The following is a 72,089-nucleotide window of genomic DNA, read 5'->3' as shown; positions in this document are numbered from 1 at the left end:
TCCAATCAGGACCTCTCATTACTGTCATTGTTTCCTTAGGCTTCTGTCATTTTTGACAGTTTCTAATTTTTTATTTTGTCTTTCATGACCTGGACATTTTAGAAGAGAACTGGCCTGTCAGTCTGTAGAATATCTCTCACTTTGTCATTTTGTGATGGTTTCCCATAATTAGATTGAGGTTATGTATTTTTGACAAGAATACCATCTAAGTGATAGTCTGTCAGTCTCAGTGCCTTGCATCAAGGGATTTATGATGTCAGTATGACACTGATGCTATGATATCAACTTGCTTAAGGTTGTGTCTGCCAGATTCCTCCTTTGTAAAGTTAATATTTACTTCTTTGTGATTACAAAGTATCATTTGGGGAGATTTTTTGAGACTATGCAAATATATTCTCATCATACTTTCATATCATTTTTAGTGCTAATTTTAGCATCCACTGATTGTTACTGTAGTGTATGCCTATGTCATTTCGTATTTTCACAATTCTGTAAGCATTTATTAATTTGAGTTCTACTTTAAGCAGGAGCTGTCTCTTCTCCATTTATTTGTTTAATCATTCAATTATGTAGTTGTATCAGTATGGGCTCATAGATATTTATTTTATTCTATGGGTTTTAATCCTTTACTATTATTATTTATTTTGTTACTTTTAATTTGCCCCATTTTTTTTTTTTTGAGAGCTTCTTCAGGATAGGCTTCCATGTCCTTTTGTCATGCTCCCAGCAGGGGTCTCAAACTCCGGCCCGCCCACCAAGTTTGTGCGGCCCGCAGACTGGCCCGCAGACTAATCCACGAAGTTTGATTAGTCTGCAGGCCGCACAAACTTGGTGGGCGGGCCGCAAGTTTGAGACCCCTGATATATGGAGTACCTCCCTACTTTCTGGCAAGTATTTCATCTTGTATTTTCCCTGATTCAGCTCTAAAATAGAGCAATTTTCCCAGAAACCCTGATTCTTTCTTTTGGATAACAGCACTTATTGCCAAGATATCGCATGAGGTGTGTGCATTACTTCTAGGCTTCTCAAAGGCAAAGTGAATATATGATGTATCTGTGTATGTATGTATATATACAAGCACAGGTGTATACACACCTATATTTATTGTTTTGTTTTTAGTGAGAGAGAGAGAGAAAGGGACAGACAAGGACAGACAGGAAGGGAGAAAGATGAGAAGCATCAATTCATAGTTGTGTCAGTTTAGTTATTCATTGATTGCTTTCTCATATGTGCCTTAACCCAGGGGCTCCAGCCAAGCCAGTGACCTTGGGCTCAAGTCAGCAACCATGAGATCATGTCTATGATCCTACACTCAAGCCGAAGACCCCACCCTCAACCTTATGAGTCCGTGGTCAAGCCAGAGACCTCTGGATTTTGAAACTGGGTCCTCAGTGTCCCAGATCAACACTCCTTACTACACCACGACATGGTCAGGCTATTTACTTGTTTTTATTTATCTATTTTTGTATAGATCCTTGACTCCTACTGATATTTCAAATTCCAATCCAGCACAACAGAATTTATTCAACCTTTTTCCCTTTCTTTTTTTTTTCTTTTTTTTATTTTACTCCTTTTTACACTTTGAAAGCCTGGCTCTCATTGATCTATAAGTTTACTTATTTATTCAATCCTAGTATACATAAAAACTAGTCTCAAAATTTTTAATTCATATTTCTGTGATAAATAAATTAACTAGAGTACATTATTATTGAACAGTTCTTTGTGTCTTTAGCCTTACTTATACAGTCAGAACACTGTATACAAAGTTTCTTAGATCAGTTCTTTCCTTCCACATCTTCTTCAGTGTAGTGGAATCATTAATTTGTAATGCAGTCAGGTTCATTTGTTACTGCTTCTGTTTCATTTCGGCCTCCTTAAAGTCTTGATTGATTTTGTTTTGTTTTGTTTAAAATGAAGAGTTTATTTGCTCAGTACACCAAATAGGATGCAAGCACTGTCATGACAAATATAAAAAGATATGCAGATTAACATAAAACAGTAAATTAGCTTAAATGGAGGGAAATCTCTTTAAATGTTATGACAACATACTCCCAAGAAGAATCTTTCCTTCAGTTAAATTAATTACACATTTCAATAAAATAAAGGGTAATGGATTAAGTCGAAGTTAGCTTGTGATTTTTTTCTTAAAAATAAAATTCCAACTTTATTAATCCATGCCAGTTAAACACTATAACTAAAATTTCCAGTAAGTGCAAAAGGAGATGAAGGGGTTAGTTATGTTTGTTTTTTCTTGAACAGTCCAGAGGACAATGGTTACTACAAATACAGCAGGCAAACTGTTAAGATCAACTGATCTAGAAATGTACTAAGTTTCCATCTCAGTGCTCGTCATTGTGCTAAATGCTCCTCATTAGTATGGCACGTTTGGGTCCATGATATAGTTTAATGCCAAGACAGATCCCAGTTCGTTACAGATACACATAGATTACTGTTGTTTGTTTTGTTTCTAAATATATATATTTAAAAAGCCAGATACTTCCACATACAAAGGCAGATTTTCCCAGGAGGAATTTATAGGAAGTCGTCTGGGGTGCGCTGGGTAATGTGAGGCTCTTCACAAGGAGGTGCAGGGTCAAACTGAAGGGAGGAATATTTTAAAGTGTCATCTAACTCCATGATAGCAGCCCGGTTCCCACAACAGTAACAATAATTGGGTGCACTGAAAATGGTAACCACATTCCGATCATGACACCAATTGTATCCCTCCATTACAAGTTGGTAAGCGTGAGAAACCAGTGTGAGACCACTGGCATGATTAAATGTTTCAGAAATGTCTTTTCCAAACGTGTAGCCAGCACCACATGGTGAAATGCCCCATCCACCATGATCATCTGGATCTGACTATAACAGATCACACGTTGGGCCCTCATGTGGGATTTCTTGTAACAGCCCAGGGCTCTTATGTGATCCAGTGTGTCTATGCAAGGGGAGAGGCCACCGTGGAGGCAGAATATCTGTCCATCTACTACAGCTGTAAGTGGAAGATAATCAAATAGATCTGTAAAGTATTTCCAAACATTGGCATTTCCATACTTTCGTAGGCATTCATCTTTTTTTTTAAATACCTAATTTTATTTTATTTTTTCTTTCTCGACATATTTTTAAATTAATTTTAATGGGGTAACATTGATAAATCAGGGTACATATGTTCAGAGAAAACATCTGTAGGTTATTTTGACATTTGATTATGCTGCATTCCCATCACCCAAAGTCCTCCCCCCCACCCCGTAATCCCCACATTCTTGTCCATGTCTCTGAGTCTCATTTTTATGTCTCACCTATGTATAGAATCATATAGTTCTTAGTTTTTTCTGATTTACTTATTTCTCTCAGTATAATGTTATCAAGGTCCATCCATGTTGTTATAAATCCGTGGTCCCCAACCTGTTTTGGGGCCACGGACTGGTTTAATATCAGAAAGTATTTTCACGGACCGGCCTTTAGGATGGGATGGATAAATGTATCACGTGACCAAGACAAGCATCAAGAGTGAGTCTTAGACAGATGTAACAGAGGCATTCACCTTAAAAGCCATATACTTGGGTAATTTGTTGGCTTTTGTGGTTTCCTCTCAATATTGTAATGCATTCTGGGTAACGCACCTTGAATGCCACAAGAAGAGTCACAGTCTCCACCGAATAATAACTTCTGTCTACATAGTCCCCCATGAACAGGTAGTTTGTATCTGATGATTTTCCTCCAATCCTGAAGAGTTCCATAAGGTCATGGAACTGACCATACACATCTCCACAGAGAGTAACAGGACAATGGACCTGCAATGGACTTTGGGTGATGGGAATGCAGCATAATCTTGTTCAGCTGCTCACACTCGTTCAGCTGCTTGACCCTCTTGTCCATCATTTTGGTGAACGCCTTGTTGTCCCCTGGAGCCCGCTGCCTCAACCCGCCGCTGTCCGCCCCTCCCCCTGCACCCACCCACCCCAGCCCCGCAGCCTACTCCCAGCGGGAAGGGAAGGAGCCGGGGAGCTCTGCCGTGGAGTCCGTGTCCGCCCAAGCCGAGCGGAGGACCCCCAGCTGTCCTGGCCCGCCCAGCCAGGAGCCCCTAGTCGGGGCAGGGTGTGGAGCATGGCACGGGTCTTCGGTGCACTTTGCGCGGGAGGATGGCCACTCTTGGCTGCCGCCTCCGCCCGCAGGCCTCTATGCAGATCCCTCCCTCTTCTCTCTTGGTCTTTTTCTCCCCTCCCTCCGGCTTTCAGTCAGTCTTGATTGATTTTTAAGTATGTATTTATCTTTTGAGTATGTGAAACATTACATGTTTCTAGGATTTGGAATTTCTTATAAAAGTATACTTGGAAAAATGTCACTTCATTTTCCACTGTATTCTTATTTTTCTGTTTTTTCTATTCTTACAACTCTATTTTCACCCACCTTTTGTAAGTTTTTAATCTCATTAGTTTCTGGTTTATACTTCTTAGATATCTTTTTCACAAATAAATAAATATATGTATATTACTTCATTCACATTTTCTGACATGAAAGAGCACATGATATAGATATTTGGCGATCCCTCCATGTCACTTCACAGAAAACTTTCTTATTCTTTTTAACAGCTTCTTATGTTATAAAGTATTGCACTTCAGATTCTGAAAGGCACTGTACCTCACTCCATCGGGTTTACGTAGAGACACTCATTCCATATGAATTTTTGAAGAGTTTTATTAAAGGAGGAGATTTATCAAATATGCCGGCCGCATATGGCTGACACGGGGAAGCAGACCAAAATCGTGCAGTCCCCCAAAACATTTCAGGGGCTGTTTATATACCCTTGATCACACATGGGCGGGGAGAGCATGACATCATGGCACAAGCTGACAACATTTGTTTAGGGGATACACAGAAACATTGAGATTTTCAAGGTAACACAATCAAAGATGTTTACAAATCTTTTAGGGTTCATCTTCCCTCACTAGCCTAGAGGTATGTTATTCTCAAGATTCCAGGAAGGAGGAGGAACTATAATCAATGCAAGATGGTATGTAAATTCTGCCTCCTAACTTCGGTTAATTTATTTTAGATTTAAAACTAAATGACCCATTGTTCTTGCAAGCTAGAAACTTCTACATTCTTCTCCCTCCCCTCCCCACAGGAAAGACAGACAGGAAATCCTGACCTTTTCTTCTAGAATATTAATATTAATTTTTCAGCTTTTGGTACCTTCCAACACTTACTCCATTATATATATACCATAGTTTATCCAACCACTCTTTTATGCAAAGGCATTTAAATTACTTATAATTTATTTAAAATTAGAAACAACGCTGTAATGGATAACCCTGCTGACTTTTTGCATATTTAATTTAATATTTTAGCTTTCTTTAGTATAAATTCCTAGAGGTACAGTTGTTGTGTCAAAAGATAAAAACATATGGTTTTGTTATATATTGCTGTTGGTCAAATAAGTTTTTTGTTTTTTTGTTTTTACAGAGACAGAGAGAGAGTCAGAGAGAGGGATAGACAGGGACAGATAGACAGGAATGGAGAGATGAGAAGCATCAATCATTAGTTTTTCGTTGTGCAGTGTGACATCTTAGTTGTTCATTGATTGCTTTCTCATATGTGCCTTGACCGCGGGCCTTCAGCAGACCAAGTAACCCCTTGCTTGAGCCAGCGACCTTGGGTCTAAGCTGGTAAGCTTTTGCTCAAACCAGATGAGCCCGCGCTCAAGCTAGTGACCTCGGGGTCACAAACCTGGGTCTTCCGCATCCCAATCCAATGCTCTATCCACTATGCCACCACCTGCTCAGGCAAATAAGTTTTTAAATATGATATATGTTTGCTTGCTTATAGTTTGCATTGGGTGTGGGGGACAAACTGTAAGCCAGCAGGGTGGTTATAGCCTAAGGCTTAGTTTTAAGACTAAGCTTTTCCCCACACCCTTGACTGATTACATAATGTGGGGTGGTGCACTCTCATGAGGAATCCCATTATGCCTCAGATAAGTGACTTTGTATCAGAGACTTCCTTATTTGTATATTGGATTAAAGGTTTTGATTTCTACACTATAAAATGGGGGCAGACCAGGAGCTTGCTCTCTCGGTTCTTGGGATTGGTATTGGAGAGAAGAGCAGAGTAAGGCCATGTGGAGGAGGCCAGGAGAAGCAGCCAAGATGGTGGAGTGCTAAAGGAGAAGCCAGTTTGTGCAGAGAGAAGGAGATGGGGAACAGAGGTGAATAAGGCTGGTGAGCTAGAAACTTTGATTCTAGGAAACTCAGACAAGTCAGCAGCTTTATGAGCACTGAATGAGTGGGTTTTGGAGCCCAGTGTGTGTTTTTACTTGCCTGCCAAGTGCAAGCTAGGATTAAGGATAATGGCCCACCAGTTCTTGGCTCCATTGTTTCTTTACCAACTGTCCGAATTCAATACGAACCTGCATGGGCCAGGTGGCTGTGATAGTGGCCACGGCTACTGGCCATACAATTGCCAAATTCCTTTCTAGAAAGATATACCAGATAGCATTTCCACCAGCTCATTTTGTATCTAATTTTCCAGAAAATGGAGATATTTCCTGAGTCTCACATCTTCTGACTTCCATTACAAAATTTCCTTTTAAAGTTTTAAAGTTTTTTACCTTCATACATAGATATTTAGACTGAACAAATGTGAGATCTCTGAGCTTAGAGATATAGCAATAGAGAACCTGCATCTGGAGAATGCTGTGTAAAACATATAGATGTACTTTGAAATACGAACACCATACTAACCTAGATTTGGACTTCATTTCTCCTAAGTCTGTCCCTGAGCAGGGTGTGAGTTAGATACAGTACTCAGATTCTCCAGTCACTTCCTGCTATAACTGTGCAGGAAGTCCCTGAGCTGCCACAGTACATCCTACTTACCCATTCACTGGTTCTTAACCTTTACTTTGTATCTGCATTCTTTTTCACCCAAGACTTGATATTTCAAATCTTGTTCTTAATCTGTTGATTGTTTACTCAGTTTTGTTACCAGATTTTGACCTCCTGTGTTTGCAAATTGATTCTTTTCTATGTCCAATTTATCTCCTTGCATATTCCTTTTAATTAGTTTAGGTAATGAAGCTACAATTATGAAACATTATCTTAAAAATCAAAGCTCTTTTCCTCCTAAGCTCTGCTCTATACCAGGTATTTATTCACACAATTTTAGACATGACCAGAGCTTGATGATATGATAATTTTAATCATTTTATAAAGTTACAAGGAAAAAGAATCTTCCTTTAATTATTCCTTCCTTAACTTCATGCTTTTTCTAACCTTTAATACCTCAATCACTGTAACTTGACATGATCATTATATAACATTTGCTAGTTATTAGAGGTACAAACACAGATCATAGGCACCCTTATTTTCACTTTTATCCTATAAGAAAGAATAATTTTCTAACATTTTAAAGTTGATTATTTCTGGCTCAGAAGTAGAGCATTGACCTGGCCTGTGGAAGTCCTAGATTTGATTCCCAGTCAAGGCACACAGGAAAGATGACCATTAGCTTCTCCAACCCTTCCCCTTCTCTCTCTCTCTCACTCTTTGTCTTCCTCCCTGCAGCCATTGCTTGATTCAAGCAACTTGGCCCTGGGCACTGAGGATGGCTCTATGGCCTCACCTCAGGTGCTGAAATGGCTCAGCTGCTGAACAACAGAGCAGCAGACCCAGGTGGGCAAAGCATCGCCCACCCGGTAGGGGATTGCTGGATGGACTCCAGTCAGGGCACTTGCAGAAGTCTGTCTTTCGGCCTCCCCGCCTCCAAGTAAAAATAAATAAATAAATAAATAAATAAATAAATAAATAAATAAATAAATAAATAAAGTTGATTACTTCTGACTTGCTCTTGCTGAGGTCTTACATTTAATAGAATGTTGGTTTTTTCTCCCATCACACTTTCTATTTCTTCAGGGGAAAACGGCAAAAAAAGCCTTCCTTAAAATTTAAGTGTAGGCCCTGGATGGTTGGCTCAGTGAATAGAGTGTGGGCCTGGTGCATGTACATCCCAGCTTGATCCCAGTCAGGACACACATGAGAACTGACCATCTCCTTCTTTCCCTTCCCTCTTCCCCGTCTCTCCCTCTTTCCCTCCCTCAGCCAATTGCTCAGTTGATGACTGTGGGCCTTTGGCACTGAGAATAGCTCAGTTGATTTGAGTATCTGCCTTAGCCACTGATGGCCCTGGATGGGATTACTTGGTGGATCCTGGTCCAGGCATATGCAGGAGTCTGTCTCTCTATCTCCCCTCCTCTCACTTAAAACGGTTTTTAAATGTAGTTAATATACAATATTGTAGTAGTTTTTTTATAATGAAGGCCCATTTTCTCTTACAACAATACCCACAGTGACTGCTGACAAGCAGTTAGGCTGTCCAATTTTATAACATGATATCTAATTCTACAAAATAGAAATCATTCAATGACTGACTTAGAAAAAGTGCCTGCACAAAGATTTTATAAGCTGCTAAATTACAAAAACTCATTGAGTCTTTTTGCAGACCCCAAGTTGCCTACCTTCTACTTAGCCAGCAGTATAAACATTTGCAATAAAGAATGAAATGGTGGAAAGGAAGAATGAATGTTATTGAAATGCCTATATTACCCAAAGCAATCTATAAATTCAACACAATTCCTTTTAAAATATTAATGGCATACTTCAAAGATATAGAACAAATATTCCAAAAATTTATATGAAATAAAAAAAACCACACAAATAGCCTCAACAATCTTGAAAATGAAGAAAGTAGGAGGTATCACACTTCCTGATGTCAAGTTATACTACAAGATCATTGTATTCAAAAAGCTTGGTACTGGCATAAAAACAGGCATTCAGATCAATGGAACAGAACAGAGAACCCAGAAATAAACCCACACCTTTATGGTCAATTGATATTTGACAAAGGAGGTAAGAGCATCCAATAAAGTAAAGACAGTCTCTTAATAAATGGTGTTGAGAAAATTGGACAGGTACATGCAAAAAAAATGAAGCTGGACCACCAACTCACATCATTCACAAAAATAAACTCAAAATGGATAAAAGACTTATATTTAAGTCGTGAAACCATAACCATCTTGGAAGAAAACAAACAGTAAACTGCAATATCTCTTGTAGCAAAATTTTTGCCAATTTATCTTCATGGGCAAGTGAAATGAAGGACAAAATAAACAAAAGGGACTAAATCAAACCAGAAAGCTTTTGCACAGCAAAAGACACCATGAACAAAATAAAAAGACAACCCACACAATGGGTGAATATATTCATCAATACATCTGATAAGGGGTTAATAACCAAAATTTATAAAGAACTTGTAAAACCAAACACCAAGAAGGTTAACAATCCAAACAAAAAATGGGCAAAAGAACTAAATAGACACATCTTTAAACAGGACATACAGATGGCCAATAGGCATATGAAAAAATGCTCAACATTACTAATCATCAGAGAAGTGCAAATTAAAACCACAATGAGATATCACCTCACACCAGACAGAATGGTGCTCATCAACAAATTGACACAATAAGTGCTGGCGAGGATGTGGAGAAAAGGGAACCCTCCTGCACTGCTGGTGGGAATGCAGACTGGTGCAGCCACTGTGGAGAACATTATGTCGTTTCCTCAAAAAGTTAAAAATGAAACTGCCTTTTGACCCAACTATCCCACTTTTAACAATATGTCCTAAGAACACAAAATCACTGATTCAAAAGAAGAAATGCACCCCCAGGTTTATGGCAGCATTGTTTACAATAGCCAGGATCTGGAAACAGCCCAAGTGTCTGTCAGTGGAAGAGGGGATTAAAAAGCAGTTGTACATATACACAATGGAATACTATGTGGACGTGAAAAAGAAGGAAATCTTACCTTTTGTGACAGCATGGATGGACCTAGAGATTATTATGCTAAGTGAAATAAGCCAGGCAGAGAAAGAAAAAAATCATCTGATCTCACTTATATGTGGAATCTAATGAACAAAGTGAACTGAGGAAGGGAATAGAGGCAGAGGTGGGGTCACAGGGAGCAGAGAGACAGCTGTCAGAGGGAAGGGGGATGAGGGGATGTGATCATAGAAGGTGAAAGGATTAGTAAAATTATATATATACAACACATAGATACAGATAGCAGGACAGCAAATCCCAGAGGGAAGGGGTGAGAATTGGAGGGAGGAGGACAAAAGGGGGTAATGGGGGACACAGGGGTGGGGGTGAGGATGTTATATTGAGTGGGACACTTGAATCCATGTTAACACAAATTAAAATTAATAAAAATTTAAAAATATGTGAAAAAATCACTTAGACTATAAAAAAACCAAAACTTTAACATCAACTAACTGTTTCTCTGAAAGTATAACTATATTTACTTGAACTTCAGTGCATTTACTTTCACCTTCTCTGATCACATTCCCTCATCCCCCTTCCCTCTGACAGCTGTCTCTCTGCTCCCTGTGACCCCACCTCTGCCTCTATTCCGTTCCTCAGTTCACTTTGTTCATTAGATTCCACATATAAGTGAGATCAGATGATTTTTTTCTTTCTCTGCCTGGCTTATTTCACTTAGTGCATTTAATTCCAAAATGAAACTTTCCACTCCTGTTATTTTACTGTACCTTTAATATTCTGGTTTCAGTAAAATATGGCTAAAAATAAAAAAAAAAGAATAAAATGTAGTCTAAGCTCTATTAAGTGGAATTTTATCAAAGATAAAGATAATTTTAATGCCAAGAAAGAAGTAACAATCTTAAAATATTCCAGACTCAATGTAGGCTCTCTGGAACATAGTTAAACACAGAGCTGGAGCAGTGGCTAGTTAACGGACACCCTGCTTCTGGTAACATCAGAATTTCATCCAAACTCCTGTGCCCATGATCAGCAGCATATCAATAGACAATATAAAAGGACTCTTATAAATCTCTTCCCACCCTGCCTCAATCTTACCCAAAGCAGAGGTCCTTTAGAGTTGAGGGGACGGCAGCTTCAACGAGAAAGCTATAAGTGCTCTTCCTCTTCTCTTTTATTCTGAGTTTCACGGCACTGGTTTCTCTTCTCTCTGGCACAAGCAATGTGTTCCTTTACTCTTCAATGTCCTGGGACTTGCTGCATTTACTTCAGAGACCCACTAACTGGAAATCAAAACTAACAGGTCTGCAAGGAAATAGACTAAAATGAAACTGAAAGCACTGAACCAAGGCTATTTGTCACTCAGCAAAAATTTGCTGAGAGTTATGCTAGGGAGAGGGTTTGACATGGTTTCTCAGCTAGAATCTACAAATTTTATCAGTAGAAGATATCTTAGACTACTTGCAATAAAAATAAAAGGTTAATTAATTAAAATATAGTTGACCCTTGAATAACATCAGTTTGAGCAGTGGGGGGTCCACTTATGTGTAAATTTAAAAAAAAAATAAATGTAGAGTCAGCCTTCTATATACCCAGTTTTCCATATGCAGATTTAATTAACCACAAATTGAAACAGTATTTTCCATGTGGGGTTGGGCACCCAAGAATGTGGAGCCTTCTGAAGTTATACACAGATTTTCTCCTGCACCTGGGACAGGCATCCCTAGCCCCCACATTGGTCAAGAGTTAACTGTAATGCCATTTACTTCATGTTGTGGGCCAGTTTGAAAAGCATGAGGATGAGAAAAGTTCATATAATATTTTCCAGGCCTAATTGTCTGGAATTCAGATTTATTCACAGTGAACCTAGTTTCTCATATTTATTGAGGACTGTAAAATACATATGCTTTATACACTTTTTAAAATTTTTATTAATTTTAATTAATTGTGTTGACATGGATTCAAGTGTCCCACTCAATATAACACTGTCACCCTCCACCCCATGTCCCTCATTACAACCTCTTTGCCCCCCTCCCCCTAACTCCCTCCATCCTTCCCTTTGGGATTTGCTGTCCTGTTATCTGTAATAAGTGTTATGAATATATAATTTCACTAATCCCTTCACCTTCTCTGATCCTATCCCCTCAACCCCCTTCCCTATGACGGCTGTCCTCTGCTCCCTGTGACCCTGCCTCTGCCTCTATTCCGGTGAAAGAAGGTAAGAAATATATCTATGTAAAGCCATTAAGCTGTATACACAAAGCTTGTAAAATCTGTTTGATTAAAACCACATATTTCTCTACTCTGCACTATCTATGAAAGAAAAGAGAGAGGAAGGGAGACATGGTAACTTATCATATTAATTTTTTGCCTTCCTTTCTAATATATGCATTTATCAGTCTACACTTTCCTGTAAGTGAATCCTACACATTCCAAATGTGGTATTATTTTCAATTAGTTCAAGAAATTTTCTATTTCTATTGTAATGTCTTATTGAATATTTGGAAACATTTTTTAATCTTTATACTTATGGTAGTTTTTCTAATTGTCTTGATATCTAACATTCTAACGTTATTTTATCTGGTCATAGTACATACTCTTTCTCTTCCATCCTTTGTATAAGACTTATTTCACTTATTTTATTATATACTCCCCTGTTAAAAATATCCTTTGTGTACTTTAAAGAATTACATACCCTGTAAATGTTGAGGCAGTATTCCATGAATATTCATTAAGTGTGTTTGTTAATCATGTTGCTCAAAAAATTTTTTTATGTATTTTTCTGAAGTGAGAAGCAGGGAGGCAGAAAGACAGACTTCCTAATGTGCCCAACCGGGATCCACTGGCCAAGCCCACTAGGGGGTGATGCTCTACCCACCTAGCGCATTGCTCTGTTGCAACTAGAGCCACCTGAGGTGGAGGCTATGGAGCCATCCTCGGCGTTCAGGCCAACTTTACTCCAATGGAACCTTGGCTGTGGGAAAGGAAGAGAGAGACAGAAAGAATGGAGAGGGGAAAGGGTGGAGAAGCAGATGGGCACATCTACTGTGTGCCCTGGCTGAGAATCAAACCCCGGACATTTACATGCCTGGCCGATATTCTACCACTGAGCCAACCGGCAAGGGCTGTTCACAATTTTTTAAATAAATTTTTATTAATTTTAATGGGGTGACATTACTAAATCAGGGTGTATATGTTCAACGAAAACATCTCCAGGTTATCTTGTCATTCAATTATGTTTCATACCCATCACCCAAAGTCAAATTGTCCTCTGTCACCTTCTATCTAGTTTTTTTTATGCCCCTCCACACCCCCTTCTCCCTCCCTCCCCCTTCCCCCGTAACCACCACACTCTTGTCCATGTCTCTTAGTCTCGTTTTTATGTCCTACCTATGTATGAAATCATGCAGTTCTTAGTTTTTTCTGATTTACTTATTTCACTCAGTATAATGTTATCAGGATCCATCTATTTTGTTGTAAATGATCGGATGTCATCATTTCTTATGGCTGAGTAATATTCCATAGTATATATGTACCACTTCTTTATCCAGTCATCTATTGAAGGGCTTTTTGGTTGATTCCATGTCTTGGCCACTGTGAAAAATGCTGCAATAAACATGGGGCTCCATGTGTCTTTACATACCAGTGTGTTTGTGTTTTGGGGGTATATACCCAGTAGAGGGATTGCTGCGTCATATGGTAGTTTTATTTTTAGTTTTTTGAAGAACAACCGTACTTTCTTCTATAATGTTTGTATTACTTTATATTCCCTCCAACAGTGAATGAGGGTTCCTTTTTCTCCACAACCTCTTCAACACTTGCTATTACATGCCTTGTTGATAATAGCTAATCTAACAGGTGTGAGGTGGTATCTCATTGTAGTTTTGATTTGTATTTCTCTATTAGCTAATGAAGATGAGCATCTTTTCATATATCTGTTGGCCATTTGTATTTCTTCCTGGGAGAAGTGTCTGTTCATGTCCTCTTCCCATTTTTTTATTGGATTGTTTGTTTGTTGTTGAATTTTATAAGTTCTTTGTATATTTTGGATATTAGGCCCTTATCTGAGCTGTTGTTTGCAAATATCATCTCCCCTTTAGTTGGCTGTTTGTTTGTTTTGTTGTCAGTTTCTCTTGCTGGGGCAAAAACTTCTTCGTCTGATGTGGTCCCATTCGTTTATCTTTGCCTTCACCTCTCTTGCCTTTAGAGTCAAATTCATAAAATGCTCTTTAAAACCAAGGTCCATGAGTTTAGTACCTGTTTTTTTCTATGTACTTTATTATTTCAGGTCTTATATTTAGGTCTTTGATTCATTCTGAATTGATTTTAGTACAAGGGGACAAGCTGTAGTCGAGTTTTATTCGTCTACATGTGGCCTTCCAGTTTTCCCAGCACCATTTGTTGAAGAGGCTTTCTTTTCTCCATTGTGTGTTGTTGGCCCCTTTATTGAAGATTGTTTGACCATATATATGTGGCTTTATTTCTGGACTTTCTATTCTGTTCCATTGGTCTGAATGTCTATTTTTCTGTCAATACCATGCTGTTTTGATTGTCATGGCTCTATAATATAATTTGAAGTCAGGTATTGTAATGCCCCCAGCATAATTCGTTTTCCTTAGGATTGCTTTGGCTATTCGGGGTTTTTTATAGTTCCATATAAATCTGATAATTTTTTTGTCCATTTTTTTTAAAAATGTTACTGGAATTTTGATGGGAATTGCATTAAATTTGTATATTGCTTTGGGTAATATGGCCATCTTTATTATATTTATTCTTCCTATCCAACAACAGGGAATATTTTTCCATTTCATGATATTTTTTTCGATTTCCCTTAACAATGCTTTGTAGTTTTTGTTATATAGGTTCTTTACATTCTTTGTTATGTTTATTCCTAGGTATTTTATTTATTTTGTTGCAAACGTAACGGGGATTATTTTTTTGAGTTCATTTTCTAATGTTTCATTGTTGGCATATAGAAAGGCTATGGACGTTTGTATATTAATTTTGTATCCTGTGAACTTACTGTATTGGTTTATTGTTTCTAGTAATCTATTTGTGGAGTCTTTGGGATTTTTGATGTATAGGATCATATCATCTGCAACAACTGATACCTTTACTTCTTCTTTTCTGATATGGATGCCTTTTATTTCTTTATCTTGTCTGATTCCTCTGACTAGAACTTCTAGTACCACGTTAAATAAGAGTGGAGAGAGTGGAAAACCCTGTTTTGTTCCTGATTTAAGGGGGAAGTGCTAGGTTTATGTCATTTAATATGATGTTAGCTGATGGTTTATCATATATGGCCATTACCATGTTGAGATATTTTTTTATACCCATTTTGTTGAGTGTCTTAAACATAAAGTTGTGTTCTATATTATCAAATGCCTTTTCTGCATCTATTGATAAGATCATGTGGTTTTGTTCTTTGTTTTGTTGATATGGTATACTATGTTAACCGTTTTACGTATGTTGAACCATCCTTGAGATTCTGGGATGAATCCCACTTGATCATGATGTATTATTTTTTTAATATGTTGTTGTATTCAATTTGCTAGTATTTTGTTTAGTATTTTAGCATCTGTATTCATTAGAGATATTGGTCTGTAGTTTTCTTTTTTTGCGCCGTCCTTGCCAGGTTTCAGTAAGAGGGTTATGCTGGCCTCATAAAATGTGTTTGGAAGTATTGCTTCTTCTTCAATTTTTTGGAAGACTTTGAGTAGAATAGAAACCAAGTCTTCCTTGAATGTTTGATAGAATTCACTAGTATAGCCGTCTGGCCCTGGACTTTTATTTTTGAGGAGGTTTTTAATAGTTTTTTCTATTTCCTCCCTGCTTATTGGTCTGTTTAGGCTTTCTGTTTCTTCATGATTCAGTCTAGGAAGGTGGTATTGTTTTAGGAATTTATCTATTTCTTCTAGATTGTTGATTTGGTGGCATATAGTTTTTCATAGTATTCTACAATAATTCTTTATATGTTATGTCTTCTTGATTCAGTGTGCCGTTAATCATTATGAAATGACCATTTTTGTCTCTGATTACTTTTGCTTTCTTGTAGTCAGCATTGTTATATATGATTATTGCTACACCTGCTTTTTTTTGGATGTTATTTACTTAGAGTATTGTGTTCCAGCCTTTCACTTTGAATTTGTTTTTATCCTTGTTGCTTAGATGTGTTTCTTGTAGGCAGCATACAGTTGGATTTTTTTTTCAATCCATTCTGCTACTCTGTGTCTTTTTATTGGTCAGATTAATCTGTTTATATTTAGTGTAATTATTGACACTTGAGGGTTTCCTATTGCCATTTTTTATATTGCTTTCTCTTAGTGTTCTATCTTGTTTGTTATTTCTCTTTTGCTTTTTATCATTTGTTTTTGTTTGGTTGTAATCCATTCTTCTTTCCTCTGTTACCACCTTTTTTAAGTCATGTGCTTCTGTAGTGGTTTTTTCAGGGGTGGTTCCCATTAAGTAATGAAAAGTGTACCTACCATATTCATTGTAGTACCCTATCTTATGAGTGCTTCTGCACTCCAACATCCTTTGCTACTATTAATCTTTGTCCTCTCCACTTTTTTGTTTTTCTTGTCACAGTTTAAATTTGGTTTTATTGTGTTCTTGGTGGAGCCTTTACTTGTGGTTTTGTTTTGTTTTGTTCTTTGGATCTTGTTGGAAAACCCCCTTTAGTATTTCCTGAAGTGGGGGGTTTCTGATGATAAATTTCCTCATCTTTTCTGTATCTGTGAATGTTTTTATTTCTCTTTCATAGTTGAAGGATAGCTTTGATGGGTATAGTATTCTTGGCTAGAATTTTCTCTCTTTCAGAAATTTAAATATTGGGGTCCACTTTCTTCTAGCTTGTAGAGTTTCTGCTGAGAAGTCTGATGATAATCTAATAGGCCTTCCTTTATATGTTATATTCTTCTTTTCCCTGGCTGCCTTGAGAATTCTTTGTTTGTTGTTGTTTTGTGCAAATTTCATTATGATGTGCCTTGGAGTAGGATTGTTGGGGTTAAGAAAACTTGGTGTTCTGTCTGCTTCTTGTATTTGAGGCTTCAGTTCTTTCCACAGGCTTGGGAAGTTCTCATCTATTACTTGTTTGAATATGTTCTTCATTCCATTTTCTCTCTCTTCTCCTTCTGATATACCTGTTCTTCTTATGTTACTCTTTTTGATGGAGTCAGACAATTCCTGTAAGGCTTTTTCATTTTTTAAATTTCTTGATTCTCTCTCTCTTCCTCTCTCTGTTGTGCCTCAAGTTGCCTGTCTTCTGTGTCACTAATCCTCTCTTTTATCTGGCCTGTTCTATTAGCTAAGTTTGTTACCTTGTTTTTCAGTTCATGAATTGAGTTTTTCATTGCTGTTTGATTTGTTTTCATAGTTTAAATTTTCTTGGTAATATATTCTTTGTGTTCGCTGAGTTGTTTTTTGAGCTCCCTAAATTTCCTTCCTGTGTTTTCTTGTATATCTCTAAGTATTTTTAGAATTTCTATTTTAAATTCTCTGTAATTTAACTTCAAGGTTTCCAATTTATTACATTTTTTTCTATAGATTTTTCCTCATCTATCTGTCCAACATCTATGTCTTTTGTATCCATGATACTTGATTTCCTTTCCCTTAATGGCATCTGAGGGTTGTTTTGTTAATACCACTAATAAGAATTAATAAAGAATACAAAGTAAAAAAATAGACAACAATAAAAAAAAATTTTTTTTTCTTTTTTCTTCATTCTTTGAGAAAATACCATAAAAACTGAGAATTATATTGTGCTAAATGGAACAAAAACTACCTATTATGGAGGGCCTGAGTTGGGTAGAAGTGATAAAGGGGCAAAAAGGAGGTAAGGACTCACAAAATTCAAAAAAGAAAAAAATTTGGATCAAGAATAAAATAATTTGCTTGTAAATGATGGTCGACTGAAGGATATAGTGAAAGGGATGAGATAAACAAGAAAAGAAAAAAAAATACTATTATATTAAGTGGATCAAAAACTACATAGAATGGAGAGCCGGGGTTTGGGGAAATGCTAAGGAGTTAAAAAGTGAACTAAAAAGCACACAAAATGCCAGAAAAAAAAAATTGAATCCAAAATAAAATAATTTGTTCATGAGTGAGGATCAAATGAGAAAAAAAGTAAAGGAGAAAAGAAGAAACTAAGAGAGAGGGAGGAAAAAGAAAAAGGGAAAAAAGAAAAAAAACAGGAGAGATTTAAGGGTTTTGGAGTGTAACCCTAACTAGAGAATGAAAAAAGAAAAGAAAAAAAGGGAAATGTAACACTTATGGGTAATGTAGTTCAAGAAGAAGAGAAAAGAATAATATGAGCAGAGAATAAAAAGACCAAGGTGGAAGAAGAAAAAAAAATAAAGATAAGAAGAAGAAAGTAACAAAAAAATGTAGAAAAAGTTATAAAGACTGTGGATTTTTCTTGATTTTGAGAAGTTATCTTCTTCCTTTTTCTTTCTTCTCCCTCTTCCTGGTCAGTGGCTCTGTACTCCAGGCTCTGCCCCTGTGGCATACGTAGTTAGAGATTTGCAGTTGATGTGTCTGTGTGGCAATGTCATATACTAGGTCTCAGTCTCACTGGTAGGTGGGACTTGTTAGCATTTGTAGGCTCCAACAATGGGAGAGTCCATTTTCCCAGAGCCTCTCTCCTAGTCTCTCCTTCCTGAATTAGCAGCCTGATGATCCAGCTATGAGGTTGCCGCTGCCTCTGCCTGGAGAGTAAGAAGCACAAAGAACTGGCAAATCCCCACTCTATCCCCACTCAGCGCAGGGTTCTGGGTAAGGCTTTGTCAGTCAGAGCCGCCAGTATAATCAGGAAGGGCTGGGAGCCAATTGCTCTCAAGGTGCCTTTCTATGAGTCTCCAGACATATCTAGTATGCCTCAGTACTCTGTGGGACCACTCTCCCCAGGCTTTTTGCACTTTGTAACCTGTATTGGCTGGGAAGAAGATGCCCTAGTCACCTGCAGAACAGGAGGTCTTAAAAGCTGCCAAGTCCTTATTTTTAGTGCACAGCCCTGATTATGAAAGCTCTGCCAATCAGAGCCACCAGCTTAAACAGGTGGGGGGGGGCGTGCTGACGTCTGTTCAGTTCCTCAGGTATATCTAGTTAAATTTGCCTTAGCATTCTGTGGGATTGCTTTCTGCAGGCTTCTTTGTTGTTAAAAAGCCTACAGCCTAGCCTGTCTAACTTCTGCAGTGTTCTTTGAGGTTTGTTCTGTAGGAATGTGTTTTTCACCCTGTATTAGCTGACAGGAAGTTGCCCCTGCCCCTACGTGCAGAGAAAGAGGCACTAAAAAATATCACGGCTCTTGTCTTAGACTGCTGGTCTGAGAGAGACCTTGTCAACTAGAGCCATGTAAGCCAGTTGGGCGGTGAGCAGACTGTGGGTTAAGCTAATTTCAGCGATTGTTAGTCTGAATGGCTCTGTGAGGTGCCCCGCCCACCCAGAGAAGTCAGGGAGTAGGGAAGTTTACTTTTGTGCACTCCCAGCACACTGTTGCTGGGGGGAGCAGGGACCACACCCAGACTCTGTTGGCAGCCCATGCAGATGCCTCTGACCCTGCCCCTCTGTCTAGGAACACAGGTGCCCACAACCAGGGCTCTAGGAGGAACCTTTTGCACACCATCCGCTCTTACCAACCAGGATATTGGGGGTAATGGCGGCCACTGCTCGCCCACCTTTGCCAGTGTCCGGCACTGTGTTAGCTCTCATGGGCTGAGTCGCCGTGGGCACACTCTTTCCTTGGCTTGAACGTCTGTGTCCAGCCCAGCTTTCTCCACACCCCCAGCCCCCACTCTCAGTTCCAAGTGAAAGCAGCCCTTGCTCAGTTTAGTGAGGAAGGCGGAGTGTTCCATTCTCTGTCTTATTTCCTTCAGGGTTGATTATATATTTAGCCAACTTTTCACCCAATCATACCTTCTTGTTCAGTGTGTGGGACTTCCAGATGCTCCAAGCATAGATTTTTCTGTCTCTGATCGTAGAACTTGTTGAAATTTTGGGGAGAGGTATCGGGAGCTCTTCTCACGGCACCTTTTCTCTGACATCACTCTGCTCACAATTTTTTAACTTTATATTTTGTTTGTCTTTTTCTAGCAATAACTGAGACAACTGTCAAGTCTCCAGCAATGATTGTGGCTTTCTCATCTGTTTCTCAGCTTTTGCTTTATATAAGTTTGAAGCCATTATTGACTATATATATCCATTTAAATTTAATTTTAACATAAAGTTAAATACTTTATGTATTTTAGACAAATTGAAGTATCTATCATTAGAAAATGACTATTTTTAGCTCTACTAATTCTATTGACCTTAAAGTTTATTTTGTCTGATATTAATATAGCAACTTTAGCTTTCCTTTGGTTAGTATGCATATGATATATCTTTTTAAATTTTTTTTATTTTTTTCACACCATAGAATTTTGTTTTACATTTTTATCCAAACAAACAATGTTAGTGTTTTCTGGAGCATTTTTTTAAAATTGAGAAGAGGGGATATAGAATGACAGACTCTTGCATGTGCGCTGACAGGGATCCACACAGCCACCCCTGTCTGGGGAAAATCCTCAAATCAACCAAGCTCTCCTCAGTGCCTAGGGATCACACTCAAATCAATCAAGCCACTGGCTGCAAGAGGGGAAGAGAGAGAGAAAGGGGAAAGTGAGGGAAAAAGAGGCAGATAGTCGCTTCTCATGTGTGCCCTGACCAAGATCACCCTGGAAGGTGAGCCAACTAGCCAGGGTCTTTTCCAGAGCATTTAGATGAGCACAGTTCAGTAAAAATATAATACACCTATGTAATTTTAAACATTAAAGTAACTACATTAAAAGAATAAAAAAACTCAACAGATATAGATTATATAATATATTTTATTTAACATAGTAGGTTACAGAATATTATTTCTATATATAATCAATATAAAAAAACAATTAATGAGACATTTTATAATCTTTTTTTGGTTTACTAAACCTGAAAAGCCTGATGCATGTTGCACACTTACGTAGACGATATAAAACTATTGTCAGCTTTACAACAAACTTCAAGTGTCCGACTTCATCTTTTTTGTAATATAAACACCCAGAAAGCTAGAGCTCCAGCCTCCCTGCCACCTTGGGAACTTAATCCAGGTACCTATCCTAGCTGTAATTATTTCTTCTGAGGGAGATAAGAAAAGTTTGATTATGTCCTTTGTGTAGTAATTGGAAAGTTTAAAGCCTAACTGAGAAACCCACACTTTTCAGAGAAATAGGCTCATATCCTAAAATAACCAGTTACTGTGTGGATAAGTTTTGGGGTTATTTTAAATTCTAATCTGGAAGAAATTGGGCAAGGATATACAAATTCTTCTGTGTAATATTTTGTCAGTGATAGTGTCTATAGTTCATCCCTATCTTTCTCAGAAATGTAGAATTCTGTTGGCCATTTCAGGACAAATTTTGCAACTTCATTTCCCATTAATATGAGACTGAAAGTGAAAGTAGGGCAGCTACTTTGAAATAGGATTAATAGCAAGAAACCAGCTGATTTCTTCTCACCAATAAAGTCTGTTGTTTATTTCAGGCAACCAAAATAATTCCAGAAAATTAAATCTTCTTGTGATTTGTGTTAATAAAATGTAAATAGAGGGATGACGTCAGAGTAATGGCGCAGTAGGAAGCGATACCGATAAATCTCTCCAAAAACTCAACAAGATCTTCAACCAGCAACAGAAAAACCTATCATTGGAGCCTTCAGATGTTTCGCAACACACCCGAAGGTATGATCAAGCGAAAAATTGGCTAAATATATAATCAAACCCCGGGGGAAATAGGGAGTAAGAAATGCTCCGCCTTCCTCACTAACCTAAGATAGGCTGCTTTCACTAGGAACTTACAGTATAGAAACTAAGGTGGGCAAAAGGGGTGAATAGATCCAGGCCGTGGCACAAACGGCCAAACCAGGCTGTGGCATGGAGATCCAAGCCGAGGAAAAACTGTGACTGTGGCAACCCGGGCAATACAAGCTAACACGCGCACCAAACCCAGACAAAGAAAGACAAGTGGGGCAGCCATTTTCCCCGATCTCCTGGTCGGCGCATGCAGATAGTGGGTGAGAGATTCCTCCGAACACCTCAGGGGTGGGTGCTGCCCATGTTAACCCACAGAGAGGCAGAGTCAGAGGCCTTTGTGTGGGCTGAAAGCGGAATCTCCGAATTGCCCCAGCACTCTGAAAAGGCTGCACACGGGGAGGGAGCTAGAGCCAATTCCAATGCTGGAACTTTTCCGTGTGGGCGGAGGGCTTTCTTGGAGTGAGAGATGGCCGGCCTGATATCCTGGTCAGCGCACACGGAGAGTGGGCAAGAGATTCCTCTGAGCACCTCAGGGGTGGGCGCCCGTGTTATCCCACAGAGGGGCAGAGTCAGAGGCCTCTGTGTGGGCCAAAAGTGGAATCTCCGGGTCACCCCAGCACCCTGAAAAAGTCGCGCATGGGGAGGGAATGAGAGCCAATTCCAATGCTGGAACTTTTCCGTGCAGGCATGGGTTTCACTCAAAGTGTGACGCGGCTGGTCTGATATCCTGGTTGGCACACACGGAGAGTGGGCAAGAGATTCCGCCAAACACCTCAGGAGTGGGCGCCCGTGTTATCCCACAGAGGGGCAGAGTTAGAGGTCTTTGAGTGGGTGGAAGCCCCGCCTGACTATGCTAGCAGCTCTGACTGACCGAACCTTACCCAGAGCCCTGTGCTGAGTGGGAATAGAGTGGGGAGTCGCCAACTCTTTGAGCCTCTTACTATCCAGGCAGAGGCAGCAGCAACCCCATAGCTGGATTATCAGGCTTCTATTTGTGGAAGGAAAGACTAGGAGAGAGGCTCCAGGAACATGGACTCTCTCACTGTCGGAGCCTATAAATGCTAATGAGCCTCGACTGCCAACGAGACTAAAGCCCAATACATGACATCAAAATAAAGAATTATCAACTGCAAACCTCTACCAGAGCATACCACAGGGGCAGAACCCAGGGTACAAAGTCACTGACCAGGAAGAGGGACAGAAAAGAAAAAACAAGACGATAACCTCTCAAAATCAAGAATAATCCGCAGACTTTATAACCTATCCCATTTTATTATATTTGTTCCTCTGTGTCTCTTATCTTCATTCTTGATTTTTTGTTTTTCCTCCTCCAATTTGGTTGTTTAATTCTCTGCCGATCTTACTCTCTCCTCTCTTTGAACTACACTACCCATAAGTGTTAATTCTCCCATTATCTTTTCTTTCTCTTCCTTTCTCTCTATGAGGGTTGCACTCCAAAACCCTTAACTCTCTCTCTCTCCTCCTTTTCCTTTTTTCTTCTTTTAGTGGTTCTGTCTTTTCTCTCTCTCTCTCTCTCTTTTCTCCCTCTATATTAGGCACTTCCTTTCACCTTTACATCTCCTCTCATTCAAACCTCAATAATGAACAAATTATCTTATATGGGACTCAAATTTATATTTGTGGCATTTTGGGGGGTTTTTACTTCACCTTTTTAACTCACTAGCAGTGCTCCCATCCCTGGCTTTCCATTTTATCTAGTTCTTGTTCCACTAAATACAATAGTAATTTTTTTTTTCTGAAGCTGGAAACGGGGAGAGACAGTCAGACAGACTCCCGCATGCGCTCGACCGAGATCCACCCAGCACGCCAACCAGGGGCGACGCTCTGCCCACCAGGGGGCGATGATCTGCCCCTCTGGGGCGTTGCTCTGCCGCGACCAGAGCCACGCTCGCGCCTGGGGCAGAGGCCAAGGAGCCATCCCCCGCGCCCGGGCCATCTTTACTCCAATGGAGCCTTGGCTGTGGGAGGGGAAGAGAGAGACAGAGAGGAAGGAGGAGGGGTGGAGAAGCAAATGGGTGCTTCTCCTATGTGCCCTGGCCGGGAATTGAACCCGGGTCCCCCACACGCCAGGCCGACGCTCTATTGCTAAGCCAACCGGCCAGGGCCTAAATACAATAGTAATTTTTAAATTCCCCCCCCTTTTTTCCTGTTTCCCTCTTATTCCTCTCATCATAACTCTTAGTCAGCCAACACCTAAAAGCAAATCATTTTATTCTTGACCCAAATTTTTTCCTTATTTGCTTTTTGTGGGTTCATACCACCCCCCTTTTTTTCTTTTTCCTTTACCCCTTTATTACTTCTCCCCAATTCAGGCCCTCCATTACAGGTATTGTTTGTTCTATTTAGGACAATATAATTCACAGTTCACCACAAGATTTTCTCAAGAAAGAGGGGAGAGGAGAGGAGAGGAAAAAAAGAGGGGAAGGAATAATTTCCTTTTTTTTCAAATTTTTATTTTATTTTATTTTTCTTTATTTAATGATTAATTTAAAAAAATCTTCGATTTTTTATTTTTATTTTTTTAACTTTTTATTCTTTATTAAATCTCATTAATACTATCAACAAAACCACCCAGATGCCATTAAAGAAGAGAAAATCGAATCTCATGGATACAAAAGAAAGAGAGGTTACAGAGATAGATGAGGAAAACTCTATGGAGAAAAAATTTAAGATATTGGAAACCTTGGTAAATGACAGAGAATTTAAAATAGAAATCCTAAAAATACTCAGAGATATACAAGAAAACACAGAAAGGCAATGTAGGGAGCTCAGAAAACAACTCAATGAACACAAAGATTATATCTCCAAGGAAATTGAAACTATAAAAACAAATCAAACAGAGATAAAAAATTCAATTCACGAGCTGAAAAATGAGGTAACAAGCCTAGCTAATAGACCAGGCCAGATAGAAGGTAGGATTAGTGAAATAGAAGACAAGCAACTTGAAGCACAACAGAGAGAAGAAGAAAGAGACTCAAAATTTAAAAAAAAATGAGATAGCCCTATAGGAATTATCTGACTCCATCAAAAAGAATAACATAAGAATAATAGGTATATCAGAGGGAGAAGAGAGAGAAAATGGAATGGAGAACATACTCAAATAATAGATGAAAACTTCCCAAGCCTGTGGAAAGAACTAAAGCCTCAAATTCTAGAAGCAAACAGAACTCCAAGTTTTCTTAACCCCAACAAACCTATTTCAAGGCACATCATAATGAAATTGGCACAAACCAACTGCAAAGAAAAAATTCTCAAGGCAGCCAGGGAAAAGAAGAATACAACATATAAAGGAAGGCCCATTAGATTATCATCCCATTTCTCAACAGAAACTCTACAAGCTAGAAGAGAGTGGACCCCAATATTTAAAGTCCTGAAAGAGAGGAACTTTCAACCATGAATACTATACCCATCAAAACTATCCTTCAAATATGAAGGAGAAATAAAAACATTCACAGATACAGAAAAGATGAGGGAATTTATCATCAGAAAACCCCACTCTAGGAAATACTAAAGGGGGTTCTCCAATCAGATACAAAAAGAACAAACAAAAAAAAAGCCACAAGTAAAAGCTCCAAGAAGAATACAATAAAACAAAATTTAAACTGTGACAACAAAAAGAAAGGGGGGAGAGGATGGAGATTAACAGTAGCAAAGGATGATGGAGTGCAAAAGTACTCACAAAATAGTGCACTACAATGAACAGGGTAGGAACCCTTATCATTACTTAATGGTAACCACCATTGAAAAAACCACCACAGAAGCACATGATTTTAAAAAGATAGCAACAGAGGAAAGATGTATGGAACACAACCACATAAAAAGAAAAGATAGAAAAACAAAAGAGAAGGATCAAACAAGACACAAAACTAACAGAAAGAACTCTATAAAATGGCAATAGGGAACTCACAAGTGTCAATAATTACACTAAATGTAAACAGATTTAACTCACCAATAAAAAGGCACAGAGTAGCAGAATGGATCAAAAAAGAAAATCCAACTGTATGCTGCCTACAAGAAACTCATCTAAGTAACAAGGATAAAAACAAATTCAAAGTGAAAGGCTGAAAAACAATACTCCAAGCAAATAACATCCAAAAAAAAGCAGGCGTAGCAATACTCATATCTGATAATGCTGACTACAAGACAACAAAAGTACTCAGAGACAAAAATGGCTATTTCATAATGGCCAGGGGGACACTGAATCAAGAAGACATAACAATTCTTAATATATATGCACCAAACCAAGGAGCACCAAAATATATAAGATAGCTACTTATTAACCTTAAAACAAAAACTGACAAAAATACAATCATACCTGGAGACCTCAATACACCGCTGAAGGCTCTAGATCGGTCATCCAAACAGAGAATCAACAAAGATATACTGGGCTTAAACAAAACACTAGAGCACCAGGATATGATAGACATCTACAGGACATTTCATACCAAAGTGACTGAGTATACATTTTTCTCCAATGTACATGGATCATTCTCAAGAATTGACCATATGTTGGGCCACAAAAACAACATCAGCAAATTCAGAAAAATTGAAGTTGTACCAAGCATATTTTCTGATCATAAAGCCTTGAAACTAGAATTCAACTGCAAAAAAGAGGAAAAAAATCCCACAAAAATGTGGAAACTAAACAACATACTTTTAAAAAATGAATTGGTCAAAGAAGAAATAAGTGCAGAGATCAAAAGATATATACAGACTAATGAAAATGACAATACGACATATCAGAATCTATGGGATGCAGCAAAAGCAGTGATAAGAGGGAAGTTCATATCACTTCAGGCATATATGAACAAACAAGAGAGAGCCCAAGTGAACCACTTAACTTCCCACCTTAAGGAATTAAAAAAGAAGAACAAAGACAACCCAAAACCAGCCGAAGAAAGGAGATAATAAAAATCAGAGCAGAAATAAATAAAATAGAGAACAGTAAAACTATAGAAAAAATTAATAGAACGAGGAGCTGGTTCTTTGAAAAGATCAACAAAATTGACAAACCCTTGGCAAGACTTACCAAGGAAAAAAGAGAAAGAACTCATATAAACAAAATCCAAAATGAAAGAGGAGAAATCACCACGGACATCGTAGATATACAAAAAATTATTGTAGAATACTATGAAAAACTTTATGACACTAAATTCAACAACCTCGAAGAAATGGATAAATTCCTAGAACAATACAACCTTTCTAGACTGAGTCAAGAAGAAGCAGAAAGCCTAAACAGACCTATTAGCAGAGAAGAAATAGGAAAAACCATTAAAAACCTCCCCAAAAATAAAAGTCCAGGCCCGGACGGCTATACCAGCGAATTTTATCAAACATTCAAAGAAGACTTGGTTCCTATTCTACTGAAAGTCTTCCAAAAAACTGAAGAAGAAGGAATACTTCCAAACACATTTTATGAGGAAAACATAACCCTCATACCAAAACCAGGCAAGGATGGCACAAAAAAACAACAACTACAGACCAATATCTCTAATGAATACAGATGCTAAAATACTAAACAAAATACTAGCAAATCGATTACAACACATATTAAAAAAAATAATACATTATGATCAAGTGGGATTCATCCCAGAATCCCAAGGATGGTTCAACATACGTAAATCGGTTAACGTAATACACCATATTAACAAAACAAAGAACAAGAACCACATGTCCTTATCAATAGACGCAGAAAAGGCTTTTGATAAAGTACAACACAATTTTATGTTTAAGACTCTCAACAAAATGGGTATAGAAGGAAAATATCTCAACATGATAAAGGCCATATATGATAAACCGTCAGCTAACATCATATTAAATGGCACTAAACTGAAGGCTTTCCCCCTTAAATCAGGAACAAGTCAAGGTTGTCCACTCTCTCCACTCTTATTTAATGTGGTACTAGAGGTTCTAGCCAGAGCTATCAGACAAGACAAAGAAATAAAAGGCATCCATATCAGAAAAGAAGAAATAAAGGTATCACTTTTTGCAGATATGATGCTATACATCGAAAATCCCAAAGAATCCACAAAAAGACTACTAGAAACAATAAGCCAATACAGTAAGGTTGCAGGATACAAAATTAACATACAGAAATCAATAGCCTTTCTGTATGCCAACAATGAAACATTTGAGAATGAACTCAAAAGAATAATCCCCTTCACGATTGCAACAAAAAAAATTAAAATACCTAGGAATAATCATAACAAAGAATGTAAAGGACTTATACAATGAAAACTATACACCATTGTTAAGGGAAATGGAAAAAGATATTATGAGATGGAAGAATATTCCTTGTTCTTGGTTAGGTAGAATAAATATAATCAAGAAGGCCATATTACCCAAAGCAATATACAAATTTATTGCAATTCCCATCAAAATTCCAATGACATTTTTTAAAGAAATGGAGCAAAAAATCATCAGATTTATATGGAGCTATAAAAAACCCCGAATAGCCAAAGCAATCCTAAAGAAAAAGAATGAAGCTGGGGGCATTACAATACCTGACTTCAAACTATATTATAGGGCCACGACAATCAAAACAGCATGGTATTGGCAGAAAAATAGAAACTCAGACCAATGGAACAGAATAGAAAGCCCAGAAATAAAACCACATATATATAATCAAATAATTTTTGATAAAGGGGCCAACAACACACAATGGAGAAAAGAATGCGTCTTCAACAAATGGTGCTGGGAAAGCTGGAAAGCCACTTGCAAAAGAATGAAACTGGACTACAGTTTGTCCCCCTGTACTAAAATTAACTCAAAATGTATCAAAGATCTAAACATAAGACATGAAACAATAAAGTACATAGAAGACATAGGTACTAAACTCATGGACCTGGGCTTTAAAAACATTTTATGAGTTTGACTCCAAAGGCAAGAGAAGTGAAGTCAAAAATTAATGAATGGCACTACATCAGACTAAGAAGTTTTCACTCAGCAAGAGAAACTGATAACAAGATAAACAGTCAGCCAACTAAATGGGAAATGATATTTTTAAACACCTGCTCAGATAAGGGCTTAATATCCAAAATATAAAAAGAACTCCTAAAACTCAACAACAAACAAACAAACAATCCAATAAAAAAATGGGAAGAGGATATGAACAGACACTTCTCCCAGGAAGAAATATAAATGGCCAACAGATATATGAAAAGATACTCATCTTCTTTAGTTATTAGAGAAATGCAAATCAAAACTGCAATGAGATACCACCTCACACCTCTTAGATTAGCTATTATTAACAAGACAGGTAATAGCAAATGTTGGAGAGGTTGTGGAGAAAAAGGAACCCTCATCCACTGTTGGTGGGAATATAAAGTAGTACAACCATTATGGAAGAAAGTATGGCGGTTCCTCAAAAAACTAAAAATAGAACTACCAATTACCCAGCAATCCCTCTACTGGGTATATACCCCAAAAACTCAGAAACATTGATACGTAAAGACACTTGCAGCACCCATGTTCATTGCAGCATTGTTCACAGTGGCCAGACATGGAAACAACCAAAAAGCCCGTCAATAGATGACTGGATAAAGAAGATGTGGCACATATACACTATGGAATACTACTCAGCCATAAGAAATGATGACATCGGATCATTTACAGCAAAATGGTGGGATCTTGATAACATTATACGAAGTGAAATAAGTAAATCATAAAAAACCAGGAACTGCATTATTCCATACGTAGATGGGACATAAAAGTGAGACCAAGAGTCATTGATAAGAGTGTGGTGGTTACAGGGGGAGGGGGGAGAGGGAGAGGGAAGGGTGGAGGGGGTGGGGCACAAAGAGAACTAGATAGAAGGTGACAGGACAATCTGACTTTGGGTGATGGTTATGCAACATAATTGAACGACAAGATAACCTGGACATGTTATCTTTGAATATATGTATCCTGATTTACTGATGTCACCCCATTAAAAAATAAAAATAAAAAAATGTAAATAAACAGGAATTTCTGATGCTTATGAGCTAAAAAAAAATCCTATTTCCATATCTCCTTTTGCAATGCTTCTTTAGAAACAACGAGCCAGTGTCTTTTCTCTAAATTATTGAATATAAATAAAATTCTTCATGGACTAAATAAAACTATTGTCAGCTTTATGACTTCAAGTGTCTGCTTCATCTTTTTTGTAATATAAACACCCAGAAAGCTAGAGTCAGTCTCCCTGACACCTTGGGAACTTAATCCAGGTACTAATTTTATATGTAACCATTTACTCTAAGGGAGAGAAGAAGAGTTTGATTATGCTTTCAGATGAGGATGTTAATTAAACAATGTCTATTTTAACTTTCGAGTGAGCATAGGGTGCCCTCTATGAAGGAAGGTGCAGAAAGTTCAGTATGTAAGAGCAGGCTGTGCTGTCCAGTCCGCCTATGGAAACACAAGGTACCAATGATCTAAGGAAAGATGGGCTACAAACAGAGCAAAAGGATTTCATCTGCTTGGATATATAAATAGTGTGAAACATCATCCTGATTTTCTAATCACTTTCAATTTACCTGTATTCATGGTTCTTCTGCTTACTCAATAATAATACCATTTTCCTTGTTTTCCTACAATGTTGTGAAGAAGATGTTCTTTGTTGGTAAAACTTTTTTTTTCTTTTTTAAATTCATTTTAGAGAGGAGAGAGAATGAGAGAGAGAGAGAGAGAGAGAGAGAAAGGGGGGAGGAGCAGGAAGCATCAACTCCCACATGCGCCCTAACCAGACAAGTGCAGGGCTTCAAACCGGCGACCCCAGTGCTCGAGGTCAATGCTCTATCCACTGCACCACCACAGGCCAGGCATGCTGGTAAAACTTTTAAAAATATATTTATTGATTGATTTTTAGAGAGAGGAGAGAGAGAGAGAGAGTAAGAAGGGGGGAGGAGAAGCGGGAAACATCTACTCATAGTAGTTGCTTCCTGTATGTGCCTTGACTGGGTAAACCCGGGGATTTGAACAGATGATCTCAGTGTTCCATGTCGATGCTTCATTCACTGCACCACCACAGGTCAGGCTGTGGGTAAAACTTTAAATTCACCAACAAAATGAAACAACTGAATTTGCTGCTTTCCCCTCAAACCTTTTTCCACATAAACGAAAGTAATTACCCATAGATAAATTGGGACATGTTAGTTGAGAATAATTCAATTTATAATATGTACAAAGGTAATTCACTTACAAAAGACTTACAAATATAGACTTAGTATATAAAAGCCTAAAGTTAATTCAAACTAATTTATTTCACATTAATTGATGTGATTAGAGATTATTTTTTATTTTTATGTTTTTCTGAGTATTGTGACTTTTTCCCAATAAGTATATATTATTTTGCAATCATAGAAAAATATATATACCACAGAAAACTATTTATCTTTTGTAAAAGAGAATTATTTATTCAAGAAACATTTTTTGCTAGGTATTGTTTCATAATCCATTGGGCATTTATTTGTTATACAAGTGTTTACTAAGCAATGACTATATACAAAATCTGTTATACATTCGAGTAAACTGGGCATAGTTGAGTTATTGTATTAAGATAGGTAATCTAGGACAGGCAGCTTGGAATGAGGACTTGTAATATCCTCTGGATTTAGATAGAAACCAGGGACATTTGCTATAGTTTCAGCATCCAGTGTTTATCTTGGTGAGGAAATAAAGAGCTAAATTGTTATTTTATCATGATGGAGATTTACTCAAAAACATTTTAGAATAAGTAATATACTGTGTATGTTTCCAAACTGTCTCTAATTTAAACCCACAGGATCATTAATGAGCATGTGAATTGTCCTAACCTGGAATCATTTCCTTGATTTGGTAATTTAGCCTAGCAAGTATTATTTTCTGAATCAAAAACAAGGAGTTTATTTATTGACACAAAGGTTGGAAGACACAATGAAATTAGTGGGGTTGAAATTATGCCATTGATTCAGAGACATGAACAAGACCAGATTACCTTGTGTGAACAAGACTGAGATATGACAGGCCAGGAAGCTCCTGTCAGCTGTGCACATTCTGGGGCTCATACCCAGTTCTCACTTCTCCCAATCCAGAGAGAATCCCATCACTGCCACAAAGCTTTACTGTGCTCACCTTCAGATGAATCTTTGCTTCACAGAGAGGGACCTTCCCAGACTGCACAGATTGTTTAAATGTTCTTACCTTCGAGTTACATTCAGCGTATGCCCATGTGGCAGAATTTAATCTGAGACTGAGGAGGCAGCTGGAGTCCATCTGACACAGTCTTGTCAGCTGTTCTGAGCTTCCTTTTTCTAAACAATTTTCTGCCCCTAACCACTAATCTATCACTAGAATCTGTTTCCTTAAAAATACATTCAGTGAGAACTATTTGAGACCTGGATAACAGGTGAGAAAATAACATCAGTGAAGCTGGTATAGACAAAATGTTGGAAAGTAGGGAAAGGATTTTAGAAATGGCCATGCTGTGGACTTCTTAGTGTGCCAAAATACCATGTGCAATGATGGTTGTGAAATGGCCTTCTGAAAAAAAATGTTGGAAAGGTACTTGCTTTTCCTTTTTTTTACAGCTGAGTAGTATTCCATTGTAAAATGTACCGCAGCTCTTTTCTCCACTCATCTACTGATGGACCTGGAGAGTAAGTATTACGCTAAATGAAATAAACCCATCAGTGAAAGACAAGCACCATAGATTTCACTTATATGTGGAATCTAATGCACAAAATAAACTAACAGACAAATAGAAACAAAGTCGTAGATACAGAGAACAGACTGACAGCTTTCAGTGGAGGTTGTGGGACTGGTAAAATAGGTGAAGGGGTAAAGCAAAAAAAAAAAAAAAAAGACAACTCATAGACACAGCCAACAGAGTCAACAGAGTGGTGATTACCAGAGGGAAGGGGCAGTGGGTAGGGGGAGGTAGAAGAGGGTAGGTAGAAGGGGGATAGATAATGGCAGAGACCTGACTTTGGGTGGTGAACACACAATATAGAGATGATACAGAATTGTAGGCTTGAAACATATTTTATTAACCAATGTCTAACTTGGGCACGTGTTGTAGTTAGTTTGTCCATAGACTTGTACATGAAAGATCAAGTTTAGGACGGAATTTACGTGATGAGGGAGCTGCAGCCAGGGGACAAGCTGTCAGCTATTCTTGCTCCCTGTGTCTGGCTCTTCTGGTACCAACTCTTGTCCTTAGAGGCTGAAAACCGTGCCAGATAGTTCAAGCAGCTATGAGTGGGGATGAGAAAATGTGATAAACACAGTTACACCTCCCCCCCTGCCCCCCGCATTACCGGTTGGGGTTTTCAAACATCTTCACTGAGGTTGGAGAACTGAGCCGGTGGCAACTCTGCCCGGTTGCCACACAGCCGGCCTTTTTTTTTTTTTTTAATGTTTTTTATTTATTCATTTTAGAGAGGAGATAGAGAGAGAGAGAGAGAGAGAAAGTGGGGAGAAGCAGGAAACATCAGCTCCCATATGTGCCTTGACCAGGCTAGTGCAGGGTTTTGAACCGGCAACCTCAGCATTCCAGGTCGACGCTTTATCCACTGCGCCACCACAGGACAGGCACAGCCGGCCTTAAAAGCGCTGGCCTGACCCTGTCCCAGCTGGGTGGTTGTCCGGGGCGCACAGTGAGTACGGAGCAGCAGAGAGCAGGCCAGCCCCTGTCCCAGCTGGGTGGGTGTCCGGGGCGCACAGTGAGTACCGAACAGCAGATGTGAGTGCCAGCAAAGTAACAGAAGACAGAGATATAAATATTTCAACAGCCTGCCTTTCAGGGGCACTTTGTCAGGAAAGAGGTTTGGTTTTGTGTTTGTTTGAATTGGTTTGTGGCTTTAAATTATATAATATACCCATTCACCTTATATATGCTTTACCCCTTCACCTATTTTACCTAGTTTACTTACTCATTTCTTATTTCCCTTTACTTATTCCCATCTTTCTATAAACAACACACGGCCTGACTAGACGGTGGCACAGTGGATAGACTATTGGACTGGGATGCAGAAGACACAGGTTTGAAATCCGGTGTTGCTGGCTTGAGCAAGGGGTCACTTGCTCTGCTGTAAACCCCCTCGACAAGGCACATATGAGAAAACAATCAGTGAACAACTAAGGTGCCCCAACGAAGAGTTGATGCTTCTCATCTCTCTCCTTTTCTGTCTGTCCCTCTCTGTCTCTCTCTGCGTCTCTGTCAAAAACACAAACAAAAAACACTCTTGTAGTTACATGAGTACTCTTCCCATAGCATTAAAAATACATATATCTACTGCATATATAAAATCCTTACTATAATAGTCCAGAAAGAATCACTATAATTTTGTTGCATAGTCTTTCTGATTTTTTTCTCTACTTATTTTAAGGTGTGCCTGGATTTGGATACTGTAAAGCTTATATAATTTGTGATTGTGATTTAAATAAAATAATAAAAAGTAAAGATTCAAAGTAAATATTTAAAATGAGCAGATAAATTATAAGCAACATCTTTAAAAGCTGGTAAATGCTACAAATATTTTATGTTTTCATTTTTTTTGTTATGATACTTCCTATCATACTTACATGTTAATATGAGCAGTAATTTTGGCATATAAAGTTGAGGCATGTAGAAGAACTATTTTCATGCATTTTAAAATTTTATTCTAGTAAAGTGAACAACAATAAGAATTATAATTAAGTTAGTATTTTACTACTTCTGCTGTCTTCTGAATGAACACACATAAGAGCTATTTTGTTAGAACAGTGTGGTCTTTGGCTTATTAGCTATCTTTCTATGTTTACAAATATCTAAGTAAATCGAAAAGACACTAAGATTCTTTCCCAATTTCAACAACATCTTTTTATAATGAGGTAAAAACTATGTATCAACATTTAGATGCTAGAGATTCATTTATTGTTCATAGCTTTTCTGGTTTCTAATATGAAAAATGTGAATCATAAAAAGTAGAATTAAGACATCTCATAAATAGTACTTTACATTAAAATTTTAAAATCTTTTTCTTTTGATAAAGGATACGATGCTTAATCACATTTTTATTGGAAAGTTGACCTTTAAAGTAAACTTATACACTGTACTTCTGAATATTAACTGTTAAAACATACTCTTCTTATATAATATCATGATAAAATTAGATTATTAGTTTTTTGTTTGTTTGTTTGTTTTTTTAAATGAATTTTTATTAATGGTAATGGGATGACATTAATAAATCAGGGTACATATATTCAAAGAAAACATGTCTAGGTTATTTTGTCATTAGATTATGTTGCATACCCCTCGCCCAAAGTCAGATTGTCCTTCGCCATCCTCTATCTAGTTCTCTGTGCCCCTCCCCCTCCCCCTAACTCTCCCCCTGTCCTCCCTCCCCCCACCCCTGGTAACCACCACACTCTTGTCCATGTCTCTTAGTCTCATTTTTATGTTCCACCAATGTATGGAATCATGTAGTTCTTGTTTTTTTCTGATTTACTTATTTCACTCCTTATAATGTTATCAAGATCCCACTATTTTGCTATAAATGATCTGATGTCATCATTTCTTATGGCTGAGTAGTATTCCATAGTGTATATGTGCCACATCTTCTTTATCCAGTCTTCTATTGAAGGGCTTTTTGGTTGTTTCCATGTCTTGGCCACTGTGAACAGTGCTGCAATGAACATGGGGCTACATGTGTCTTCACGTATCAATGTTTCTGAGGTTTTGAGGTATATACCCAATAGAGGGATTGCTGGGTCATAAGGTAGTTCTATTTGCAGTTTTTTGAGGAACCACCATACTTTCCTCCATAATGGTTGTACTACTTTACAGTCCCACCAACAGTGAATGAGGGTTCCTTTTTCTCCACAGCCTCTCCAACATTTGCTATTACCCGTCTTGTTGATAATAGCTAATCTAACAGGGGTGAGGTGGTATCTCATTGTAGTTTTGATTTGCATTTCCCTAATAACTAATGAAGCTGAGCATCTTTTCATATATCTGTTGGCCATTTGTATCTCTTCCTGGGAGAAGTGTCTATTCATGTCCTCTTCCCATTTTTTTATTGGATTGTTTGTTTGTTTGTTGTTGAGTTTTATGAGTTCTTTGTAAATTTTGGATATTAGGCCCTTATCTGAGCTGTTGTTTGAAAATATCATTTCCCATTTAGTTGGCTGTCTGTTTATTTTGATATCAGTTTCTCTTGCTGAGCAAAAACTTTTTATTCTGATGTAGTCCCATTCATTTATCTTTGCCTTCACTTCTCTTGCCATTGGAGTCAAGTTCATAAAATGTTCTTTAAAACCCAGGTCCATGAGTTGAGTACCTATGTCTTCGTCTATGTACTTTATTATAGTTTCAGATCTTATATTTAGGTCTTTGATCCATTTTGAATTAATTTTAGTACACGGGGACAGGCTGTAGTCGAGTTTCATTCTTTTGCATGTGGCTTTCCAGTTTTCCCAACACCATTTGTTGAAGAGGCTTTCTTTTCTCCATTGTGTGTTGTTGGCCCCTTTTCAAAGATTATTTGACCATATATATGTGGTTTTATTTCTGGGCTTTCTATTCTGTTCCATTGGTCTGAGTGTCTATTTTTCTGCCAATACCATGCTGTTTTGATTATCGTGGCCCTATAATATAGTTTAAAGTCAGGTATTGTAATGCCCCCAGCTTCATTCTTTTTCCTTAGGATTGTTTTGGCTATTCGGGGTTTTTTATACTTCCATATCAATCTGATGATTTTTTGTTCCATTTCTTTAAAAAATCTCATAGGGATTTTGATGGGAATTGCATTAAATTTGTATATTGCTTTGGGTAATATGGCCATTTTGATTATATTTATTCTTCCTATCCAAGAACAAGGAATATTTTTCCATCCCATTGTATCTTTTTTGATTTCCCTTAACAATGCTTTGTAATTTTCATTATATAGGTCCTTTACATTCTTTGTTATGTTTATTCCTAGGTATTTTTTTTTTTTGTTGCAATCGTGAAGGGGATTATTTTTTTGAGTTCGTTTTCTAATATTTCATTGTAGGCATAGAGAAAGGCTATGGACTTCTGTATGTTAATTTTGTATCCTGCGACCTTAATGTATTGGTTTATTGTTTCTAATAATCTTTTTGTGGAGTCCTTCGGGTTTTCGATGTATAGGATCATATCATCAGCAAAAAGTGATACCTTTACTTCTTCTTTTCTGATATGGATGCCTTTTATTTCTTTGTCTTGTCTGATTGCTCTGGCCAGAACTTCTAGCACCACGTTAAATAAGAGTGGAGAGAGTGGACAACCCTGTCTTGTTCCTGATTTAAGGTAGAAAGTCCTCAGTTTTATGCCATTTAAAATGATGTTGGCTGATGGTTTATCATATATGGCCTTTATCATGTTGAGATATTTTCCTTCTATACCCATTTTGTTGAGAGTCTTAAACATAAAATTGTGTTGTATTTTATCAAAAGCCTTTTCTGCATCTATTGATAAGATCATGTGGTTTTTGTTCTTTGTTTTTTGATATGGTGTATTACGTTAACCGTTTTGCGTATGTTGAACCATCCTTGAGATTCTGGGATGAATCCCACTTGATCATGATGTATTATTTTTTTAATATGTTGTTGTATTCGGTTTGCCAGTATTTTGTTTAGAATTTTAGCATCTGTATTCATTAGAGATATTGGTCTGTAGTTTTCTTTCTTTGTGCCATCCTTGCCAGGTTTTGGTATGAGGGTTATGTTGGCTTCATAAAATGTGTTTGGAAGTATTGCTTCTTCTTCAATTTTTTGGAAGACTTTGAGTAGAATAGGAACCAAGTCTTCTTTGAATGTTTGATAGAATTTACTAGTATAACCGTCTGGGCCTGGACTTTTATTTTTGGGGAGGTTTTTAATAGTTTTTCTATTTCCTCCCTGCTGATTGGTCTGTTTAGGCTTTCTGCTTCTTCATGACTCAGTCTAGGAAGGTTGTATTGTTCTAGGAATTTATCCATTTCTTCTAGATTGTTGTATTTGGTGGCATATAATTTTTCATAGTATTCTACAATAATTCTTTGTATATCTATGATGTCTGTGGTGATCTCTCCTCTTTCATTTTGGATTTTATTTATTTGAGTCCTGTGCCTTTTTTCCTTGGTGAGTCTTGCCAAGGGTTTGTCAATTTTGTTGATCTTTTCAAAGAACCAGCTCCTTGTTTTATTGATTTTTTCTATAGTTTTTCTGTTCTCTATTTCATTTATTTCTGCTCTGGTTTTTATTATCTCCTTTCTTCGGCTGGTTTTGGGTTGTCTTTGTTCTTCTTTTTCTAGTTCCTTAAGGTGTGAAGTTAAGTGGTTTACTTCGGCTCTCTCTTGTTTGTTCATATAGGCCTGAAGTGATATGAACTTTCCTCTTATTACTGCTTTTGCTGCATCCCAGAGATTCTGATATGTCGTATTTTCACTTTCATTTGTCTGTATATATCTTTTGATCTCTGCGCTTATTTCTTCTTTGACCCATTCATTTTTTAGAAGTATGTTGTTTAGTTTCCACATTTTTGTGGGTTTTCCCCCCTCTTTTTTGCAGTTGAATTCTAGTTTCAAGGCTTTATGATCAGAAAATATGCTTGGTACAATTTCAATTTTTCTAAATTTGCTGATATTGTCTTTGTGGCCCAACATATGGTCAATTCTTGAGAATGTTCCATGTACACTAGAGAAAAATGTATACTCTGTCGCTTTGGGATGAAGTGTCCTGTAGATGTCTATCATATCCAGGTGTTCTAGTATTTCGTTTAAGGCCACTATCTCTTTATTGATTCTCTGTTTGGATGACTGATCTAGAGCCATCAGCGGAGTATTGAGGTCTCCAAATATGATTGTATTTTTGTTAGTTTTTGTTTTAAGGTGAATAAGTAGCTGTCTTATATATTTTGGTGCTCCTTGGTTTGGTGCATATATATTAAGGATTGTTATGTCTTCTTGATTCAGCATCCCCTTAATCATTATGAAATGACCATTTTTGTCTCTGAGTACTTTTTCTGTCTTGTAGTCAGCATTATCAGATATGAGTATTGCTACACCTGCTTTTTTTTGGGTGTTGTTTGCTTGGAGTATTGTTTTCCAGCCTTTCACTTTGAATTTGTTTTTATCCTTGATGCTTAGATGTGTTTCTTGTAGGCAGCATATAGTTGGATTTTCTTTTTTAATCCATTCTGCTACTCTGTGTCTTTTTATTGGTAAGTTTAATCCATTTACATTTAGTGTAATTATTGACACTTGTGGGTTCACTACTGCCATTTTATAAATTGCTTTCTCTTAGTTTTGTATCTAGTTTGATTCTTCTCTTTTGTTTTCCTATCATTTGTTTTTGTTTGTTTGTGTTCCATACTTCTTTCCTCTGTTGCTACCTTTTTTAAGTCAAGTGTTTTTGTGGTGGTTTTTTCTAGGGTGGTTACCATTAAGTAATGAAAAGGGTACCTACCATATTCATTGTAGTACCCTATCTTATAAGTATTTCTGCACTTCATTGTCCTTTGCTACTATTAATCTCCATCCTCTCCCCCCTTTTTTTCCTTTGTTGTCACAGTTTAAGTTTGGTTTTATTGTGTTCTTGGTGGAGCTCTTACTTGTGGTGTTGTTTTTTTTTGTTCTTTGAATCTGGTTGGAAAACCCCCTTTAGTATTTCCTGGAGTGGGGGCTTTCTGTTGATAAATTCTCTCATCTTTTCTGAATTTGTGAATGTTTTTATATCTCCTTCATACCTGAAGGATAGCTTTGATGGGTATAGTATTCGTGGCTGAAAGTTCCTCTCTTTCAGGGCTTTAAATATTGGGGTCCACTCTCTTCTAGCTTGTAGAGTTTCTGCTGAGAAATCTGATGATAATCTAATAGGCCTTCCTTTATATGTTGTACTCTTCTTTTCCCTGGCTGCCTTGAGAATTTTTTCTTTGTCATTGGTTTGTGTCATCTTTATTATGATGTGCCTTGGAGTGGGTTTATTGGGGTTAAGAAAACTCGGTGTTCTGTTTGCTTCTTGAATTTGAGGCTTTAGTTCTTTCCACAGGCTTGGGAAGTTCTCGTCTATTATTTGTTTGAGTATATTCTCCATTCCATTTTCTTTCCTTCTCCCTCTGATATACCTATTATTCTTATGTTATTCTTTCTGATGGAGTCAGACAATTCCTGTAGGGCTTTCTCGTTTTTTATTATTTTTGAGTCTCTTTCTTCTTCTCTCTGTTGTGCCTCAAGTTGTTTGTCTTCTATTTCACTAATCCTATCTTCAATCTGGGCTGTTCTGCTAGCTAAGCTTGTTATCTCGTTTTTCAGCTCGTGAATTGAGTTTTTCATTTCTGTTTGATTTGTTTTTATAGTTTCAATTTCCTTGGTAATATATTCTTTGTGTTCATTGAGTTGTTTTCTGATCTCCCTATATTGCCTTTCTGTGTTTTCTTGTATATCTCTGAGTATTTTTAAGATTTCTATTTTAAATTCTCTGTCATTTAGCTCCAAGGCTTCCAATATGTTAAGTCTTTTCTCCATAGATTTTTCCACATCTATTTGTGTTACCTCTCTTTCTTTTGTATCCATAATATTTGATTTCCTCTTTCTTATTGGCATCTGAGGGTGGTCTTGTTGATAGCACTAATTAGAATTAATAAAGAGTAAAAAGTAAAAAAAAAAAAAAAAAAAAAAAAGGTAAAACACCCCACAAAAAAAAAACAGTAATAATTTATTATTTCCCCCTTTTTTTCTTTCTTCTCTTTCCCTCCTCTCCCCTCCTCAGGGAAATATCGTGCCTATAATGGAGGACCTGATTTGGGGTGAAGAGTTCAAGGGGCAAAAAAAGGGGAGTAGGGACCTACTAAATGCAAAAAAAAAAAAAAAGGAAGAAAATCTTAGACAAGCATAAGATGATTTGCTTGTGAGTGATGGTCAACTAAGAGATATAATGAGAGGGATAAGAGGGAACCAGAAAAAAGGACAAAAAAAAGGAATAATAAAGAAGAAAAAAATAAAAATGATAAGTAAAAATCTGTTGTATTAAGTGGAGCGAAGACTAAATACAATGGAGACCTTGGGTTGGGAGGACCCAAAATGCCACAATAATAAACAAACAAGAAAAAAACAAAAACAAAAGTGAAAAAGAAAAATAAAGCCAAAAAAAGCCTTGAGTCCCAAATTAACTAATTTGTTCGTGATTGAGGATTAAATGGGATGAAAGTAAAACGAGAAAAGAAAAAACGAATAGAAAGGAAAAAATAAGAAAAAGAGAGAAACGAAGGAAGAAATAAAAAAGGAAGAGAAAAAAACAAGATAAAGCAAAACAAAATAAAACAAAAGAGGAGAGAGTGAGAGTTAAGTGTTTTGGAGTATAACCTTAAAGGAGGGTGAGGATGAAGAAGAGAAATAAAATGTAACACTTATGGGTAGTGTAGTTCAAGAAAAGGGAAGCATAAGATGGGCAGAGAATAGAAGGACCAAGGTGGAGGAAATAAAGGCAATAAAATAGAAGAAACAAACAACAAGAAAAAAAAAAGTTAGTGGAACAAGTTGTAAAGTCTGTGGATTTTTCTTGATTTTGAGATGTTAACTTCTTCCTTTTTCTTTTCTCTCCCTCTTCCTGGTCGGTGACTCTACCCCAGGCTCTGCCCCTGTGTCACACTTAGGTAGGGATTTGCAGTTGATGGGATTCTATGGCAATGTCATATAATTGGCTTTAGTCTTGCAGGTAGTCAAGGCTTATTGGCGTTTGCAGGGTCCAACGATGAGAGAGTTTGCTTTCCTGGATTCTCTCTCCTAGTCCCCCCTTCCTGATTTAGCAGCCTGGTGATCCAGCTATAAGGCTGCAACTGCTTCTGCCTGGGGAGTAAGAGGCTCAAAGAGCTGGGAAATCCCCACTCTATCCCCACTCAGTGCAAGGCTTTGGGAAAGGCTCTGGCAGTCAGGGCCTCCAGTGTAATCAGGCGGGGGTGGGAGTCAATTGTTGTCAAGGTGACTGTTCAGCGCCTAGCATTCAGTTGGACCTCTCAACCCAGGCTTTCCACACTTTGTAGCCTGTTTCGGCTGGGAAGAAGAGGCACTAGTCTCTGCTTGCGACTAGTGTACTATAGATCTTATTATCTGCCAAGTCCTTCTTGTTAGTGTTTATCCCTGAATATGGAGGCTCTATCAATCAGAAGTTGCCCCCGCCCCTTTAGCGAGAGGCACTAAAAAATATCACGCCTCTTGTCTTGGGTCGCTGAACTGAGAGATCTTATCAATTAGAACCAAGGGTGCGCAGATTTCACGGGTTAAGCTAATTTCAGTGATTGGGTCGCAGCTGTGCTCCCGAAGGTATTTCAGGCTGCCTGCGCGCGCCCCTCCCCCAACGCTTGATTGTTAGCTTGAATGGCTGGGTGAGGTGCCCCGCCCACGGAGAGAATCTCCCAAGTAGGGAATACCGCCCTGGGGCCTCTCCTGCTCCCCCCGCTGCTGGCGGCTGGGGTGCACCGGGCGCAGGATGATGGGGCACCCTGGGTGTGCGGGCCAGCAGGGCGCTCTGGGCGCGTGGAATGCCCAGGGTACACGCGCGAATGGGGTGCTCCGGGCCCCGGTGGCTGGCGACTCTCACTCGCAGTGCGTGGGCCCCTGGGAACGTTAGCGGTGCTCGCTCTGCAACCGGACTGCGCGTGCCAGCAGCTGCTCGCCGCTCCAGAGTGTGGGCGGTGCTCGCTCTGCAACCGAACCGGGCGCACGCCTGCGGCTGCTCGCGGCAGCTGCTCGCGGCTGCTCTCGGCGGCTGCTAGCGACTGCTGCTCGCGGCTGCTCGCGGCTGCTGCTCGCGGCTCCCGAGTGTGGGCTGACTCACCACAGGCACACTTCCTCGCGGCTTGAATGAACGTCCCTGTGGTAGCTTCCTCCACACCCTCGTCTCTCAGATTCAAATGATAACAGTCCTTTCGCTTTCAGTTTGTGTGGAACTCCGGAATACTCCGAGGATAAATTTTCCTGTTTCTAGTTGATAAATTTGTTGTGATTTTGGGGAGATCTGTCGGACGCGCTGCTCACGGCGCCATTTCCGTGACATCACTCCGATTATTAGTTTTTTAAATTGTTTTTACTTGCAATTATTCAAACTGGGAAATGTAAATTTTTTACCTGAGGGCATATATTACTGCTGCGTGTAATCCAATATAGAACCTATTGTTTTGGATATTTAAAGATGATTAAGGTGAAGTTCTCACTTTTGGCAAAATTGTACATTAAATAAAGCAAATATTATAATAAAATTAACCAAGAAGTGAACAATGCTAATATAATGTTAAAAATGAAGTATTCAAGTCTCTTTAAAAGCAATGACTAATTATATTTGGAAAGATTATAGATAGCTTCACAAGGAGGTGCCATTTCTGCCAGATCTTGAAAGATGACTCAGATTTCATCAGAGATTAGAGAAAACATACTTTAAAACAAAGGAAGGGAATGAGCAAATATACAATAGCAGCAAGTACTACTAGGAATCAACCAGGGTTCACTACAGCCATGACCTCATTGAGGATGAGGTTGAAAGAACAATTGCAATCTAGGTCGTAGACTTAATTCTGGAAGCAGGTAGTCTTTAGAGATTGTTAGGCATGCTCAGAGCTGTGCTTGAGTTCCACCATTCTGGTGGCAAGGAAAGAGAGAGAATGAAGAAGTTATTCTGGAGAAAGAGCTCATTCAGGAGGCTGTTACAGCTTAGACCAGAGGTTGGGAACCTATGCCTCATGAGCCAGAAGTGGCTCTTTTGATGGCTACATTTGGCTCGCAGACAAATCTTTAATAAAAAAATAATGTTAAAAATATAAAACATTCCCATGTATTACAATCCATTCATTCCCTACCGCTCGTGTTCAAAGTTGTGGGTGGCTGGATCCAATCACAGCTGTCCAGGAGCTCCAGTGGCACAATCGGTTAGCGCGCGGTACTTATACAATCACAGCTGTCCTCTGGAACAACACCAAATATTTATTGGATAATGTGTAACGTACACGGGTCATTGTGAGGTCAGGAAGTAAACTTCCCTCCTTTTAATCAAATAGACAGCTAGCTAATTGCAGAAACGCTTTTGATGAAGAAGATGGCTAAAAGAAAAAAAGATGAGGAATATCGTACTTTTCAGCAGTAATGAACAGAGGAATGAATTCACCTTTGTGGAGAGAGCAGGTTCTGCAGTATGTCTAATATGCAATGATAAAATTGCATCAATGAAACTGTCACATATAAAGTGGCACTTTGACACATGCCATACTACATTTGCATCGAAATATAGAGTGGAGGGCAGCAGGAAGAAAGCATGTCAAGAGCTACTGTGCAGAGTGCAAGCTAGTCAGCAGCAACTCCGTGTTTGGACCCAACAAGGTGACCAGAATATGACTAGCTTTGCTGGTGCTTTAGCAATTGTAAGAAATGGAAAGCCATTCACAGATGGGGAGTATGCCAAAATATTCATGCTTGATGTTGCCAATGAACTTTTTGACAAATTTTCGGATAAAGACAAGATAATCAAATGAATAAAAGACATGCCTCTGTCGGCAAGAACTGTTCACGATTGTATCATCATGATGGCAAATCAAATTGAGGCAACACAAGTGAAGGGCATAAATGCAGCACCATCTTTTCTCTCACTTTGGATGAGTCAACAGACGTAAGCCATTTATCCCAGTTCAGTGTGATTGAAAGGTATGCTGTTGGTGACACACTACATGAGGAAAGTCTTGCTGTTTTGCCTATGAAAGAGACAACAAGAGGGGAGGATTTATTCAAGTCTTTCACTGAGTTTGCTAAAGAAAAAAATCTACCGATGGATAAATTTATTTCGGTGTGTACTGATGGTGCTCCGTGCATGGTGGGGAAAAACAGAGGATTCGTAGTGCTTCTTCATGAACATTAAAAGAGACCCATCCTAAGTTTTCACTGCATCCTACATCAGGAGGCGCTTTGTACTCAGATGTGTGGTGAGCAGCTTGGTGAGGTGATGTCGCTGGTCATTTGGGTGATCAACTTTATTGTTGCCTGAACTTTAAATGATCGCCAGTTTCAAACGCTGCTGGATGAAGTTGGGAATAATTCTCCTGGTCTGTTTCTGCACAGCAATGTGTATTGGTTGTCAAGAGGAAAAGTGCTCAGCCATTTCACGGCTTGTCTGAGTGAAATCCAGACTTTTCTTGAAATGAAAAACATCGAGCATCTTGAGTTAGCTAACACTGAGTGGCTACTGAAGGTCTACTATCTCTTGGACATGATTAAACATCTGAACTAGCTCAATGTGAAAATGCAAGGCATTGGAAATACAGTCTTATCCCTTCAACAAGCAGTGTTTGCATTTGAAAACAAGCTGGAACTCTTTATTGTGGACATTGAAACAGGTCATTTACTACACTTTGAAAAACTGGGAGAGTTTAAAGATGCATGCATAGCAGGTGACCCTGCTCAACATCTTAATCTCCAGCAGCTAGTGGGTTTCACATCTAATCTCCTGCAGTCATTCAAAGCACGCTTTGGAGAATTTCGTGAGCGCACTCCTCTTTTTAAGTTCATCACCCATCCACACGAGTGTGCAGTGGTCAGCGCCAACCTGAGTTACATCCCCGGTGTCTCTGTCAGAGATTTTGAGCTACAAGCTGCTGACCTGAAGGCCTCAGACATGTGGGTGAATAAGTTCAAGTCACTGAATGAACATTTGGAAAGACTCGCACGACAGCCAGCAGAGTTGGTGAGCAAACAGAAGTGGAGAGAAATGAAAAAACTTCAACCCGTGGACCAACTGATTGTCAAAACTTGGAATGCGCTTCCTGTCACATACCACACACTGCAGTGTGTGAGTATTGCTGTACTGACAATGTTTGGTTCTGTGTATGCATGTGAGCAGTCTTTCTCACATCTAAAGAACATTAAGACCAACCTACGATCATGTTTAACAGATGGAAGTCTCAACACCTGCATGAAGCTTAACTTCACCATGTATTAACTGACTACAAAGCCATCAGCAAAACCATGCAGCACCAGAAGTCGCATTAATGGTAAGAAGTACTTTATTCATCATTGGTTAGCAACAGTGTAACAACGTTATTAAAAAGAATTCAGAGACTTATTGTACTTTAAAAGTGTTGGTCTTACATAAAATTCACACATTTATTTGTATTTAGTGTTCATCATATTGTATGGCTCTCATGGAATTACATTTTAAAATATGTAGTGTTCCTGGCTCTCTCAGCCAAAAATGTTCCCGACCCCTGCTGCTTACTTTCTTAAAAAATCTAACAACATATCTTTTACCTTTTTCCACTTTATACAGAGAACTTCCTTTTTCTATATTCCAACGTTTACTATTCTATGGTTTGTTTACCCAGTTACTTATAGACTCATATTTTGGTTATTTCTAATTTTAATTCCAAACCATTTCCTCCAGTGAATGACTAAGGATATATGTCCCTCTGTGCAGAATTAGTGGTAGAATAGATATGTAGAAGAATCTGCTATTTCAACAGAAATCATCAGGCTTCTCTCTTTAGATACTGAAACAACTTTTACTCCCATTAACAACATAAAACAGTGTTTATAATTTTATAGCCTTGTCAGTGAAATATACTATCAAACTTATGAACTTTTGTCAAAATGATAGACCAGAAATGATTTCTCAGTGTACTTTTCATATTAGGATTAAAGCAAAGTAACTTTTCACATGTTTAAACATTTTATTTTCTGTAACTATTTTTTTTTATCACCTGTCATCTTTCCCTCAAGAGAACTTTATATATTGGGGAGATTAGCTGTTTGTAATATTTGGCACAAATATTTTTCCTAGTTTGCCATTTTTAAAAGAATATTTTTGTTCATAGTATTCTTTTTGCCAAATGTAAGGGTTTTTAAAACTTTTTATGTCATCATATTTAGCATTATTTTTGTTAATTTAAGTCAGCTGAGTTTTGAGTCATATTGAGAAAGGCCTTCTTTTCTATAGGTTTATGAAAAGCATATACTTGTTTTCCTCAAATGAATCTTTATAGTTTTTATGTTTTCATATTTTAGGCAAGTTGGGTTTTTTTAACTGTATTATATGAATTCTGGGCCCAACTTTGTCTGTATTCAAATGACCATTCATTTGTCTTAACCTAGGAAAAAGTCCATCTTTAACGTATATAATTCTCATATAATCTGTTTTGAGCTTTCTGTTCCATCAGTGATCAGTTTACTAAAGAATCAATACTACACTTTCTCTACTTGTTTTTGGAGATCTTTTGTCACTATTTGTGTGAATCCTTTCAGACTATTTTGAAGCTATGTTTTCTATTTTAATTGTTGCAACCTTCATACTTAAAATTTGACATATTATTCAATTTTTCTGTATTTCTCAGTATGACTAGAAAGAGTAGGTAAAGTCTCACCAGATGATTATGAATGTGGGGGTCTAGTTCCAAAAGGCTTTTTGTGACATTGCTTTTAGACAATTTATTTAATATTCTCAACTTCACAATAATAACAATAGCTTTAATAATAATAATGGTAACAAATTCTATTAATATTGTTAATTATAATTCATAGTTTTTATGAACAGTAAATACATTATTAAAGTGCTCATAACTGGCACATAATAAATTCTGAATAAATATTAACCAATATCAATAACTCTTGATAATGTTAATTAATAAAAACATTATATTAGGTTCCTATTGCTGCTGTAATTAATTCCTAAAAACAGTAGCTTAAAACAACATAAAGTTAGTTATCTTACTGTTCAGGAGGTCTGATGTCCACAGGGCTAGAATCGAGGTGTTAGCAGAAACACCCCTACCCGGGGCTTGAGTGGAGAGTCTGTTTCCTTGCCTTTTCACTGCATTGAAAACTTAATCAGTTGACCTCACAAAAAAAGCTGCAAAGTTCATAAAATGTAGCCTAGCTCTTGGTAGCTTCATGAAACTGTCAATGTTCATCTTAGTGTGCCTTTTTCTGGTCATTATGTACCCGATGGGCACCTCATAAGAGAGTCATATTATATTAAAATATTTGGGGATGAGTGGGAACCAGGAATGCTGGTGGGAAAGAATGTGGAACACTGGTGAAAGCAACATGCACCTCTGTAGCTTCTAAAAGTAGGGAGAAAGCCTTTATATTTTTTCTTTCCTGAAGATGTAATAGAAGTATTGAACTCAAAATTTAATGTTTTGTAATATGATCTCAGTTAATAGTACCCAGCTGGGAACCTTAGATAAGTTATTTAATTTCACAAAGTCTCAAGTTTGTTCTTTTTTTAATGTTTTTTGTTGTTGTTGTTTTTCGTTTGTTTGTTTTTACAGAGACAGAAAGAGAGTCAGAGAGAGGGATAGACAGACAGGTACAGAGAGATGAGAAGCATCAATTATCAGTTTTTCATTGCGCATTGCGACACCTTAGTTATTCATTGATTGCTTTCTCATATGTGCCTTGACCGCGGGCCTTCAGCAGACCGATTAACCCCTTGCTCAAGACAGCGACCTTGGGTCCAAGCTGGTGAACTTTGCTCAAACCAGATGAGCCTGCGCTCAAGCTGGTGACCTTGGGGTCTCGAACCTGGGTCCTTGGCTTCCCAATCCAATGCTCTATACATTGTGCCACCGCCTGGTCAGGCAAGTTTGTTCTTTTTTAAAATCTCTATAAGAGAAGTAGCAATGAATTAAATATTTGTTTTGAAGGCAGTGCTGTTTTTTTCAACCATGACATTTCTTTGAATATTAAGATACATTTAATGAACTGTACAGTTAGCAAAGGCAATTACAGAGTATTGTTAAGCAAATGCTCAGACAATTGTGCTGTGGTCTTTGGTATGTTCTGAAGTACCATTCAAATCCAGACATTCAGTTGAGCATCAGCAAGCCCTATTGATATGGGAAGTTCAGCCTAATAAAAGTGTCCACAGAACTGAAGGAAAGACAGAGATTAAGTTTATTTGTTTTTCTTTTTTAAATACCAATCATATTTTGAGCAACCACAATGTTTAAGCTCCTATAATACAATATAACTAAGAAATTCCTTATATAAAAAAGTAAGCAATTTAACAAAAACAAAAATAGAGATTTGTGTAATGTTTATATAATTTGTAAAGCCTATTTTACTTGAGCTCAAACAAAAACAGACAAAAAAAGTAAAAATAATTAATAAAATGTGTTTTGTTTTCAATCTTATTATTTTTTTTTTTTAGCAAGAGAAATACAGAGAGACAGAGAGGAGCAGAGACAGACAAAAAGGAAAAGAAATGAGAAGCGTCAACTTTTAGTTGTGGCACTTTTAGTTTTCATTGATTGCTTTCTCATATGTGCCTTGACTGGGGGTGTCTTGCTGAAGCCAGAGACTTTGGGCTCAAGCCAGCAACCTTTGGGCTTAAGCCAGTGACCATGGGGTCATGTCTATGATTCCACACTCAAGCTGGTGACCTCGGGCTCAAACTGGTGAGCCCACATGCAAGCCAGATGAGCTTGTCACACTCAAGTAGGCAACCTTGGAGTTTTGACCCTGAATCCTCAGCATCTTAGGTCAATGCTCTATCCACTGTGCCACTGCCTGGTCAGGCTCAATCTTAAAGTAATTCTTAATCTCCTTAAAAAACTTCAGGAAGCTCCCCACAAACTTCTAATAATTGAGGAAAATAAAAACAGAATGGTAGAGTTATTTAAAATTTTTATGGTTACTTATAAATAAAAATATGTACAAACTTATATGTATACAATTTGTCATTTCAGAAAAATCAGTAGGCTTTCATATATGATTGCAAAGAATTAAGATCTTTCAACTTTAGCCTTATAAGCAAGCACAAAATAAAATTAGCCTCATTAGATATTTTGGCACAATATCTAGGATTATGAAGACAAAACACACACTTATGAAGATCATTATACATTGCTTCATGATATAAACTGTCTATTTAAGTTATGCCCTTGATGAGGGTAGCATAAAGGAAAGCCTTCCTTAGCTTTTGGCCTATGACACAATTTCTATACTAGTAGTTGCGTCCATCTTCTGGAGCACCTCTATTTCATTACAGTGTTATTTGCTTACAGTTTGGATTCTTTCTAAGCAAGCTTTCTACTGACCTTGACCAGTAGTCACATCACTGCCCATAGGCTGGACAGCCTCCACCTAATTGAGAACCATACATTGTCTCCACTGAGAAGTCAGGTCAATTGTCTTACCATTAGTGACCCCCCCAGTGCCATCCAGCAAATAATGATTTGGCAGGAGTGATAGCCATCTGAGCTCAAGACTCTGGCCAAGTCCAATTTGACTTAGCTTATTGTGATTTATTGTGCGCTAGGTCACTCTCAGTGCACCATGAGAAAATTAGAGGGGTGACATTGGGGTAAGAGGAAGTTTCCCTGAGAGAAACAGCCCAATATCTCCACCAAACGAAGGCAATAATCAAATGTCTCTTATTATACAATTAATCTTTTTAAGGAGTAACCATTTAACTACTAAAATGTACATTTTACCAATTATGAGCATCATAACTTAAAAAAATACAAAAGTTTGATGTAATTACTATAAAATTTATTTAAATGAGAATTGTTCCAAGTTTTATAGTTTCTTGTTTCTTTCTGTCTTCAGAAACTTCTGTCCCCACAAACTTCTAAAAGTTTCATGTGAACATGAAAAGATGTTTTGATGTTTAGCTTTACATTATGAAGCAGCCATTATGTTTTAAGTGGATGTTATGCTGTCGCTGCCAGATTAGATTCTGAAGTCTTATCCTTTCAGCTTGGATTCTCTCCTGCTGCTTTGCAGCTTCTTCCTAAAGAGTGATAAATAAAACTACAGAGTTTAACAAAAAGTAACATCCACAACATTGGGGAGGGGAGGATAAGCCCAAATCATTGACTTTCCTTACTTATTTTAAGCCATCAGTAACAAAAGATAGTCCTTAAATTCTCTTTTCTAATTTACCTCTCATTCTTGGTTTCCTGCCTGAGTAATTCTCCCATATCTCTTTCTTAAGCTGCAGAAACATCACCATTACTCAATTTCTGAAGTATTGGAGTCTGAAGAATTGCATCCTGAGCTCTCTTCCCCCATCCTCCATGGGAAGCCTGAGTCACATCTTGACTTCAGTGTTCATTGGTACACAGAAAATGTCAGATCTAGTTCTTTGAGAAAAGGCTAATACAACAACTGGGGGTCAAGGTGACATCCACAATCATGTGAAAAGTCAGAGCCTTAGATAGGGAATTTGTTTCACAGTATGGAGCAGAAGTAGAGGAAAGAGTGAGGAGATCAAGAACCCCAGGTTGACCATGCTGCCCCTCAGTGTAGAGCTCTAATCACAAAACTGTCTTGGAACATCACCTGGAAAACTAGGACCTACAGGTAGACTGGTCATCCTGCGGGAGGGTTGGGGTGCTCTTCATCTCAAAAGGGTGTTCACATAAAAATTTCATACTAAGTTTACAGAAATAAAAGCACTTCAGTTCTTACTCACTACACAGACAGTTTTTGATCACCCACTAGGCTGTGTGATATTGTCCTTTAGTTATCTCTTTGGAACCTAACATTTTTATTTTTTAAAGTTAATTTTAGAAAGAAATGAAGGGAGAGAGAAAAAGAGAGAGAGAGAAATATCAATTTGTTATTCCACTTATTTATGCATTTATTGGTTGACTGTTGTATGTGCCCTGACCGGGGATCAAAACCCACTACCATGGTGCACTGGGATGATACTCTAAACAACTGAGCTAATTAGCCAGGGCATAGAATCTAATGTTTCTAATCAGAAAAATAGAGACACAGTGGTTCTGCCTCACAATAAACAGATTTGATGAGAGAATGCATATTAAGTACCTTGGACAGTATTTGCTAAATAGAAAATACTGCTTATTGAGTGATGATGATGATAAAAGACTGGATGAAACAAACTCTGCAAGTTATAACCCTTTAGAATGAGTGACAATTAAGGCAAAGACAGCAGCCCAGATACAGTAATATAAAACTAATTTAACAAGGTAGTAAATAGTCTATGACCAAAGGAAAGAATTGTTTATAACAAATAACATATAAAAGAGTAATTAGTGTGTGTTAGCAATGTTCTTGGATTTTATTTAACAAATTATAGAGCTTATTCTGTGCTCAGCACCAATCTAAACACAAATATCGACTCATTTAATTATGAAATACCTTATCAAATAGGTATTATTACTGTCTCTATTTTTCACAGGTGGAAACTAAGGCATAGAGGGGACTGATAATTTGCCCAAACCATATTTTTAGTAAGATGTGAAGCTGGGATTCTCAGCCAGGCTGTCTGACTCCAGAGTCCCTGCCCTGAGCCCTATTATCATGCTGCCTCTCCCTCTTTGTCACTGCTTCATGCTCTTATCAATACAGAGAGGGGATATGCCAATTAAAATTCTGAGATGAAAGAATGGCTGAATACCTACCTGGAGCTGACGTTCCAAAACCCTCTGTTGCTCTGCCTGCTGTATGGCTCTCTGCATCTCTATTTGTTTTACTTGTTCCTGATGTTGTCTCTCCCTCAACTCTATCAGTTCCCGGGTCTTCCTTTGATGCTCTTGCAATCTTTGTGCTGCAGCCTTTGCAGCCTCTAATTTCAAACGTGCTTCTGAGAAAGGAGAAAACAAACAAACCTGTTTAAGATTCAAGTGCCCCTTCTTTCTGTTTCCCACTGTTGAAAATTCCTTAGGGCCATTCTTCCTTTACGGCTGATACAGTTTGAGGAGCTAAAAATCATCACTGCCATTCTTGCTCTAGTCTAATGATCCAGGTAAACCAGGCTAAATTCATTGAAAATGTGTAGAAAGCTCTGTCTTGCATCTCTTCCGTTTTTCTCTCACCTTCCCTCTCCTTTTCCTTCGCGGTGAGAGTCTGGTCTGTCTGTGGAATGGCATCACTCATAGACTGCTTGGACTGTAAATATTTTCGCAGAGCTTCTTCAGCCTAGGAATCCCAAGATTATGCAGTTAGAAGGAGGTAATGCTGATTAAGCACCTTGTAAACCTTTTTATTTCTTTTTCTTCCTAACCCCTTTCCCTCCTGGAAATGCTAAGCCTGCACATGGTGAAACTGTCTGTCAAACCTCTTCTGTTACAGAGGTGGGCCCAACTCTAGACTGGCCAACCAGAGCACCCAAGGCCACTTTGCACAAAGGATTTTGGTACAGGTAAGAAAATGATCAACGATGCTGGGGAACTTGCCACCTCCTCCAGACTGAGAGCAAATGATGCACTTAAGCTTGGAGATGGTGGTGTCATGTTTGCAGTCATTCCTGAGAATGAAGCCAATATTGAGGAAACAGAACAGAAACCTAAGTGGGAGCTGGAAAGAAAAGAAGAAAGGAGAACAATTGATGACTTGGTTTAAATTCCTGAACGTAACTGTAGTTGAAACTAAACTTAAATGTTTTAAGTAAGCCAATGAATTACCATTCTTTCCTAAGTTACTTTTAATTTTTGATTCTGTCCTAGGTAGCCAAAGAAGTCTGTCCCTATGTTATAACTAATGTTGAAGGTTTGCAATAAATTTCTGGTGAATATGGTGACAATTTAGTCCAGGGGTTGGGAACCTATGGCTCGCAAGCTAGATGTGGCTCTTTTGATGGCTGCATCTGGCTTGCAGACAAATCTTTAATTTAAAAAATAATAACGTTAAAAATATAAAACATTCTCATGTATTATAATCCATTCATTTTCAACAGCTCATGCTCATGGTTGCGGGTGGCTGGAGCCAATCACAGCTGTCCTCTGGGACAACACCAAATTTTTATTGGATAATGCATAACGTACATGGGTTGTTGTATGGCTCTCAAGGAATTACATTTTAAAATATGTGGTGTTCATGGCTCTCTCAGCCAAAAAGGTTCCTGACCCCTGGTTTAGTCTAATTTTACAGCTGTTGTTAGAGTATGGATACTTTCTTTTTATGGATTGGATTTTGAAAGAACACCCCTTCTCCAACAATTTCTCACAATTAATATCTGAAACTAGGCATACCTGTATTCCTTTTCTGGGCTCCTGATAGTACTTTGCCTTCAGCGCATCTCTCTTCTGAATGAAAAGACAATGCCCCCCTGGCTTTGAAAAAATCCCCTTCTTCACATCTTCTTCTAGAGGAGCAAAAATATTCTGAAGTAAGGCTGAGCAACGATTCTGTGATGCCTCCAAGTTCTGTTTACAAAACTCAGCCTGTTTTGCTTCCAGCAGCGTCTCCAAAAGAACAAGACCATGGAAAAGATGTTAGCAACCCTTCAGTGTTTCTAAAAATGAATCTCAGAAAGGATCTCTCTATTTTTTTTCTAGAAAGTAGAAAACTACAAGCAGGAGTATGTCCTTCCCACCAGGCATAGGGAAGTCCCAAGGATGATACTGTGTAGAAAAATGACTAGTTTTGTACTTCAGATCTCCTGAAACCCCTTTCTCTTGATATTTCTGCTTTGATAGATGGGATCTTCAGACTACTGATCTCTAGCCTCATGCCTTAATTTTAAATGCAATGGACTTATTTACAAATATTCCTTTTTTCAGTATTTTCTGGCTCTGAGATTCTCAATAAGGAGGTGAAGTGGAATAATTAGCTAGAATAATATTAAACCCAGAAACATGATCATTTAATAGATCCATCTGTCAATTCTATATGCTTAATTAACATAAAAAGAAAGGTAAATAATACTTTCTGAATGCAATCAAGTAATAAAATTAATTTTAAAAACTTAATCTATGGATATATCATGGTAAGGTCAGTTGTGTGTATGAAATTATCAGAACTTATAGGACCCAGAGTAGTTACATGTTTATTTATTTGTGTACCTTTTTTTTTTCCGAATAACATGGATATCTTGGTCACATATATAATGGTCATTATTTACCATTTTAGTAAGAATTACTTTTCTTTAGTAAGTTTCTATTTTGCATTTCATAGCAATAGTTTTCCCTGTTACATGTAAGCCCCATAAACTAGAGCACTAAATAAATAAATAATTACCCCTAATTCTTTCTGGAATGTTTGGCCCACATCCTTGAAGGAATTCTTCATGAAGACTTCAATGGCCTCTTTCTCAATGGCCCTGTGCAGGTCCAGCAGCTCCTGGAGGGTTTCTGTGGGCAGCTGCACCTTCTGGCCCATGTACTGCTCATAGTGGGCAATAGCCTTTTGTATTGCAACTGAGTTCTTGATTTGGGCCAAGGCCAATACTGAGTTCTCCATGCAGGGCAGATCCCCACGGCTAATGGCAGTGACATAGGTTAGCACCAAACTTCCTAGGTCTTTAGAGGGGAAAGAGATGCTTTCATTATTTGCAGAGAAGAAAGGTATACCCTGAAGAGGGTAGTTCTGAAAATGTTAATTTAACAATGTATTGCCAGAACTTTTTCAAGATTCTGTGTAGTGTTCAAATAGCCTAAATAAGATTTTTGAAAAACTGTGTGATCAATAAACTAGATCTTTCTTTCTTTGCAGAAAGAACGTGCTCAAGGTCTATGTGATCATCCTCATGCCATCCTTTTTCTATTACAAAATGAAGAAGTAGTTAAAATTATGCATATTCATTTGATTAGACTGCTTGCTACAGGCCTTTGGCCTCCTTTCTTTCTTTCTTTCCTTCCCCTTCCTCAGATTTCATTCCCTTCCGAATTTCCTTTTCTCTTCTACTTCATTATATAAAGCAGGTATGAGTATTAGCTAAAAGCACAAAGTGAGTAAATTAAATCCAGTCTTCTTTACTCTTTGTTCGAACTTTCCTATTTGTCTTTCTTGTTTTTTGCATACTTTTGTTTACACTCACCATTTCTCTAGAGCAGAAATTTTCAAACTTTTTCATCCCATGCTACACATACACTAATTATTGCAGCACACCAAATCTATATATATATTATTGCTGATATGACAAAAAACAGGTATAATTTTGATTCATTCACACATGATGTCTTTTGTTATGTTCAGTGTTGTCATTTTTAAAATTTGACAATTTAAGGGAAAAATGTCAATGTCCTTAAATAGTCAGGTATTGCATGCTTTAAAAATTCTTGAGGCACACTGGAATGCCACAGCACACTGGTTGAAAATTGCTGCTTTAGAGTATGGCAATAATATATACAGCTCTGAGACATAGAATCTTTAAAAAATTGGACCAAGATGCCTGTTTAGATTTCCGTTAGGGCTCTAGACAACTTGGGTCTCTGTTTAATGTTTGTATCAAGTAAGTTTTATTTTTTACAGAGAAAGTATATGTCCCCATCTTGTGCTTTTCAAAGGCTGTGACACATACTAAGTACCCACTATATTCATGAAACAAATGTTGCCAACTCATGTGGATTAGTCTAGTCCAAGTCTAGGCCACTTATAAGTAGAATTTCTTAATTTAATCTTTTCTTCACATTATATTCTCAATTTATACTATTTTAGAGGCATTCCAAAAAAATTACTAGAAATGTTTTTGGTACCCAGTAGAACTAAATAAATGTGTTTCACAGAGTTTTCTTGGTAGTATCTGACTATGCATTTTCAACATTGACAGGGAATGGAAAACTTTTAAAAGTGCCCCCCTTTATAATGTTAAGTTGAAGGAAAATCTTCCAAACAGTACTCACGAGGTCCATCGATTTTGATGTCTCCTGAAAGAGTTTTAGTCTTGGAATGCTGAAAGATGTAGGAACAGAAATCTGCCACTTGTTGCACAAAATCAGGATCCAGTTCATTGTTATTCAGTTTCTCCAGCTGGGCAAGCTTCTTCCGGTGAGCAGGTGAGTCAAAGATAAAACATTTCTTTGCTGGGAAGAATTTCTGTATACAACAACGGGGCAAATTGAAATTCTGAGTACTTTGATCAGTCTCTGGGGAAGGAAAAATAGGATTTATTTAGTATAGGTTTAACATTTATTTTCATCTATTTCCCATGAATATATCTGCCTTTCACCTGATGTTATTTTTTGACACAAATCCACAAACCCTAACCAAAAATTAAAGGTAACTAATTAAGGAAAGGAAAAAAAGAAAAGTAATTTGCTCCAAAACAGAGAATAATACAATTTTATATTGAATCTATTAGTTCACTTTAAATTAGTAGTGTCAGTTATTTACTTAGTGGCTTAGCCATGAGAATAAATATAAGAAACCATAAATGTAACCACCTATACCCAGAGATATTCTTGTATTACTTTTCTCTCTCTTTCCAAAGCTGAAGTCCCTGTTACCTTCCTTCAGCTTCAGTGAATTTTCCAGGTATTCATCTGCTGTGATTTCTTGACCATCTGTTTCCAGGGATAGGTAGAAATCTCTCAGAGTTCATACTAAATTTGGAAAGAAGCTCACAAAGTCAGCTGTATCTTCAACCCCATCAGTATCAGGTGAGGCTACTCTCCAGAGCAGATTTGATAGTTCTGTTATATAACTGAGATACAGTTAAGCAAAACTGGTGGAAATAAGACTGCAGCTAAGCACATATTGAATTCCATACACCCCTATACAATATGTTTTCTTTGTGTTGTAAGTAATTTCTCATTTCATCAGTAAATATAAGGGCTCTTTTTCTTGTACCTTTAACGTTTATGACATTTTTTGTGTGTGTATCTTTATTATATGCAGCTTAAGTGTCTGTTTGTCACTGATAGCTTATTGGTTGCTTGCGTAACTGTACTAGCCAATGGGGTGAAGTTGCCACGGCATTCAAATAGTCCCACCTTCTGGCATGCCACCTCACAAATTGAGGTTAAAGATTGGAGCAATTATTATGCTGTTAAGAAATCTTAACACCAGAAGGGGTCTTTGCAATGGTACAAGACTAGAGGTTCTCCAATTGAAAAATAATGTCATAATAGCTAAGTCTTTGACTGGCTCCTCTAAAGGTGAAATACATGTCATTCCAAGAATTGATTTGGCTCCATCTCAAACAGGGTTGCCGTTTCAATTGAGACGTAGACAATTTCCTGTAAAACTTGCCTTTGCTATGACCATCAATAAGTCTCAGAGCCAAACGCTTAAGCGTTTTGGCATTTTTTTACCTGTGCCTGCATTTGGACACGGTCAACTTTATGTTGCCTGTTCAAGAGTTCATGAAAGAACGGACGTAAAATTAAAAATAATTGATGGTCCTCTGCAAGGCGAGCTTAAAAATGATGGAAAGATCTACACAAGCAATGTTGTGTACAAAGAGATCTTTGACATGTGAATTAACATTTTATTATTTAAATCACCTTTATTTATTGAGCTAGCGGTGGCTCTTAAGAAATGTACCGCCAGTGGTTTCCTTCATTGCACTCTACTTTAAGCAATTAAGCAAGTAGAAGGGGGAAACCCCGTGGGGCAGTAAGCAAAGGGGCATCCTCGCCGCCTGCCCTGGGTAATTCAGTTTGGATTCGCAGACACCTTTGCACAAATCATTTTAATTAAAATTTATAATATCTAGAACAGCGGTCATTTCGTATGACCGCCGGGCTTTCTAGTTTGATTCAAAGACTCATAAACATAACTGGTGGATAGAAAAGTTCTCTCTGGTTTTGGTGCCATCTTAGATCATTAAAGGATACTGCAATAGGTCAATAGCCCTCTGGTCAATTCTGTTCATGGTATTGTAAACAAAGGTACTACTCAGTAGTATTGCCAGTGCGAAGATCTGAGTATCATTGTTCTTGTCACCCTAGAAGTCAGAACAAATTTAAGTCATGTCTCATGGCATTCTGAAATGTGCAATTATTAAAAATAAGCTCCTGATATATGATGTTAAATAAGACAAACAAAAATAATTGTGAGCAACATATAAATTTGAATAGAATAGTTCTGTCATTAGCATTGATAATTTTATATGGAAACATACTGTTAACTCAGCAGTCCCTCTTATAACTAGTTAGATATCTGCAAATTTTCGGGGTTAACCATAGTACTTAAAATGAATATTTTCAATTAAGTAAAACAAAGTTGGCCTATATACATAACATAGATATATATTTTATTGAGTTATATACACAATACAGCTTACATTATTTTATCTAGTACTCAAAATAGTGCTGTGAGGTAGATTTATAACTATTTCCCTGTTACAGATAAGGAAACTAAAGCACAAATTGAGGATAACCATATTGAATTTATGGTAAATGAAAAGCAAAACAATATCTAAACAAGGGAAGTTCAAGCGAAAGATCCAGTTTTGTGTTATAGCCAGCTTACATCAGCCCACTGGAGCTGATTGTGTACATCAATTCCAACCCCTGAGTTCAGTGGCTATGCTTTGAGGACTTAGAACCAGATATGATGGAAATCATTAGAAAATTGTCAAGTGCTACCAGTGAAGGTTCCCCTGCTTCCTAACCCTTAGTAGGCTGCTTCCCTAGCCCTAGTATTACCAGCATAGAGTTGGAAAAGCTCATGTGTATTCAAATGGTAAGATGGATAAGACCAAAGGAAAAAAAGTTTATGGAGACTTACTCTTGTTTGTCAAAGTCAGATTGTTACAAGTGCCAGAAGTCTGATTTGAACTCAAGTTCCTCTGACCCAGGGCCCAGTACTAATCACTATTCTCTGCAGGGTCAGACTTATGGCAGTGATTTAATGTGCACCATCTTTCAGCATTTTAGTTAACTGCCTAGCTCCACATTAATATAGTCCCCCCCATCATGACCATCATGACTTTGGCTTATATAAATATGTTTCTCACTTTAGGTTTTCAAACTTTGACTATTGAATACAGAAAAGGGGTAAAAAAGATATGCTCTGAACAAGTGGAAGTACAAAGATAATCTCTGTGTAAAGAATGTTCACAGATGAGAAGGCTAAACAAAAAGGAATCCTCACTCCTTACCTTCTCTACATCCCCCAGGCCCTCGGTGTCAAGCAGAATGAGGGTGTGTTTTGGCTTCTCAGGATGAGGCACACACCACATCCAGATTCCCTTGGTGTGAGACTGCACCGTGGATCCAACAGAGAACCCTGCAGGGGGAGTGGAGAGGTTGTAATAGATGATGGGATCTGGAAATTGGAGACTTTTTGAAAAACTGAGGTAGGGTTTAAGGAAAGCAAGATGGAGAGTTGGAAAACAGTATAACCAGTGTTGATCTGTACTACAATGCAGAGATGGGAAAATAAAAATACCAAGTACCACTGGTTGGAAACTTAAGGATTTATTTACAATAATATTTTGCTACTAAAATTTTAATAGTTTATAATTACATATATAAAAGTTATTTTATTGATGTTTTATTCCTTATAATTGGCAAATATGCTGCCCACAAAATTTAGGGGATATTTCAAAATGAATATGAAGCCATAAAAAAAGAAGGATTTGATTTTGTTTTTATTAAACAAGAACATCAGAAAAGCAAATAACAAGTCAAAGGAAGTTGTTTGATTATGCAAATGAGATACAAAATGAACTTTTATTTCATTGGTGAAAATGCAGTATACAAAAGGCTGAAAGTACTGGAGTCTCTGCATGTTCCTTGATCCCCTAAATTTTGTGAGCTGTGTGTTTTGCTCTTTTCCAAGGAGATAGCAAGCTAAACAAAACAAAGCAAAACAACAACAAAAAAAGGTGGTATGTCAGGAACACATATGTCTTTTATCTCCCAGAAGATAATTAACCAGCTGTGGCCCAAACACTACTTTCAATATTCCTCTCATCCCTAACTTTCTCTCTTCACATCACCATACTCAATGCTGGGAGTGTCGGTGGACACAAGGGACTCAGCAGAGCTTTGCTGGTGTCACTCACCCTCCTTCTTCCCAGCCAGCTTGTTCATCAGGTAGGATTTGCCCGTGCGGTAGAGACCCACGATAGCCACCACGACAAGAGGCTCTGTGATGGCAGACAGGATCTTCAGAGCTTCCTGATTAACCACCAGTTGCCCTTCAGTGTTCTCAATGAGGCACACTGGGGCTGCCATGTGGCTCTCTGAGGCCTTGTCCAGGGTGTCACCTTATCTGCAAGTGAGGAGATGGGATAGACTAGGACTTACAGTTTTTAAGCAGAAAAGGTCATTTTGCTTCCTGAACTTGGGGTCATACTACTCCCCAGCATGGCCTATATTTCTGAAGAAAATGTTTAAAAAAAAAAAAAAGACAGCAAAGCAGGTCAGGAGTCTACTCTAGGCTGCTCCACTGGCTCTTATATATTTGATGGGATTATGAGAAAGCATTTTCTGAATCTAATCATTGCTAGTTTGAATGTTTGAATCTGACTTTCTCCGTATCTTTTGACTCGCTTATGTTTCTTAGTTCTTACTTCTCTGAATCCTCACATTGAATCTTTATGACCACTATTTGTTGTATTGCACTTCTTGCTCTTACCCCATCTAAACTTGCTCTTCCCTGATTTAGGGCTATGTCCAGTCAAAGTGCATTATACTAAATCATGGCAGGTCATTATATAGCACTGATGAACAAATTGTAGTAGCTGTTACAAATAATTTCTTATATAGATATTGGTGTGCCTTTTCCAGTCAAAACTTTTAATGCATGATTATTTTATGAATTAGAAAATGAGTGAAAATACTTTTTACTTATGTTCTTTTTTAATTGACTTCATCTAGGTGACATTGATTAATAACATTATATAGGTTTCAGGTGTACCATCCCATAATATCTCATCTGTACACTGCACCCGCTTTCACCACCCCAAGTCAAGCCTCCTTCCATCACCATTTATCCCCCCTTTTTCCTTTTCTACCAGTCCATGCCCTTATCCTTCCCACAATCACCACACTGTTGTCAGTCAGTGTCTATGATCTTTTTTCTTTGCTGAATCCCTTTACCTTTTATGTCCAGTCCTCCATGTCCTTCCCCTCTGAGAGCTGTCAGTCTGTTCTCTGTATTTATTTGTCTGTTTCTGTTTTGTTTGTTAGTTCATTTTGTTTATTAGATTCTACATATGAGTTAAATTATATTATATTTGTCTTTCTCTGACTGACGTATTTCACTTAGCATAATGCTCTCCAGGTCCATTCATGCTGTCACAAAAGGTTGGATTTCCTTCCTTCTTATGGCCCCATAGCAATCTGTTGTGTAAATGTACAACAGCTGTTTTATCCACTATCACTGACAGACACTTGGTCTTGATCCCATGTCTTGGCTATTGTAAACAATGCTGTAATTAACATAGGGGTGCATATAGCTTTTGAAATAGTGTTTTGGTTTTCTTTGAATATATTCCCAGGAAAGGAATTGCTGGGTCATAAGGCAGTTCCATTTTTAATTTTTTAAGGTAACTCCATACTGCTTTCCACAGTGGCTGCACCAGTCTGCATTCCCAACAGCAGAGCACGAGGTTCCCTTATCTCTACATCCTCTCCAACACTTGTTGCTTGTGGATTTATTGATGACAGTCATTCTGACAGGTGTGGGGGTGAAATATTCATGTAGTTTTAATTTGCATTTCTCTGCTCATTAGTAATGTGAAACATCTTTTTATATATTTATTGGCCAAATTTTAAGGAACTTGTAAGCTCAACACCAAAAAATATAAGCAATCCAAATAAAAAATGAACAAAGGAACTGAAGAGAAACCTCTACAAAAAGAACATACACATGCCCAATAGACCTGTGCATGAAAATACTTTTTAAAAATAATACTTAACCATTTATTTTGTTACTTCTAGGCATCAATTCCTATAACCTGAAATGTCCCCAATAAAACATTTTAAACTACCTAAGATTTAAGCAATTCCATGTTCTTTTGTCTTGCCTTATCATAAAGAACAAATTTCTTTCATTTCACAAGTGATTATTAACTGCAGAAACTAAAAAGTCACCATATGCCTGGCTTTTTCTTTCACTGAAATCTTACAATAAAGAGGTCAGAGTTTCCTTACTACTTGACTGTAAAAACAGCTTTTTAAAAATTACAAAGACCCATTCTCCCAGTTCTCTCATAGCCAGTGCCCTGGGGATCCTACAGGTAAAGGTAAACAGAAAAACTGCTTGGGAGCAGAGAATAGGTGTCCATTGCAAAGGCATAGCACTAGGGCATGGGGATTAGAAAATGCCCAGTCCAACCTAGGTCCAGAAAGAGTGGATTCCACATGATGTTTACAGATTCAAATGCCAAATTTTTTTTCGTTCTAACTCAGCACTAGTGCAATATTAACAATTTATGTGGTAGAGTTCTGGTTGTCTGATTTGTGTATAGCAAGGGTTATAAGTATATTGAGATTTAAAAGATATGGGGACCTGGTAGTAATTATCTACAACAATTAGTTAGAACAGCAGAAGATACATGATTTAAATCTTTTGCAGATAATGAGGGCTGACAAGCCCTTGTTCTTTGGGATATTGTCACTAATGGGAAAGATTACAAATCTGCCTGAATTCTCAGGCCTCCCAATGAATGGTATCAGAGCCGTGTATCTATATTAATAAAAGTATTTTATAGATTTCCCCCAAATATTATCTAAGTAACATTTTTAATGCTTTTAGGAGAGCCTATATCCAAAATCATTGTAAACAAAATGTGTTCAAGCCCCATATCAAGTTCCATACTTTATTGTGCTTTGTCACTCATAATTCAGCCTGTGATGTGTACTCTGAGATGCATGTGCCCTAACACCGTTAGAGCCTCTTAGTCATTTGTAAATAAAGACAATAGAAGAATTCATGTCTCTCTCACTCTCTCTCACATACATACACACAAATACTTAATTCTGGCTTTAAAGTAAGGCAGACCTGATTTCCAATCCTAGATAGCAACTTGCTATCAGTTTATCATTACATTTCACTCAAAACTTTAAGCCTGTTTTCAAAAAATGGGAGTAAATAAATTAATGTCTATTTATAGCAGTAGAACCACTAACTTAAGAGAACGAGGGAGAGGGCTATAGTAATAAAAAAAAAAGTATAAAGCAAGAAAATACCAAGAAATATTTTTTAAAAAGGTTCAGAAACGCTAGTGATGGGATTTCTTGAAAAAGTATCTTAATTTTAAGCCATACTGTTTTAGTTGGATCTTGTGCTATTTTTATTATTGTAGTTTGCTTTTGCTTTCATTTGTATTGTTCTCAGTTTGAATTTAGAGGAAGAGAAATAGGCTCTTATCAAGGAGACAAATGGGATCATACAGAAGGAGAGACATGAAGCTTGTGCAGTGATAAGAAATTTAAAGCAGAAGAGAATTCCAAGAAGTAAACAAAATGAAAGACTACTTAGAGGAGAAAAGCTGGGCAACTGTTGAATCAAGTGATAGTAATAGTAGAGGCAGTAGTAGCAACAGAACCAACATAAAAAGCCTTAAAGAATGAGTGGGTTCCAAGGAACCCACTAGTCGATTCATGCTGTTTCTAAAGGAAATCCACTTTCAAACGAAGTCCAAGACTATGATGACTAAAAGCTGATTTCTTGAAAGCTCTTTATTATTCACTTTGGGTTTTAACTCTTTTTGGCCTTCAGAGTAACCAAGTTATTTGCATTGCATCTCATGCATTGCACTTTCTCATGAAAATAATAGTAATAGGTTTGAATTTTCAGGATAAAGTTTGAAATAATTTATCAGGTTTTATCAAAGATAAAGGTAACTAAAGTGGTAATTATGATTCCCCAAAATCATAAATTGGCAAAGGAAGAAAAAGAGTCTTAAGACATTTCAAACTCAGTTTCTACACATGCTTGTGTCTAATTTAGCAGTAAGCAAACGTGGCTGGCACTTAATGAATTCTGCCCCGTCTGACCACACCGCAATTTAGTTTTTCATTAAGTCTGATCATCCACATCAAGCTCAGCTGCCTCCTGTTCTAGACAGAGGGTTTTCTTTTTTTCTTTTTTCTATTTAAGACATTTTTATTTATTTTAGGAGAGAGAGAGAGAGAGAGAGAGAAGGGAGGAGGAGCAGGAAGCATCAACTCCCATATGTGCTTTGATCAGGGAAGCCCAGGGTTTTAAACCAGTGACCTCAGTGTCCCAGGTTGACGCTTTATCTACTGCACCACCACAGGTAAAGCAATAGAGTGTTTTTAAACAATCTGACATTTGCAAATCTTTCCCCATGCTGATCCCAATCTTACCTTAACTGTAAAATCAGAAGCAGAAATCTCTTAGAGCTGGAGCTGGTAACAAAGCAACTTGGATGAGAACTCTGTCCGTTACTTTAGCTGTGTTGGTTTCTGATAAACTTCTTTCCCTTCAAATCCTGAGGTTTCTTTACACATTTCACCTCCCCACACACTCAGAGAGCAGAGGATCAGAATATGAAATACAAACCAAAAATTGAAGAGATTTTAAAATTTCACTACAGGAAACTGAAAGCAATAAGTCAAGCTTAATGACTAGGCAAAGAAAATTTCCATAATGCTGCCTTATTTCTTAGAAATTGCATAATGTTAGTGAAAGATAGTTTCATTTTTACTTTTCATTTCAAACTGTCCTCAGGGCTGAAAATAATCCATAATAACACCACAGTTACAATAACTATAACCCCAAAGTTTTAATTATGTAAATATACATTGACAAAGAAGGCAAGAGTATACAATGAAGCAAAGAGAGTCTCTTTAATAAACAGTGTTGGGAAAATTGGGTAGGTACATGCAAAAAAATAAAACTAGACCACCAACTTACACCATGCACAAAAACAAATTTAAAATGGATCAAAGACTTAAATTTAAGTCACGACAGCATAACAATCTTGGAGGAAAACAAGCAGTATATTCTCAGATATCTCTTGTAGCAACATTTTTGCTGATATGTCTCTGCAGGCAAGTGGACAAAATAAACAAATATGAATATCTCAAACTAAAAAGCTTTTGAACAGCAAAAGATGCCATTAATGATATAAAAGGACAACCCACTCAATGGGAGAACAGATTTGCTGATAAGTCTGATAATGGGTTAATAACCAAAACTTATAAAGAACTTACAAAACTCAACACCAGAAAGGTACACAAGCCAATTAGAAAACAGACAAAAAAACTGAATAGACACTTCTCCTAACAGGACTTAAGATGGCAAATAGGCATGTGAAAAAATGCTCAATGTCACTAATCGTTAGAGAAATGCTAATTAGAACCATGATGAGATATCACTTCTCTCCTGCCAGAATGGCGCTCATTAACAAATCAACACAACAAGTGCTAGCTAAGGTGGGAGAAAAGAGAACCCTCCTGCACTGCTGGTAGGAATTCAGACTCCATGCAGCCGCTATGGAAAACAGTATGATGTTTCCTCAAGAAATTAAAAATGGAACTGCCTTGTGATCTAGCCATCCCACTTCTATTAATATATCCTAAAAATCCCAAAACACCAATTCAAAAGAAGATATGCACTCCCACATCATTGAAACATTGTTTACAATAACCAAGATTTGGAAACAAACCAAGTGTCCATCAGTGGACAAGTGAATAAAAAAGATGGTACATTTACACAATGGAATACTACATGGCCATGAAGAAGAAGGAAATGTTACTTTCTGTGATGGCATGGGTGAACCTGGAGATTATTATGTTAAGTAAAATGAGCCAGGCAGAAAAAGATAAATATCATATGATCTCACCTTGCTGAATTTATTTATCAGGTCTAGTAGTTTTTTGGCTTAGACTTTAGGGTTTTCTATGTACGGTATCATGTTGTTGGTAAATAATGACAGTTTTAGTTCTTTTACAATTTGGATGCCTTTTATTTCTTCTTCTTGTCTGATTGCTGTGGCAGGGACTTCCAATACTATGTTGAATAAGAGTGATGAGAGAAAATGCCCTTGTTTTGTTCTTGATCTTAAGGGTATTGTTTTTAATTTTGCCCATTAAGTATGATGTTAGCTGTCAGTTTGTCATATATAGCCTTTATTATGTTGAGGTATATTCCTTCTATTCATACTTTGCACAGAGTTTTGATCATAAATGGGTGCTGGATTTTTTTTTTTTTTTTTTTGTATTTTTCTGAAGCTGGAAACAGGGAGAGACAGTCAGACAGACTCCCGCATGCGCCCGACCGGGATCCACCTGGCACGCCCACCAGGGGCGACGCTCTGCCCACCAGGGGGCGATGCTCTGCCCATCCTGGGCGTCGCCATGTTGCGACCAGAGCCACTCTAGCGCCTGAGGCAGAGGCCACAGAGCCATCCCCAGCGCCCGGGCCATCTTTGCTCCAATGGAGCCTTGGCTGCGGGAGGGGAAGAGGGAGACAGAGAGGAAAGCGCGGCGGAGGGGTGGAGAAGCAAATGGGCGCTTCTCCTGTGTGCCCTGGCCGGGAATCGAACCCGGGTCCTCCACACGCTAGGCCGACGCTCTACCGCTGAGCCAACCGGCCAGGGCCGGGTGCTGGATTTTATCAAATGTTTTTTGTGGGTTTTTTTGCATCTATTGATACAATCATGTGATTTTTATTCTTCATTTTGTTTATGTGATGAATCACATTTACTGATTTATGTTACATCCTGGTGAGATAGGCCGCAGCAAACTCAAAGTAAATTTTATAGGTTTTATTGCAGACCTGCACAGGGACTGCAGGCAACCCATGCAAGGGAGCACTGCAGCCCCCCAAACCTGCGCAGGGGATGCAGGTAACCCACACAGGGGAACACTGCAGCCCCCCAAACCTGCACAGGGACTGCAGGCAACCCACGCCATCGAAATGACTGGAGCACTGCAGCCAACCAAACCTGCGCAGCCAACAAACTGCGCAGGGACTGCAGCCCCCCAAACCTGCACAGGGACTGCAGCCAACCAAACCTGCATAAGGACTGCAGCTCCGAGCTTCTAAAATGGCTCCTTTTTATAGGGTGGCTGTCTAGGATGAGCAAGCATCATACAGAAGCTGATGTGGCTGTTAGTCATTGGCTAGGGAGGTCGTGCGCAGTTACAGGGGGGGTATTACTCAGTGGAGAATTTCAAACATAAACTTCTGATAAGGGTCTCTGACTCAATGCAGGATGTTGCTGAACTCTTTGTTCTCAGTGTCACAGGGACCTTGTACACTCTTGGCAGCCCCAGCATGTCAGTACTCCTTGAATCTAACAATTTACAAATATTATACCAGCCTTGCCTCCTTGGAATAAATCCCACTTGATCATAGTGTACTATCTTTTAATATATTATTTTAGCCATTATTTCTCTCCTCAACTGAGTTTAACCAGTTGTGAAATTAATCTTTTTATTTTTTTACATTAATTATGCTAATTTTTAGTTTTAGTAGGTCTACAGGATCATTTTTAAATGTAATATGCCATTTTTGTAGATTCCTAATTGGGCAGATATTTTCAAGCCTATCTTTTATTTCTATAAGCCTAGAATATATTCAAAACTGCTTTCTCTTCTACAACACAGTTGTTTATTTGGTAATTATAGCATTGGCAATTATAGCATGCCAATTATGGTCAAAGTTGTCCATAATTGTCTTTCTATGTATAGAATGCAACATGCACTCACAAACATCAATACAGAAAGAGAAAGAGAGAGTGAGAGGAGAAAGAGACAGAGAGATATTTATTATAAGGAGTAAGATCAAATATAGGGTTGGCAAGTTCAAGTAGAAGTTTATACTGCATTTTTTTTTTTAGTTCAAAACCCAGAAAGCACTAGGTTAGAAATTCAAGCAAGATTTCTCTATAGCAATCTTGAGTTTGCTTCCTCTCACCACTTGCTGCTGCGCCCAAACAACCTTGAGATTTTAAAGTTATGAGAGTAGTCATCTTATGATGAAAAGCTCTTCTCCCACAGTGACTTGATATACAGGACTTAGGATCTCAGTCTCTAAAGGGCTCCACAACAACCCAGAAGTAGCTTTTCAACTGTCAAGTAACCTCTGATGCATAAGCTTTAACCTTGTCCTGAAATACTAACAGCCCCAATAAAACTTGTGTTAGGGTTGCCAGATATGTTTTTTTCCTCATACTTCATTTCATCACTAACATCTCTCCCCTGCCCAGATCAAGATCACTACTGTCCTGCTTTGGGGGCACTTAAAACAACTGTAATATCTGGTGTCTTTAATTAATATTATGCTTGTGATACTAATCTATATTTTAGTGTGTAGCTGTATACCTTTTATGATCTATGTTATATGTTATTCTATAGTAAGGATATTCTATGATTTATTTCTCTAGTCATCTAATGACATATATTTTAGTACTTAGATATTTTAGCTATTATGAAAAGGGCTATTATGAACTTTCTGCACATATTTTTTAGCTCACATATCTGTGCTTTCTTATCATGGGCATACCTAGAAATGGAATGCTGAAAATGCATATGTTCACCATCATAAAATATGACAGACACTATCAGTCTCCAAGTTTTACCAACTTTTATTTGTACCAGAAATGCAGCACATTCCAGGTACTGTGCAAGCACATCACACTGCCTATTGTCTGCCTTTTCTTACTTTGGAAGATGTGTAATGGTAAAACATTGTTGTTTTAATGATAATTAAGCATTTTTTTTTAGCAATTTTTGGCTACTTGTTATCTAGTTTGTTATATACAGGAGTTGGCACAAGTAGGTTTACAGTTGTGAGTACATGAAACAGTTTATTATTTATTTATTTATTTATTTATTTATTTATTTATTTATTTATTATTACTGACCTATTTTTTGCCCATCCACATATTCTGAAAAATTAATGTTATTTATGTATATATCTGTTTTTTTACTTTTTTTACTACTTCATATTTTATTTGGAGATGTGTGTGTATTTGTATGTGTGCATTCTTATATAGCTACTTAGAATGGCTATAACATTTGTATTTCTCAGTGAAACACTTTAGGCAGTTCACAATTTTCTATTTTTCTATGGCTCTCTTTAGTTTTGGTAACACATCATGTCTAGCTCATCATCCAGGTAACATCTCAGTTTCAAATTTATACAAGGAACTAGTGTGCAGGACTCTCTGACTGCGTAAGAGGTATGATAAAGAATGGAAATTGGTCCCAGAATATCTGGAAAGGACCTCTATTTCTTTTTGTAGGAACTCACTTTCAGAGCTCATTTCACATGCTAAGTCATTATAGAATTATTCACTCTATCAAGAACACCTAGCATAGCAAAATTCATTTCTTCAACTCAAACATATCATTTCAAGTGCATGATCACCCTAAAGAGAAAACAGATCAGGACTGATTGCCCTCATTTATTATAATATTTTTATGGTTTCCAGGGCTAGCTGAGACCATGTTTTGCCATGTTCTTTTTTTTTTTAAGTGAGAGGCAGGGAGGCAGAGAGACAGCTTTTCCCATGTAGCCCAACCAGGATCCACCTGGCAAGATCTATACCTGGACGATACTCTGCCTTTCTGAGGCCACTGCTCTGCAGCTCAGCAATTGAACTATTTTGGCACCTGAGGCAAGGCCATAAAGCCATTTTCAGTGCCCGGGGTCAACTTGCTCGAACCATTCAAGCCATGTCTGTGGGAGGAGAAGAGAAAGGGAAGAGCAAGGGCTGGAGAAACAGGTGGTCTCTTATCTTATGTACTTTGACTGAGAATTGAACCCAAAAATTCCACATGCTGGGCTAATGCTTTATAGCTGAGCCAACTGGCCAGGGTGCCATGGTCTTACAGCATGATTTTTATCATCATGGTGATGGTGATCTCTCAGCTTTGGGATGTAATTGAATCAATAATAGAGCTGGCTATAGTTTCTCTTATAATTTCCATTCCCAAATTCAAGACTATTTAAAATTCAGTTATAAATGTAGATTTTACTAAACATGTGAGGTGGGGATTTTTTTTTTCTTAGATATCATTGCCTGTCAGTTTTGTGGGGAATGACGACCTTCCACCCCTCCAATGCCTATTCTTTTCTACCACTTAGGTCCATTCTTTCCTCTACCTATTCTGTTTTCTCTATTCACTACCTTCCTTTTAAGAGCACATCTAATTGTCTAACAAAGCAATTTAGTAGTTATTTTCCATTGTTTAGCTCGCTGCTGAAACTTAAAACCTGGTGGTCTCTGCCTCTGCTTCAGCAGGCATTTCAAAGTATTTTTATAAACACACACCTTTTTCTCTATCAAGAATTTTGGGACCTGTTGCTAAAATGATAAACCCTTGTTTTACTATTTAATAACATAGTACCCAGCAATTATTCTGCTACAAGAAAATAAGGCTATATGTAAAATATTGAGCATTGCAAAGTGTGTACAGGTGCCCTTGCTTTGGAAATTCTGGGACAAAGGGGGACAGAGACATGGAAGTAAAATGGAATAAACATTTCATGGGGACTGGAGCTTTGATGACATTTTAAGACAAGCCATAGCTGCCCATGCCATCATATTTTTCTAGACCATAAATCAAAGGCAGCCCCAGTGGAAGAAGGAAATGTCTGCAAAGACATCCTTAAGGAACAGTGGTTTGGTTTCTTTTGAACACTTTTTCTACAGCCTGCTATGAGTTTGGAGCTTTTAAGAATCAGTTCTTATCTTTTTAGAGCTGTAAAGCAATGGATTTCCAAGAATTGAGCTTATTATATAAATAGTTTCTCTTTGTTTTCAAGTTCAATCTGAATTACAATTATGGGAAATACCATGTCAAGTGGACCTGAATGGCCTAAGAGATTGTCCTGGCTTCAAAGCCTTTATAGGAGGTTATTTTAAAAACATAAAGACTAGCCTGACCTGTGGTGGCGCAGTGGATAAGGTGTCGACCTGGAAATGCTGAGGTTGCCGGTTCGAAACCCTGGGCTTGCCTGGTCAAGGCACAAATGGGAGTTGATGCTTCCTGCTCCTCCCCCCTTCTCTCTCTCTTTTCCTCTCTCTCTCCTTTCTAAAATGAATAAATAAATTTAAAAAAAAGTTTTTTAAAAAAAAACATAAAGACTAGTCAAATTCTTAGAAAAATAATGTAGAATGGTGCTTACCAGACGTTGGAGAGAGGAGGAAATGAGGAGTTGTTTAATAGGTATAGAATTTGAGTATTGCAAGATGATACAAGTTCTGGAGATCTGTTACATCACAATGTGACTACTCTCAACAATACTGAACTGTAACCCTAAAAATAGTTAAGATAATAAAAAACATTGACTGAAAGTGTGTGCAGATTGGAGAATAAGAAAAGAAATATTATATTTGGGAGTTACCATAACTTCCTATGTTGTACATCAAGACAAAGTACATAGCCCATAGCCTTTTATTTATTTATCTGTTTATTTATTTATTCACTTATCTATTTATAAGTGAGAAAAAAGGAGATGGAGAGACAAAATACCCCATGTGCCCTGCCTGGGATCCACCTGGTAAGCCCCCGAAAGGGTTATACTATGCCCATATAGGGCTGTTGCTAGGCAACCAAGCTCTTTTTAGTGCCTGAGGTGGGAGGCACCACAGAACCATTCTCAGTGCCAGGGACGATCTTGCTCGAATGAGCGATGGCTGCAAGAGGGGAAGAGAGAGAGAGAGAGAGAGAGAGAGAGAAAGAGAGAGAGAGAGGGATAAAAGGGGGAGGAGTGGAGAAGAAGATGGTTGCTCCTCCTCTGTGCCCTGCATGGAATCAAACCCAGGACATTCATATACCAGTTGACACTCTACCACTGAGTCAACCAACCAGAATCTCAGATATTTTAAATCTTTGTACAGCCTGATCATTTTAGGAAGCTGCAGGGTGAC

At 37.8% G+C, this 72,089-nt stretch overlaps 1 protein-coding gene and 2 pseudogenes across 1 annotated transcript in view; all 3 read right to left on the bottom strand.

Annotated features, from left to right (window-relative positions):
- LOC136400348 (guanylate-binding protein 2-like) overlaps positions 1 to 11,135 on the bottom strand; it is a 27,052-nt gene extending 15,917 nt beyond the window's left edge. Inside the window, exon 1 of the mRNA XM_066376858.1 lies at positions 10,931 to 11,135. The gene's annotated coding sequence lies outside the window, so the exon portion shown is untranslated. The remainder of the gene's footprint in view (positions 1 to 10,930) is intronic.
- Positions 1,683 to 3,897, bottom strand: LOC136397740 (serine/threonine-protein phosphatase 2A catalytic subunit beta isoform-like; annotated as a pseudogene).
- Positions 11,136 to 50,198: 39,063 nt separating the features above from the next.
- On the bottom strand, positions 50,199 to 64,622 carry LOC136397739 (guanylate-binding protein 1-like; annotated as a pseudogene).
- Positions 64,623 to 72,089: the final 7,467 nt, after the last annotated feature.

The sequence above is a fragment of the Saccopteryx leptura genome, chromosome 3 (genome assembly GCF_036850995.1).
Source record: "Saccopteryx leptura isolate mSacLep1 chromosome 3, mSacLep1_pri_phased_curated, whole genome shotgun sequence".
Classification (NCBI taxonomy): domain Eukaryota; kingdom Metazoa; phylum Chordata; class Mammalia; order Chiroptera; family Emballonuridae; genus Saccopteryx; species Saccopteryx leptura.
Note: the sequence above shows the minus strand (reverse complement) of the source record. Positions and strands in the feature narration are given on the sequence as shown.